Genomic DNA, 60846 nt, shown 5'->3' on the forward strand with positions numbered 1-60846 from the left:
AGTGTATCATCCTCTAATAATTAGTGCCTCCTTTTCAATGATGCTAAAGTATGGTCAGTCTGATGTCACCCCAAAAGAAGATCACACGGCAAAGAAAATAGATTCCCTATAATCAAGTATCTGGACATCTTGGTAAAAAAGGGATTTGTAAAGTTAAAAAGATATTGGAATAACAAAAATAAGAATTGTTTCTTCCTTGAAAATTTACTTGTTGGTCAAATTTGATCATCTTTAACTGAAGAATAGCACAAAGAATGAGATGAATATATAATTAACTTCTGTCACATACGTGTGTGTGTGTGTGTGTGTGTGTGTTTTGCCTGAGTGTCACATATGTATGTAAATACCTAGTTTCTTTGTCTTTATCTCCGTCATATATCTGATTTATTTAATGGTTACAGAAAATTCGAACTCATCTATCTTTTGTTTCCCTCCTTTTTAATCTTTCTTTAATTATCTGTTTTTGTTTTTTAATAAAGTTCTTTAATTATACGTTATCATGTCAGTTATTGAATGCAAGAATTCAGATTACAATAAGAAAAGGAGAAAGGATTTGACCCCATCAACTTCCTTTCTCAATCACAAAGAGAAAGAAGACACTCTTTCTGTTTCCTCTGATACTTAAATTGAAAACAAGGCGCTTATGAGACATAACTCAATTATGGATAACATTCTGCTTTAACGACTTTAAGCTTGATATTTTTAAAAAGAACTTTGAAAAATGAGTGTGGAGAAATACCCTTGAAATCTTGAAAGAGATTTAATTTGATAGAGTTTGAGAAAAAACCAAGACAGTAACAACCATTCACCAAAAGGAATATACGCACACATTATAAATTCAAATGTGAAGTGGGGTGGAGTTGTTTCCTGAGCCTGTGTTGATTAGATTCTTGCATTCTTGGCTATATATGCTAACTTGAATGGTCAAGACAAACAGGCAAAGCTGCATTGAATGAGTTTTTCAGAGAGTAAATTATTGCTTGGTTGTCTGAAATATGTTAAATCCTTCAGTATGACGTTTCATTGTCAACTATTATTTATATAATTTTCAATTTTCAATTCTTCTTATAATTTTTTTTTGGTCAATCCAAATAACTGATAGTTACTCATTTGGTCATATTTATAAGTCACTTACAATGTTTTACACAAATTAAAGAGAATCTTAAACTTCATTAATTTTCATTTAAATTTAATAACTTTTCAATTTTATTTATATTTAATATATATTATATCTCATGAGAACAAAATCTAATACAATAATAAATGACGAGTAAAATTATACATTCATGTCAAAAGTTTTTCTCTCTACCTAATAAATAGGACCAAAATTTTTTCTCCCTCTGCCCTATAAATAAGATTAAAAAAATTTCTTTTCTTATTGCTCTATTTACAAAAAGAGTATCTCTTAACTTCCTAAGTAATGATTATATACTTTTTTCAATGTAAGATCTAAATTGATGAGGATTAATAAATGAAATACTCCTCCGGTCCTTAATATATGACCCAATTTTTAAGTTGATTTTGGTCCTAAATATAAGACCCATTTCTCATATTTATCAATTTTCTCTAAATTACTCCTATAGATACTCTTTCAACCATAATCAAGTAGAAGAGGGGGAAAGGGTATTAAGAAAGATGATTATAGTATTTTAGGAAAAACATGTCACATTTCTTATAATTAACTAACTTACCTAATTTTCTTAATCTAATCAAATTAGTTAAATAGGTCTTATATTAAGGATTGGAGGAGTATAACATTATTGGGAGATTGACGGGGAAGGATCAAATTTGATGAAATTTGGACCAAAACATTAGAAGTTTGTACAAAGAAGAAGAAAAACAGGAAATAAATGTGATTGATGTGTCAAGAAATTAAGCCCGTAAGTTGCATTATTGCAACTTGCAAGACTGTACCAAAAAAATCGCATTGTATAGTCAAGTTGCCGATTTATTGTTTTGTCACCTTCATCTGTGTTTGTGTGTATATATATTATTCACTCAATAAAACCCTTATTAGTTGAAAGACTCATATTATATATGGTGAAACTGTCAATCAGTGAAGGACTATTCCTTAAATTATCTTTTCTCTTGATAAAGATGAGATTATGATATCAAAAGGGGGATCATTTTGCTGTTTCTTGAATCAACTACCACTTCTTCTTTTTTTAAAAAACAAATCATTCACTATCCACAACTACATTGGACTCATTTTCGGATTCGAACTGGCTAGGACTCTAAGCATAAAATCATTTTTTCAAAGGTGTTTCTTGTTTCTTGTTTCTTTTTTTTCAATTTCCATGGACTTGAATTCTCAAACTTAAAACCTTGTGCTTGAGCTCCTTCTTGTAGCAAGGTAATAATAGACTTTTATTTATCAATGAGTTATGAATAAGGTAGAATACAAACTTCACAATTCTATGTGGTCTAACCAATTTTAGTTTAAATTAGTAACCTTGTCAATATCATTAGAATAATCAAATACAATATTTAGCTATTATCTTTTTAATAAAATTATAACGACAAAAGTTCAGTTAAAATAAAAAGATCAACGGCTGAAGCTATAGAAAAAGTTGAACAGATCAATCATAAGTATTTTTTTTTTAAAAAAAAAATCTAAATCTTGTTCTCTTATTAGAATTAAGATTTTTATAGTCATGATGTTGATTGTAGTAAACAAAGCTAATGCACATGAACCAACTATAGGGACATTATGACAAAAGTGCTTAGTCAACACTCAACATTCATGGAATTAAGATAATCAAACAAACAAACCAAGTCTTCCTTGCCATGTGCTTTGAGTTTCTTTCATTTTCATCCTTTATATTATATTATACTATCTCTGATCTTTAATATAAGACATTATTTGACTTTTATTTTGGTCCTAAATATAAGACTCCAATTTAATTTATCTTTCATATTTATGTATTTTTTCCCTAAGGTAGTCGTTTTAATAATATTAGTTCTAACTAATACACTTAATTAGTAAGGATATTTTAGGAAAGACAACACATATTTCTTAAAAATAACTAACTTAACTTATTTTCTTAATCTACTCAATTTAGTCAACTAATTCTTATATTTAAGACTGGAGGTAGTATATTGGAGTAAAGGTATAAATTTGCTGAGAAAATTTTTACTCAGTACCCATAAGTTTTTTTAGGTTCAATTTTATTTCGAAAGCTTAAAATCATAACGATATTGCTCCCTACTATTAAAAAAAAACTAAAGTTGACTACTAAAATATTGATATTGACTGTTAATATTTTTAATGGAAGGGGGCAACGTTGCTACGATTTTAAAATTTCAGGGCAATATTGAACCCGAAAATTTTTTGGGTACCAAACACTTTTAAGTGAAAATTTGGGAGCAAATTTACACCTTAACCTTAGTATTGTATTATTTTTAAAATTTTTTGCCTTTAATAAGGGGGAGGGGAAATGAATGAAGAATTATACAAGATCTTAAGTCAAGTCAAGAGGAGATTAATTATGGCCACACCCACTATAATGGGAAGCATTATTTGAGCCAAAAACAAGTGGTAAATCAATTTGTCTTAATTTGACAAAATGGTAACACCCCACACACACACACACAGACACAAAATTTAACTTCATTTTAGATTGACCCACTTCTATGATTGTGCATGATTAACACCTGCAATTAAGAGTTAAATTTCTTAAAGGTGGGGTTTTATGAAATGTGAACATCAATTTTTCTTGCAATGAAATGAGAGTTCATAATAATGTGAGGATAATGCAATTGACAACTCTATTCTTTAAGATGTTGAAAATTTCTGTTATAATTATTTTCACATTTCCAGAGACGTTCTCAACTAATATGAAAGCTTGAAAACACATCTTATAACAAGCAAAAAAAGGCATCAACATCCTAAAAGATATAATCCCTTGTCGTAACATCACATCTAATTTCAATATGGATTTTTTAATTAATATTTACAAATGCTTGTAAACAAATTTTTTAATTAAATACACGGTAATACCTATATTTATAATGTTTGATGTGTCTCAAATTTTATCTTTTCATGGTTTCAGATGATAAATTACTAAAACAAAACCTAACTTTCCATCCTAACTATAAGACCTATTTTATAGTATAACTTGAAAAGATTCAACTCTATTCATTACAATTTTTATAAAAAAGAATAGAAATATTGTAATCAATAAAAAGATTTTTAATATAGATGAGGCGCCAGAGGGGAGGGCCCTCCGACCACCTTTGTCTTATTTTCCACTGCCTCATGTCCCTTGGAACATGGAGGAAATTATGGCACTCTTCCCTATTCTCTCTCTCTCTACCTGTGTGTAATTTTAACTCATTAAAATATATATACTTTTAGCCGAAAAACTAAGAATTTGTTTAGAGCTTCGTTCAAAATAGACTTTTAAACAAGTTCACGTAAGTCAAGATAAAATTCTCTTTACATACTTATCTCATACTCTGTAAATCACGGTTGAAAAGCTACTTATAAGTCAATCGAGACAAGTCCTAAATCATTTTGCTCATTTGATTTAATTTGACCATTTTTATTTTCGGATCTTTATTTTTATTTAAAATCTCGCCTGTCCCTCTCTATGTTAATCTTATTTAAGTGGATTTTATGCCCATGATGACAAGAAAAACCTGACAAATATGAGGTGAGCTGAGTTGCATTGTTTATTAGTTTTAAATAATAAATTCTCACAAATATTAGGTTTTTTTTCAATACCAAAGATCATATGCATATATATTATTTTGATGTTTTAATTTCGCATCACATTTCATTTTGATTTGACCCTTTTATTTTTTTAAATTTGGTTTTCTAAACTACTCATCCGGTCTTAAATATAAAATCTTTATACACACTTGTATAAGGGTCTTATATTTAGAACCGGAGGAGTATAATATTTCTTTCTCTGAAACATTACTAAATTAAAATTATAACAATTAGATTTTGCGTAAGCTAGTGTCTAATGTATAGGGATTGGGAAAAATATTAAAAAAGTGGAAAAGTAAAATCTTATAAAAGTTCATAGCATTGATATTTGATTGTTACTTGCAGATTGCTACTAAAAAAATATCTCACACATATCCAAGCTCACATCCATGCATATGCCATGGTAAAAGTAGAATTCTTGACCCTGTGTTTGGTCAGGCTATGTGATGCACTTATAACACCTAGGCAATTGGGGCTATTTATTATTTATATCATGTGCAATGTATAAAAAGACGTCACCTGCCTAGTTAAAAAATAAAGCCAAAATACTTTTTTTTTTTTGGGGTAAGAAGTAAGTTGCATTATTCATAACTTATAGACAACATGACTTATTTAAAACATCATTCAATATATGGGAAAATTTATCAAAATTTAAGTAAAATGAAAAAATGAAAGTAAAGTGGATCAGATTCTTCCATTTACGGAATTTAGCACTCTAGTGATATTTCTTGTTTATCTACGTGTTTTTGTTATGATTTTATTTTAATAAATTTTGAGTAAATAAGCGTGAACACTTTTTCACCCATGTTAAGGCATATTCTCACATGATTATATTGGAAGAAGTTAAGAATGCAGAGTCATGTTATTTATATAATATTAGCCAAACTCAACCATCCCTCCCTCCTCTTTTTCCATAAAAACCAACCCCATCCAGCAAAATCAAACGCTTCCTACTTCTTGAAGCACCGAAACCCACCAATTCCTATAGGGTCCCAAAAAAAAAAGAGAGAGAGAGAGAGAGAGAATACATGATTGCCCTCCAAAATCCAACAAAAAGAGAATCCATGTTTTAATCTCACAAAGTTGAATTTTCTCACCATCCTCTTCTTCTTTTTCTTAAGCTTTCCGTGAACAAGACAGAGACCAGAGACCAGAGACCATGGAGATTGAATCTGCCAAGTGTGAGTGTTGTGGCTTGAAAGAGGATTGTACCCAAGATTACATCTCCCAGGTCAAGGCCAAATTTGATGGCAAATGGCTCTGTGGCCTCTGTTCTGAAGCTGTGAGAGATGAAGTTAATAGAGCCAAAAAGCCCTTCTCTGCCATGGATGAAGCTGTCAAAGCTCACATGTCCTTCTGTCGCAATTTCAAATCCAACCCCGCCGTTCATGTCGCTGATGGCATGAAGCAGATGCTCCGACGAAGATCGGCCGACTTTGCTTCCACCTCCCCTTCCTCATCCAACAAGTATTCCAGGTCAACAAATGCTTCCCAAGTTGGTGGTTCATCCCCCTTCACATTGTACTAAACATAAAACCACCAAGAACCACCGATACTTTCAGGATCAAGTTGCATATTTAAGAATTATGTCTTGATGTGTTGCTTAGTTAGTTGTGTTCATGTCAATATCGGTGTTTCTTAGGGCCCGATGGAGAGAAAGCAGAGAGAGGGAGGGAGAGGATGTAGAAGAAGAAGAAGAAGACGGTGGAAACGGAGCACATGGGACTTTGTTTTCTGTGTTTAAGAACTGGAAGTGGAATAAGAACTGATGGGTAGGCTTTTCTTTTTCTTTTGTACAGAGACCGATATTTCAAATGAAGGGTTTTTTCTCTTCTGCTTTTTTTTTTTTTTTTTAATTTTCTTTTCAAACTGTCTTTGATCTGGCATCTTCCTCTGTGTTTGAAAGAAAAAGAAAGATTATCCCAGAAACTGAACCATTCTTCTCAGAAGCTTTTAACAACTTTTCAAAACATAAATCTGCGCAAAACGTTAAAGATTTTAATGCTTCTGAGCTATCTGATCTTATGTTTTGCCTTTCATGCCTTCAGAGAAATTGTATCAGGTAACTATCCATTTTCCTTTTAGAAATTTTCTAAGTTAACGTGTTCTGCAAGAAGTGCTATTTGATGAAATCCACCATAAGAAGGTGATTATTAGGTCTTAAGACAATTAATTAAAGCTACTCAATAATAATATTATAAAATGATGATCACAATCTTTTTAATTATTATACATGTGTGTGTATTTTTATTACCAATAGTTTTGCTGGGTTAAGTTCTAAAATTTTATCCGAATTTCACATGCATAGCGAAACTTAACATTCACATTCTTGTAAGATATGAGATTGATTCTTACTATCAGGGGGGGATCTATTGTTTTTGGGAGTTGCATGTACATGATCGTTCTGATTTTTGTTTTGTTTTGTTAAAAACTGGAATTATTTTTAACAAAATGAATTATTGAAAATTTGTAATCCAACTGATAAAAATTATAAAATTAAGAACTTTAAAATGAAGTGTTGAGGAAAAAAATTCAGGACTAAGTCATAGGATGTGTTCTGTGTGTGAGTGAAATTTCTGACCTCAATATGAAATTATGAATGATAAAATAATTTTTAAGGAATAAACAGTTAAATAAAAAAAAGTCACGGATTTAATTGTAGAGACTGCCTTAATTTCAACTTTTCTTAAAAGCTAGACTTTTAATAAAATAGCCAGAAAGTTAAATTGATAACCAAGACTCCATAATGGTAATAAGATTAATCATTCCTCAAATATCTGGGAATCTGAATTATATATTAATTAGTAATTAACAAAGCAACAAAAAAAATGTCAACTCCCATATGTGTATAGTTTATGCCATAACATTCAAATTTTAGAGCAAAAACATGAATTTGATCACTAAGCCTTATGGATGATGACTTCATCTCAACTTTGGCTAAAAGAATTCCTAGTTTTCGATTTTTATTCTTTTCTTTAATTATGTTGTTTGTGTGGTTGATCATAGTTTTGTTGACACAAGCAATTAATATTATCCATATTAAAAAGATCCAAAACAAGAAATTTCAAGTGGGTCATCCAATAAGCAAAAAAACTTGATTTTCCAAATTAATAATGGACATGTAGTTTAAGTGCCCTAGGAAGTTGCTTCTCAACTAAGGCAGAGCTCTCTCAAGCAAAATATCAATAAAAGTTAATTTGACCAATTTTGACAATATAATAGATTAATGTATTGATAAAAATATATTTATTTGAAATAAGAAAAAAAATCAATGTTTGTAATAACACATGAATTCAACCATTTAGTAATGAATGAGATGCCCCTAAAAATAATGTGATTTCTTAGAAAGATGCATTTGAAAAATAAATAAATAGCAAAATGCACCAAGATGCGATAGATTCAACAAACTTAAGTCATTTTAGTTCTATTTGTTAAAAACAAGCTCAGATTTCTAGTATTCAATTACATAGTCAACAATTAATAGTTGTGTCTCTAGAGTTATCATCAATATAAAATATAAAAATGTATAACAGATTATACTCTTCACAAATAAAAAAGCATTTCTCAAACTTTATGTAATATATTTGGAAAAAAAATGTATGCTTCAAAATATTGTATATTATTTTTAATATAAAAGCTTGTTGGAATTTGACTTGGTCCTAAATATAAGAGCTCAATTAACTTTGTCTCCCAAATCTATAATGTTTTATCTAAAATATCCTTCTTGATTGTAAAGAGTTTCCACAAAAAACTATTTTCAATACATATGATTAAAAATAGTAGTTTAGGGAAGTCAATACATTTTGTCACAATTAACCAGCTTAATTAATTTTCTTAATCTCTTCAAATTAATTATTTAAGTCTTATATTAAGAACTAAATGTAGTATTATGTTAAAGTGTGTTTGTTTGGGTGTTTAAGAAAAATCTAAATGAGCCACATCCTACGAATTCGTTAAGATTAGAGTGCAAGTCCTTATAGATCACTCATCAATGACATTTTTATATCAATAACAAAATTTAAACCTATGCCTTAATAAGAATGAGTCACATTTTTATCAATTGGATCACTCTTCAATAATTATCAAAGTATATTGTGTTTTAACCATCAATTACCGTAACAATGCTTAGATATCAATATAATATAAATACGAACACACCATATAGGAATTTCACTATTTATAAATTGTAAACAATATTCTTTTCTATCCTAAATGTAAAAGTTAGATAATTTCATTTATTAGAGAATGAAACATTTGGCGTAACAAAGAGCTTGCTTGCACAAGCACGCTTGAAGCTCATCAGGCACACCCATAATTCTACACAAAGAGCCTTATCATTGTCTAAACTTAGCATAAAGGCTTTCAGGAATTGATCGTCATGTCTCCGTAAAACTCTTTCACACTCTATTTTGTTCAATGGACTCGATTAAACATTATCTATGAAGTGAATTAAAATCTTATATTTAGAATCAAAATAAACTTATCAATTAACTCTTGTATTCAAAACCGGAAGAAATATAATTTAAGTTGGTACAAATACATGAGTGTCTCTAGTTGTTGAAAAAGCCCAGTAGCTAGAGATGATGTTGTTGACATGTCCTGTGCGTGGAAGACAAGCAATTATATTAGAGAGGACTTGAAATAACAAGTGCTTACCATTAAGAACGTTTTGGACTCTTTATATTCTTCTCTCTTTACAACTCTAAAGTGAAGTTTCTTTCTTTTCATTGTCTCGGCCAAACATTTCATGAATCCTTCCACAACTGAACTTTCCTTATTCTTCAAGTGAAATCAAACAATTATCTTCACTAAAAGTTTCACACATTTTTCCACATTGCAATTCAAATCATCCAAAAGGTAATGCCAAAAATTTTGGTTTTGTGCAATCTATGACAACTGTCCAATTCAATTGAAGAAATCTTATCTCTTCATTCTGATTACTCTATTGTTTATTGTCCCATGATGTTGTGTATATATATTTTTGTTTAAAAAAGATACTTTCTCTCATCCTAAATAAAAATTTGTAAAAAAATTTGTTTCGATTGAAAATAAATAAGTAGGGGTGAAAATATTGAACATAAAAAATACTATCATCCGCTCGAGTTTATTACCACTGTTCTGAATAACATCCTTCACTTCGTCATCATCATTTAATTAAATATGTCACTTAATTCTCTTTCATTTAATTAATACTATCTCATGTCCTAATTATAAGATCTTATTTATAGTATATAAACGAAATCTTATAATTAGGACCGGAGGTAGTATCATCTTTTGTTTCCATCTTCATTCAATAGAAATCCGATGACATTGAATTATTTAAAAAAATGAACTAAAAAAATAATATACTTTAAAATATCATTCATACAACTTTTTTTAATTAGATCAAACATCATTAATTGAGCAATTTAAAAGATCCAAATTCCAATTAAAGTAACTTCTTATATGTAATATACTTAGATTAGATAGAAGAAGACAAGGGGACGAAGGCATGGGAAAGCACTAGAAAAAGAAGAGCGAAACATGGGATGAATCAATAATTGTTCAATGCTCTCATTCTTTGAAAGAATGGCTTGTGGGACAATGACCTCGAGTAAGGGACTTTATGCCCTTGATTAGGCCCTACGCCACACTCATCACCTTCCTTTTCGTGGCCTATTTAAGGGTACTCGTGTTTAATTCATTGAGTACGCTTCGATTATAATACGAATATATTCCATCTGATTCTAAATATAAAATTTTATCTAAAATTATGATTTGGTTTTTAATATAAAATCTTATTTGATTTTGCTTATCACATGAATTATTTTTCTCAAGGAGTCCCTATTTAATGCATCATTTTCAAAAATTTAAATGACTATAACTCAATAGTCCAATAAATAATAGTGCTCTTCTAGAAAAACTATCGTCAAATGTCGACACATTTATTACCAAAAAAAATAATTTAACTTATTTCCATAATCTTTATAAATTAGGTAAAGAGATCATTCACATGAAACATAATATAAAATTTGAACAAATTAGTAATATTTATAAGTTGTACACAATGTAACTTATCTCTTAATATATAATAAAACAGTTTATCCAATATACATAAAATTTAAAGCAAATTGCACTATTCATGAATAATATAATGGGAAAATGACCAAAAAATGATTGTTAAAATTTGAAATGACAAAATGGGAATGCGAATATATGAAATGACCAAATGGGCATGAGATATCAATTTGAAATTTTGATAATTCGGTACAAAGATTTAAATGCTCCTAACACGTATTTAGAGCCAATTTCACTACTCCGGTAATGATAATGATAACATTTGTAATGTGGATTATAATTTTGGTAATGAGAGTTACTATCTTGCTCTTGTCATCTGCAACTCGTTTCTTTTAAACCCAGATAACATGTATTTGGAACCAATTTCACTATCCCAATAATGATAATGACAATATTTATAATGTGAATTACAACTTTTTTAATGAGAGTTACCATCTCGCTATTGTCATTTGCAACATTTATTTCAAACCCAAGTAACATGTATTTAGAGCCAATTTTACTACCCTGGTAATGATAATGACAATTTTTGTAATGTGAATTACAATTTTCGTATTGAGAGTTACCACCTATTCATGTCTTCAGAGAGATTCAGGGGCATTTTAGTTTTTCTACCGAATTGTCAAAATTTCAAATTGATATCTCATGTCTATTTGGTCATTCATATAGTCGCATGCCCATTTTGTCATTTCAAATTTTTTGGTCATTTTTCCTAATATAATTTATTTATTTATTTCATTCAATATATAAAAAATGTCTTAGTATAGGATAAAATTTTGAGGCAATTAGAATTATTCTTATTCCAAGTAATTTTTCCTAAGTGGCTGTGAAATTGTTGTCATAGAAAAAACTAGAAATTATTACATTAGCTTTTGAAAAAAAAATTGATGCCAAACCTTTTACTCGAGATTTATAGCTAATGAGAGTAGGTTCCTTTATTTCTCAAGTAAAATATACAGAATTTTTTTTTTCAAATTTTCTATTTCATAAAAAGTACTACTTTTTTTTTTTTTGAAAAATTATCATGAGGCTCCAAAAAAAGAAACTAATTGCTAAAAAGTCCTAGTGACAAGTGATTAGCATGATCATATTGTCATTTCCTACTCTAAAACCTATTATTACATACTCTTCAATTATCAATGGACTTTAAAGGGGATTAAATCCCTTTCTTAAAATCTGATTGTAATTCTCCCCATTTTTCCCCTCCAAAGTCAGTGTTTACAAATTACTACAACGACTTTCACTCTTGAAAAAATTCAGCATAAATTCATTTGTTTACAAAGTAATTGGCAAATGCTATTTTAAGATCTTGTGCAACTTATTCCTTACATGACATTTATCCTCCATGCAATTAAACTTTGCTTGTTTGCAATCAATCTTCTCTTGCGTGCAATTGTTTTGTGCAGCTTAACTTCTCTTGTATGTAACTTAACTTTTCTTATGTAATTTATCATCATAGAAACCATTCGACAATTAGTTTTATAATTAGGGATTTATTCCCAATTTTTTCTTTACTATTCTCTAACCAGCTTGTGTAGAGAAAAGTGGAAATCTGCGTACAGGAACATCAACTACTATAAAAAAACAATGTTGTGATAAATTTTTTGTTGTTGTAGCATTTTTCAGGCAAAAAGAAATGACCATGGTTTGTTGATAAATTTTTTGTATTGTATTTGCCTAAAAACCCAAGTTACCCCCCTAATTCTTCTAATTTTGGTACTAACTACTACCCCGTCCTAATTATAAAAGTTAGTTGACTAATTTGAGGAGATTAAGAAAAAAAATTAAGTTAGTCATTTGTAATACATATGTATTGTCTTTTCTAAAATATTCTTGCTAATTAAGTGTACTGGTTAAAACTACTATTGTTAGAAGGACTACCTTGAGAAAAATACATAAATATGAGAGACAAGGTGGATTGAGATCTTATATTTAGAACCAAAATAAAAGTTAAACAAGGTCTTATATTAAAGACCGGAGGTAGTATTACATTTAAGGAAAAACACTTATGTTGTTTAACATTCATTAGTGCAAATTATTCATTTGCATTAACTCATTAGTTACGAACAGAATGAGTCTTTTCTTCAGGCTTTACGGGTTGGAGAGAAAATGGGCTTAGATGATTAGGCTAATTTACTTCAAAATGATTTGGGCCTAAAGTATGATAAGTAGAATAGATAAAAACATGGAGAATGGGCCAAGCCCGCAGGGTAAGTAACCACGTAACTGGGCTCATGGTCAAATTGTATGGGCCTAACATAGGAGCCCAGCATCATTAATTTTCATGAGCCCAAAATTGATTCCCAGGAAAGAATCAAAATGTTTATTGAGTTCAATTAATCATCAGGCCTTAAAATAATTAGGCCACGTATCTCTGAAATTTTAATCAACCATAAACTAATATATTGAAGGTTCCAAAAAGAACTTACTAAGTCTTCTAAGTCCTAGAGTTGTTGTGATTAGGAAATTGCTATGAAAATTGTCAAGTCACCCAGATAAGAAGCAAGCCAACTCAATTGAGCCAATCACACAATAAATCAAAAGCACTTCAAGTGCGAGTATTACTCGGGAATCTTATGAGTCTCCTTCGAAAAATCTCAGAAATTATGCTCAAGATTATGCCAATCTCATTTGCAATCAAGCAACATTTTCATATTCTATAAATTAAGTAGTAGATTTTGATTTTTCAACTTTGTAGAGTATAATTTGCCGCTACTAATATATAACTTGCATCTAGGTATTATTGAGAAAATTAATATTTTGTTTCTCATAGCTTTTATTATTTGTAACTCTATTCATAAACTTTGACACAATACAACTCAATTAATATAGTTTTAACTCGATTAGAAGTCATTTGTTAAATTTTAACTTAATATAACTTAGTTTTTATAGTTTTTTTAACTATTTAAAATATTGATTCTTATATTTTAAAAATACATTGCATGTCTCATGAAGTTTAAGGACTAAAGTTTTAATAATTAAAATTATAGGACCAAATTGTAGTGAGTTAAAGTTTATAAACTAAGTTGTGATGGAGTTTAAACCGTGAGAGACTAAGGACTAGGTTGGAATGGCTTAAGAACAATTTTTCAATCATAATTTACGAAATACGAGATAAATATCTGAAAGAATTTTTTTTTAATTTATGTGGAACGTGCTTATAAACACTTAAATAAGCATATCCAAACAAGGGTTGGGTTATACCAAGTGAAAATTCAGAGACTGTTATCAAACAATCAAAACTATAGGAATCAAAAGATTAATTTTTTCAATACTATTTTATCACCTAATTACTACTATCAAATTTTGAAATAACATAAGATTACAAGTATGATCAAACTCATAATTTTCTAAGAAGAATAAGTCACATAATTATTATTCGTCTTTTTGCGCTATCAGATGGCTTGTATATGAAGCAAAGCAACACAATCTCAAGAGGCAATCACACAAATCAATCAACATCAAGTACAAGTAGTAGTTCCGGTCAAGTACAAGTAGTAGTCTCTCTCTCTCTCTCATTTATATTTTTACTCATTCATTTCTTTTAAAATTCAGCCAGTCCCCAAAGTTCCTTTCGGCTGTATTTTTCTATGGTTTTAGCATATTGTTATTTCATTTGTAACCCACGCAAACGTTCTTAAGGGAAAATGCCATTTTGAGATCCAATATCCTAAACTTTTGCTATCATTTTAGGGACTACTTAAAAAGTTTAAATTAAAAGTCTCAATTGGAAAACACGGAAGTTAAAAATGATAAATAGCCTCAATTCCCATTAAAGCAATATTTTCATATTTATTGTTTTGGTATTTTCCAAAACCTGTATACACAAAATTAACGTTATTATGTGCATAGAAATGTAGTTAAAAATAAAACAAAATCTAGTCATTACGACGTATTGCCGGGAAAACGTCGCAAGAGACGTGAAAGAAACGAAAATATTTTCATATTTATTCATCCTTTTTGAAAAAGTGTGGCCATTTATGGTTTTCTAGGAAGCATCGTTGCAGCTTCATTCTCTGTCCTTTTCTTCGTCACCATGTCCCCTTCCTTCCTCTTTTACACATTTCTCAGAATTTGCACGCAACTTCCAAATCTTCCCATCTCTCAATTTCTAGCATTTTGCAACCACTTATTTTTTTTAAAAAAGAATTTATTTAGATTATTTTTTTGGCCAAATATTAAATTTCAACCCCTTAGTATATTATTTAAAATAATGATTCTATTATTTACTTTCAAAATAATCTGTCCTCGTCACTATAGTGAAATTACCACCATTCAAACTATGATTTAAATTAAATTTAGATAATCCAAAATTAATAATAAATTTTTTTAGAATGATTAATTATAAGATTATCTTTATTTGAAATTATTTATTTATTGAGATAAAAATTAATTTAAAATATAAAAAATATTTAAATTGAATTTAGACCATTGAAAATCAATTTGGCTGATTGGATTAAGATAAGCACTCAATACTTATTATTTTAATGAGCATAGAATGTGCTCTCCAAAATAATTATTGCTATATATTTTTAATTTTTTTATAGTTTTAATTAAATATCAATCATTTTTCTAATATTTTATTCTTTAATAATAATGACGATGACGACGATGACGATGACGGTAGATGAGATGAAGCTTAATAACTGCTACAATACTTAAAATTTTAAGGTAGAGGTATTTTTAGATAAATGTTATTAGATTTGTTGGCCAAAATTGTTATTAAATTTAGAGTAATATATACCGATATTCCCTATAGTTTATATTAATTGCATATATTTTCCTTCTGTTTTTACAATACATATGAATCTGATCTCACCTAAAATCAGTAGTTATATAATTCAAATCTCCTTTCTACTCTTTAAGATTCTATTTTCATTCCACTCTTCGTAGATAGTAGTGTCTAAAACTCATTTATGTTAAAAAGTTTTCACGTACGTAAAAAACTAAATAAATAGGGAGTGAATATAACAAAGAAATTTTTTACAAAAATCTTATTACCTTTAATAAATTTTTTTTTTAAAGAACTACTAAATATAAGACATATTTTATAATATAATTTATACTACAAAATAAATATTTAGAACGGGAGAAGTACTTAATTATTTTTTAATATAATATAACCAGATTGTGTGAGTAAATTGATTATTTTAAATGTTGATATTTCTCAACAGATGGAACTATTCCTTGTTATCAGCAAAAGGATTATATTAAAGTAATGTACGGTCAACGAGATTTGAATGGATTAGTAATAAATCCGACATTTCTTAATCAGACAATAATGTAAGACAATTGTATAATTCTGTGCAAACGTATGAGAAGCATAGTATGAATTTTCTCCATGTTGCTTTGTTTATGGGAGAAAATTTTTTGATATAATATAATTCATTTGCTAATGACATTATATTAATAAACCGATGAAATTACAAATTGAAGAATCAGACAAAAAAATTAAATGATTTACTAATGCAAATCCACTCATAAAATATCCGCAAATTCGCAGCCAACATCATAATGCTTATTTGCATGCAAAAATGTTCATGAAAATTCTAAAAATAAAAAAAGTAAAAATGTCACTACTATTAATTTAGGCAAACATCTATTGCCTTTTAATTGGTGGTCCCCTATTTGTTTATGTTCTGAAATTTAATACTACCTCTTAATATTTAATATGGAATTAGTTGGAGATTCAATTTGATCATAAATATAAGACTTTAGTTTATTTTATCTCTTATATTTACTTATTTTACTCCAAGTAATCTTTGTGAATTGTACATATTAAGGAGTTTTCATAAAAACGTAATTTCAATATACATGATTAATAGAGGCATTTTAGAAAAAATATTTATTTATTACAAATAACTACTTTAAATAATTTTTTAATTTTTACAAATTAGTTATCTAATTTTCATATTACAAACCTAAATAGTACACATTTACTTAAATTAATGAACATGATATTTTTGTAATTTTTTAAATCTTTATAAATTTTTGCATCTAAGTGAACATTATATTATCAGGTGCTATGAGCAAATTTACGTATTAACCCAAATTTAAATTTACAGTGGCATACTAATTTGTTTTGAGTTAGGTTATAGATTCCAGTAAAAATGAAAATTTGCTTGAAAAAATAAATTAAATTAAAGTTGGCAAAAAAATTAAATTAAAAAGAATAAAATACTTAATTATCCAGACCACAATCACAGATGAGATGTGGGCCAGAGTTAAGAAGTACAAGGACAATAATGGGCGTGAGAAAGCACGTGATCATCATAAAATCTCCCACGTGTACTCAGTTAAAATGAATCAATATTTCTGAATTTTTTTATTTAATTAATTTGCAAAAAATTACGAAATTTTAAATGATTTTTTTTATAAAAATGTATTGACATTTACAAATTCAGTGTTATAAAACTTAATTTGATATATAATAATTCTAAACCTTTTTTATGGTATTCTCCCATTTTATTACCTAAAGTTTATTTAATTTTATTTTATTAGAAATTATTTTTTAAAAAAGGTTCACTTCAATTTATTTGAAACCAATTAAATTAACTCCAAACTTGAGATATTTAAAAATAAAAAATAAGAAATATTAGGATTAAAAATGAAATTACTACCTCCGATTGTAATTATAAGACCTCATTTATAGATTACAAACAAAATCTTATAATTAGGATCGAAGGTAGTAATACATTTTCAACAAGAGTATGCTGTTTAACTTTTTAAAAACTATTATTGTTAAATATTAGAATATTTATACATTTGCATGAAATTTGAAAATAACTAAAAGCCATCTTAATTTTAATTTCACAAAAAATATCATAATTAGTAACATGCATTTAAAATTTTCTACTCATAATTTTTAATACTTAATATAAGAGTTAGTTAGAAATTTAATTTGATACTAAATATAAAATCACAATTTATTTTGTCTATGAATTATACATGTTAAATAGTTTTTCTTAAGAGATAGTATTACTCGGTGTGGTTAATAAGGTTATTTTAAAAAAAATAATATCTATTTATTATAAATAACTATCTTAATTAATTTTTAATATTCACAAATTAATTATTTAGTTAGGAAAATTTTAAAAAAATACCTCTTGAATTTCAAAATCTCAAATTAGAAATTACTATAAAAATATATTGTCATTTGTTTTTTGGGTTTAGTCAATTGTTATTAAAGTGTAGTAAAAAGACTGGTTTGAAATTTTGAAATTTAAGAAATACTCTTCTGGTTTTTAATGTAAAATCTAATTAATTAATTTAAATAAATTAATAATATTAGTTGAATTAATACTCTAAACATATTTCTTAATTTTTTTAATTTTTTACTTGAATATTATTTAAAAAATCAATAAAATTAATTTTGAAAAAAACTTAATAAACTTATAAAATAGATTTTATAAATAGAGTAATATAAACTCCTTTGCTTGGTTGGACGTTAAGGAGAGGAGTGATTTTCCTATTTGGTATTTTGGTTGTTATCTCAAGGCTGGGTGGCTCTTTGGTAAATTCGGAGAAGCAAGAGGGTAATATTTAAGGATAATCTTTTCTTCTTTTTCTGCAGTGAATGATTCTCCTCTTGCTTATGCCACAGACATAGCATTTGCGTTTGTTCGCAGACATTTTCTTCAGGCTCTCATGGATTCTCGTGAACCTCCCTTCTTATACCTCAATCCTAGTTAGGCATTGAGATAGGGTTAGGGTTTCGGTTTCCATTCTCCATAGCTCTTACCGAAAGAAAACTTCGCGACAAAAAACTGTCCTTATATGATTCTTTCATTTCGACCTCGCAATCAGACCCAGTTCTTGATTCTCATCTTTCTTTGTGCAACTTTCCTCCCAGACGTATCGTCTTTGATTGCGATATTAATCTTATTGCAAGCTTGTTCTGTTTTCCCCGCAAGAACTATTCACAACGATTCCCAAGTTATGAAGGTTCATCCCGTGCCCAGAAAACGTAACATCACCCTTCAATACGACATGACTGCAAGAAACCCTCTTTCTGAAGCTCAGGCACTTCTGGGTTTCACGACTAAGAAGCTACGGAGGCTCCCCCATGTCTTTAGTCGCGTCCTGGAGCTTCCCTTTCGTTCCGATGCCGATGTGGCAGTCGAAGAAAGCCCGGACTTTTTCCGATTCGTGGCTGAAACCAGCGGAATCGGCGACGTGCAAGCTCATATGGTGGAAATCCATCCTGGGGTCACCAAGGTTGTGGTGAGGGATAGTGGGTCTTTGGAGTTATCGTTGGATGAACTGGAGCTTGACATGTGGAGGTTTCGGCTGCCGGAATCAACACGGCCAGAACTCGCCAGCGCAGTTTTTGTAGACGGAGAGCTCATTGTGACTGTGCCAAAGAGTGAAGAATTGGAGAATTCTGAAGATGAAAATGGAGGGATGTGGAGTGATGGTAATGGGAATTTCGGAGGAAGACTTGTGCTTGTACAGTAATATTCTTTTGTCACCTTGTTCCCGTTCAATGTTCCTTTAGTATGCGAGTTAGTTTCAGGTTGTTATTGGAACTAGCGACTGTATTTTCTTGTTCCGTTTGAAGCAAAACATGTTCCTTTCCCATTGCAATGATTTTATATCCGGCCAATGGCAATTTTATGAATTCGTCAACAGATGCATAATGCATTCCCTTTACTCATTCTACTTGTCTTTGAAGAATGTACTCCTTGATTATTAGCAACTTTACTTCCTGGCGAACATAGGGAATTGCTCTTCAATTCTGAGTTTGAGGATTGCTTGTTGGGTTTGGCTTGTACAGTTATTTTGCGTTTGATTGAGCTGCACTTCACGGCATGATCCCTAAGAATAAAAGGATAAGGTAGATGACAGGGAAGGAAAGCGAGGTTATTAACTTGTCTGTTTCTTTTCAGGGTTTTCCAGTTGAGTTTGCTCATTTTCCTTTTAGGCCATATGGTTAGTTTTGTTGGAAAGCTCTGATCCAGGTCTTCCTAATCTAAATATCACCACCTCCTTATTTTCTGCTCATTTGAGTTCCAATCATTGGCCAACTGCTGCATCATTTGAGTATGTAGAAAGTGAAACTTCATTTTCCCCTTTACACTTGTTGGCGCTCAATCAGTTGCATTTCTTTTTCCTTTTGGTTACAAATGGGGCCTAAACATTAGGTGTGCCCGAGGGGGAAAGCTGGAATGCGTAGCACCCTCAACAACAGGTCCTCAATCTTGAGGACTGATTCCGTCACCTCATCGGCTAATCAGTTTCATTTCTTGTTTCTCTCCTCGCTGCAGAAACTGTCTTTTGGTAACTAGGAACTTATTCTCATGTTGTAACACTGAGACCACCCCTTGGATGTAACGTTTGCTGTTCTTTTAATGAGATTTGAAGGGTTGCAGCTGAAGATTGGATTCCATCCCATAATCTGCATTTCTTTCAGTTTCATCTTTAGTTTCAAAATTTTGTCATTCTTTTGGTCATAATCATTTGTGCAATTTCAAGCAAAGTTAAGAGACACACAGTATGTACACTTCCAGGTGGGCAGCACCATTAGGAACTGCTATGTTACCCTCACTTGCATTTTACAACTCCTGAGGATAAGATCACAGGGTAGTCAATCTCTAGTACTGTGTTGTGTTTCAAGACACCTAACAAGCATGCACGTGGCGGTTCCTTAATCAAGATGTGTTGTGTTTCAAGACATCCCGTGATAGGTTGTTCTTGAACATAGGACGCATCTAGAAATTGAATGCAGTAGAACCGTAAATCTCTGTTGGTTCACTCTGTTGGAAGGCATATTCTTTGCATCAAGTTTGGGACATTTTTCTCAGAAGAATACGGCAAACAGAAAGCATCATGCTGAAGCTTGTCTTGTCCCCCCCCCCCTCCCCCCCAAAAAAAAAAAACCACAAAAAAAAAAAAAAGAAACACACACATACACACACAAAAATCCTTGTTTTAAAGTTTTTATACCCACCCGCCCGGGGGGGGGGGGAGTGGCGCATGAACTGGGTAAATAGGACGAGAATCGCAAATTACATAAAATGTTCATTCATTTTAGTTTTTTTGAAGGTAGGACTCTACATGGAATCACTCTTTTACTATTGGGCAGAATGACAACACGTTAAATGTTTAAGAGGGTGTTTGGAAGCACTGAAAAGTGTTTCTTAGAAGTATTTTTCTACAAAACAAGATAAATTCCTTTACATATTTACTTCTTATACTGCAAAAACATTTTAAAATTATAATTTTGATTTTATTCACACAACACTTTGATATTCCCCCGGATGGTGTCTTTTATTGATTGTGCGTGGGTAGCAGAAGAAAACTAAACAAAAAAGTTTGCGGACCGTGGTAACCAATTACCAATGTTTTAAAAGCAGGACTATGCAGATAAACCCGAAAAATTACTTGGTCATGGTTTTTATAGTCCTATGATTCGACCACCGGTCCAACTAATGACAAAATAATTAAATAAGAATATAAAGATTCAAATAAACTAATGAAAGCTGCTGGTAAGAAAGAAAAAAACAACTGAAAGCAAAAGTTTAAAATTCGATATGAATAAAAATAAAAAAGTGAAAGTATATTTAAAAACTTGAAATGACAAATACTTTCATAAATGTCTTGAAATAGGATATACTAATACCATTTGTGCATAACTTATATTTATATTATATACTTCTATTTGTTAACTGTTATTTTATTTTTGTAATCAGGATTGGGCTTAGAAAAGAGAAAGGTCTAGACTAAAATTTCCGCTACCTTTGATCAATTTGTACATCAAGCGAACCTTTATGCCAAAGACATCTAAAATAACGGTAATGAAAATTTTGAGGAGCAACTGCAGATACATTTACAATCTTAATGTGTATTTCCTATGCCAAAGTGTTCCCTTAATATATCCTGGTCTATACTGCCAAAGCCATCGGCTACCTTTTTCATGTCCTCAAGTTTCTGAGTTTCCAGTCTTATCTGTTCCTCTCTTTTTCTGATAGCATGATCAGATACGACCAAAGAAGAAGATGAGGATCTTGGACGCGCAAGCTCATACCTCTCACTTTCCAGTTGCTGGTACAAATTGTTCACATAATTCATCTGGGCATGAAGTCTTTCTTCTGCCAATTTATACTCATATTCTTGTGACTTTCGAAGATTCTGAAGAACTTGATCAATCTCCATCTCAAGTTTTATCGACCTGGTCGGACGAATATAGGATTCTGATCCTCTAACATTTGAAGGGCTCTCTTGTGGCTCTATATCCATTGCAGCATGGCCATTCTCTGCGAAGCCTGCTTATAGAAACAGAATCACAGTTTTACCTAAAATTAGAATATGGGTCTTGTACTTTACATAGAGTCCAAGATAAATCACAACATTAATAATTTATAAAAAGTGCAGCTTTCTATAGATTTTATATCATATATTCAATATATTGATAACTTGAAGCTAAAATAACATCAGAACTTTCATACGCATGCACCCAGTTACCGAATGGAAAGCAGTCTGAATATACTCAGATGAATAAGTGAGTCAGTGAGGATAGTTACCAGCAGGATAAGCGGCATGATTGCCCTTCTCCTTCCAGATATCTTCAACAAGTGCCCCACATTTAAGCTGCAAACAACAAAATTGGTCCTACTTCAGCCTTTATGAGGTAAGGAAAGGGCAGGCATGTACACACGCACGCAATAAAGTCATGTTAATACCTTCAAATTAGCCAATTCGATATGATTCAGCAGCTCCTTTGCAATAGCTTTATTTGAACCACGCAAGAGACAAGTGCCAACATTTAAAATTTTTTCGACGTCATCCCTAGAATCAATAGTTTTACAGATCTGTAGAAGTTTGTTAACATGAGGAATCAGATCAGTCCTCCCATCACAACGTCGGCAATAATACTCAGCATCCAATCCAATACTTCCACCAACTGTTCCAGCCATGCGACATCGAAGAGCGCATTCCAGATGTGAAATATGCCCACAGATATTATTGTCAACCTTTTCCTGACACTTGATGTAACTATAGCCCCTGTAAGCTGAATCAACAGTTCTGGAACAAAGAATGCAGCAACAATCACGGCAAAATCCAGGTTCAGCACAGCAAATATCACAAGGCATAGCTGGTAAACCATCTTCTGCTTTTTTCAGCTTCTGACTGTTGCACTTCTTATTGTTGACTTTACAACCACAAGAGTCAGACTTTAACTCAGATGCTGTATATGCATTATGTGAAATCTGTCGGAGAGGAACAGCAACTATAGGCTCTGAGCTTCCTGCAATGCAGAGCAACATTCTTAGTTATCTAGCTCTGAAATTGCACAAGAAACTAAGATCAGCATAACACCACATACAACAACAAGAAAAAAGTCTTATTTCACTAGGTAGGGTCGATTACATAGATCACATAATGCCATTGAGCTCTATCAAAGACCAAATCAACATAACACCACATCCCCTGTGCTTTGGGGGGGGGGGGGGCTGCATAACCAACATCAAACTTTGGAGAAGAGCCCTCAAGATATATTAGGAAAGTATCATAACAAGGATGAAATTACCGAGAATATGAAAAAATGTGAAGAATTCTTAACATAATAAACATGTCCCTCATCAATGGGCAAGATTCCTTGCAAAGACAAGTCCATCACAAAACATAGTTACAGAAGATTATTCAAATCGATTTCATCCAGCTAACATGCAATCAATGATAAATTGAAAATCTGATAGCATGGTGATGCAGACTGAGCAAATGGGAAAATGGAAAACCATAAACTTCAAAATTAGGGGGGAGGGATGGGCAGCATTCAAAAGGTGTGCGTCTATGTACATACACACGAAAAATTGTAACTGACCTTTCGTTGGTGTAGATGGTATGGATGGAATCTTCCAGCTAAACGAAGCAAAGAATGCATCAATATCAGTTTCTGGAAAATTTGATTTGATGTAGCGTTCAACTGAAAGCTTGCTAGAAAAGCAGACCCTACTTTTGCGACTTGAGCCTGGGTTCTCAGAACGAGAAAGACGCATAGGAAGATACAGGTACCTATCCAAGAAATGCCCATTCTGAGCAACTCTCTTACCAGTTCTCCAACCCCAAAAATCACCAGGTTCAGGCCAATTCTCAGGTGCATAAGGTAAACCTTCACCAGATGTTTCCGCTGCCATAGGTATCAAGGCCAGCGGATTCATTCCTGTTGCTTTACCATTGTTCTCAGCATCTGTCTCCATCAACTGAAGCAAATGCTAGATTTACTGATTCCAACGAAGGATCAAATTCAACTGCAATATTTTGTAAGACCAAATTCAAATTCATGCACAACAGATAAAATTCACGTTTCACAAGAAAGTTTTCAGTTTACCGGACATAAAATGAGATGAATTAGTCTTGAGAAGAGGAAACACATTGCGGATGAATGAAGAGAAATGTAGATCAATGAAGTCCTTAATAAGCAGCACTGTCAAACAGGCCATACATATCCGCTCTTGCACGTTAGTGGGCTAAATAGACTAGTCTGCAGTTCAATGAATTTGCATAAATTTTAAATATTTATTAAAAAAATAAATTTCAACGAATTTTTACTTATTACAAATGATCAAGAGTATGAAAATGGAAATTTAGCTATCTTGAGGATTTTCAACACCAGAAATTTCAAATAGAGAAATATCCAGGATAAGGATTAATATATAGCCTTCCTTCAACGCTAACCACTGGTCCTAATTGATTCCTATTGTCATCTCCATAAGATAGATTTGAAATGCCATGTTCTTACACCAAATGCAATTATTGAACATAATTCTCGTCTCGAACTTTCATCTTCATCAGTACTAATCATAATTGTCAAATCACAATTCGAAACATGAAGCAGGAGGCTTATTCTTTAAGTGGGAATCATAAATTGCGTTAAATTTTATGAGTTAAAGACATGTTGAAGAATAAATCGAAAAATGCTCTATAAGTGATGCATATATGTCTACAACATTAAAAAATGCTCAATATATTAAATTGGAACCAAGAATTGTCCTCCTCCCCCCCCCCCCAAAAAAAAAAGAAAAAAAAGAAAGAAAGAAAGAAAAAAGTAACAACCATAAATCTCACAAAACCACAACTAATAATTCGCAGGGCATGCTCGAAGGCTTAAGAGGTCAGAAGCTAATTATCCTCCGATTCATCAAGACAAATGTCATTATTATCTCTGCCATCGATATCATCGTCTATCATCCTTAGATTCAACCCATGATTTGTACATTGGCGAATAGTTAATTGAATGAATAAACGAGGAGAAGAATAGATTAACACAATATTTATGATTTTTCTGCGCTAATATCTTAATTATGTCCATCCAACACAGAATACAGACCACAAGGCAAGTTAGGGATCTTTTAACGTTGCATAAAGACCTTCATACCTAAACTCCATACTTCTCATGGATATTCGCCCTCGTTGTTGATAATTTGAGTAAATATATATCTCTCTGTTTCCTACTTTTGGAACAACAATATCTGAATTCTTGATCTTTTTAAAACTAAACCAATCAGACATGCATCAATTCGGCCATGCCCAAGAGAGAAACCCAAAAAGAGATTTACTTACCGGGGATGGACTAGACTTCAGGGGCTGGTGGTTGCGGTGGTGGTGGAATCCTGAGCTCCGCCGTTATTAGCTGTGACCAGACAGTGGTTGGAGGAGTTGACAGCTGAAGACGACGCTCCTTCTCACGCTACTGCCGCAGCTTGAACACTCCTCTCTCGGCCTCTTGGCCTTCCAGGGACGCAGCCTTGCCTTTATGTCTGGTTTTATTTGTTAGGCCATGAAACCAGTCATACCTGTAACAGCCCGCCCAAAATCAACCAGGCAAGCTATGTTCAAGCTTAATTCTAAATCCATCAAAAAGTCTTTCAAGAAAAGAAAAATCCATAAAAAAAAATCCTAGCCCACATTTTGAGTTAAATGGGCCGATTCGGTCGACTCATAAGATTTGGATCGTTTTTCATCTCGAAATCTCTCATATATCTTATAATTGTCAAATAATCTAATGAGTCATATATTAAATTAAATGGGTCAACTCATTAAATACGAATCTTTCATGTTAATATACATTATGCATATTTGCTTAATTTTGAATCATCAGATTAATCTTACGATTATTATCTAGTTCGTTTAATTTTCATCCCTTAAATTTGCTTCATTTTCTTTCTATCAATATAATGTTTTTAAGAATCTTGGATAGTTGGATCTTAATATAATTTAGGATAAGGGTTTGATCTAACATTTTATCACACTATGTTGATGCTTCTATAATTGGGTGAGGTTAGGGTTTTTAGGGTTGTTATAGGGTTAATTATAAACTTGTTAGCTACTTGATCAATCATCATAATAGCCTTTATGCATGATTCCTTGCCTTCTAAAACCCTAGGCTTTTGCCTTAGTAGTGGAATACATGCCTAGATACTCTATAAACTTTCTAAGCCAAGCTCCATTATATACAAGCTAGTGACATGGCACCATGTCATTTAAATGGTTACAATCCAGTGTGGTTTAGAATTAACTAAATTCTAAGTTTGGATCCTCCATAGTTTTGTTTTTTTTTGGCTCATACAAGGGTAATGGTGTCATAATAATGCAAGGGGGAGAGTGACGCATGGAAGATAGGGCTCATTTAAGCTGTTGGAAGGGTTTTTATGGAATGGGAAAATTAAACAGAACAATTATATTCCTTTTGGTCCATAACATAATATTTTAATTATAAGATGTTGTTAGTGTAATTAATGTAATTTTTTTTACTTTTACCTCTATTAAATATAGAAGAAAGAGGAGAGAGATGAGAAATAATAAAGGTATAATGTTAAAGGTAACTTTATTATTTTCAAGAGCAAAATAGAAAAATTTTATAATTCTAAGACATATTTAATAACTAAACTTTCATTTCTTCATATGTGCGAAAAGCTAACTAACTTCTTATATCATGTACCAGATGGAGTAATAAGAAAATGAAAATGAAGGGAAAGGCATATATGATCAACAAGAGTTGGTCATGAAAATAAACCTAGAAGATGATTAAAAATGAAAACAGTTCTAAATTTTTGTTTCTCTGTTCTAAAAATTAAAAGAAAAAGTTAGAAGCTTGCTTGGAGAATAAATAAAAAAAATTATACATTTTGCTTCACTATGTTTTTGGTTTTCCGTTCTTTTAAGCAAGGTTTTAATGGGCCATGTCATTTGTTCATGGACATTTAAAATGAATTGTTATGAGCATTACCCCAAAAAAAAAAAAAAGAAAGAAGAGAAGTTATGAACATTACAAAAATACATGACTTTTCAAGAATTCTTCTTAAAAATTCTAAACTTAAAATCGTGTGCCTGTAAAATACGAATAGCTAATTGAAAGTTTTTTAACGTTAATATAATCTTTGGTCTTTCAAATTTATTCTCATTTTAGTTTTGCTCTTTCGAATCTCAAATAATAGGGTTTGGTCTCTTTAGGAGCAAAATGATCCAAATTTTTATTAGTTTATAGGGACTAATATTTTAAATGAAAAAAAACTCGAAGAACCAAAATCTATGGTTTAAAATTTTAGAGATCAAAATCAAAATGAAGACAAATTTAAAGGATCAAAGTTTGTATTAACCTTTTTTTAAATTGATAATAAAAGTTGATCTAATTAATAATGAGTCGACTCATAACTTATAAGGTTATGGGTTCGAAATTCGAATACTATTATTAACGTGAGAACATTGTTGGTCAACAATTTGTAAGTATATCTGTAAGCACTTTTTGAACAGGAAGATATATCTTGCACTTGATGAGCCTCCAAACGGACTCATCTAACCTTTTCTTTACAAAAAAAAATTCCAAATGCTATATAATTTTTATAAAATTTAAATTTTTGTGATCTATAAATAAAAGTCATGGATAAAGTGATTGCGAGCTTGTAGCCAACAAGAACTTTTGTTTGCTTCATCAATCCTGATCCAAGTCTGTGGGACTGTGTGTGTGTGTTTTTCTTTTATTCTTTAAATTTTTAATACTGGAATCCGATCAAACCGACGGCGTTCTCAAGTCCCTTGGTGCCTCTGTAGGACAATTCACTCCCCACAAACGAAGGCAGAGAACGAACGGAAGAAATGGCAGCAGAAGGAGTGAGCCTCAACCATATTTCCAGAGAGACCTCCGACCTTCCCCGCCTCGCCAAGTTCTACTAGGAGGTGTCTCCTTTTCTACTTTTCTCCGATTTATTCCTCTGTTTTCCTTCACGAAACTTTCCAACATCAAACAACAATTTTCGTAATCCTATTTCGCATTCCTATTATCGTCGGCGGTTTCAAATTTTCGCATTATTAGGCTTGAAGACTGATAATCTTAATACAAATTCGTGTGGTGTTTTATTGTTCCCTTTTTTTAATTCTACAGTTGTTTGGATTCGAGGTGGTAGAAAACCCTCACTTCGGAGATTTCAAGGTGGTTTGGCTGCGTCATCCTTCGTCTTCTCTTTATCTCCATCTCATTGAGAGGAACCCTTCCACCAAGCTCCCTGAAGGTCCCTGGAGTGCCGTATCACCTATTGCTGACCCTAAGGATCTTCCTAGAGGCCACCATATCTGCTTCTCTGTCTCCAATTTTGATTCATTTCTTCATACTCTCAAGGTTTTCTTCTATATCATGTTGAATTTCATGCTTTGATTATTGTTTGTTGTTTATTTCCTGGTTGGTTTAAGTTTTTTTAAATACTTTTATGAATTATTTTACTTCCCCCCCCCCCTCCATCACTGATGATGTAATTTCTGGGTCTTTTTGGATGTTTCTTTTGGAGTGTACAAATGAGTGAGTGAATAACAAATAGGATTATGAGGGGAAACTAATCACTCAGTCGTTTTTAGATCTAAATAACTTTGGTCACCAAAAAATTAACAAGTCAATTACTGGTTAATTAGTTGCCACTTCCAATATCATTGTATCATTTTCCAAGAAGACTATTCCAACGAAGCAATTACCAGGATTACGGGTCAAACATTAATTTTGTAGTGTTTTTCGTCCATTACTTTTCTTTATTTAATGAAAATTTGATGTAGTTTCTTAACAGTGTGCATGAGATTCTTCGATAGACATGTGAATCCCTAACACTTTTTTAAGTTTGTTTCCATTATCATAATTCAATTGAGAGAACCTCGCAACAAAAACAACTAAAATTCTAGGTTTTAGCCGGAAGATTTTCAGTCTATGGTGGGAAATGGGAGGAGTGAGGAGAAGGAGATCAAGGGCATGCTTGAAATCACGTTGTAAACAACAATGCAAATGTCTCCTCAAACATGCGCTATTTAGTTATAATAAAACACAAACCAAACTTAGACTCTTCTGCCATCCTATGTAAACCATACTATGCATGTGAATGCCTGTTGACACAAAGAAGATCCGCTTTAATTTCATTCTGCTTTTCTCTGTTATAAATACCAAAAATGAATGATTTGTGGTTTACATGTGCAGGACAAGGGCATTGAAACCTTTCAGAAATCCCTACCTAATGGGAAGACAAAACAAGTCTTCTTTTTCGATCCAGATGGTAATTATTATTATTATTGTTCAAATTTTACTGCAACCTAATTTGGTTGACAACTTAACTAAAACTTTGCTAATTAATATAATCTCATTGTATGTCTTTGTTATTGAGATTTTGAGGAGCCCTAATTCAGACTTGAGGTTTACATTTTACTTGCAGGTAATGGTTTGGAGGTTGCAAGTAAGGAAGACTCTTAAAGAGATTGCCGTGGGTGAATCAATATACCGTGGAGTTATGTCATATGAAGATACCAAACTTCAGTTACAATAGAAGTTCCCCTGTATGTATGTTTCTGTGGTTACGTTGATCCACCATAGTCAGGGCTTGTAAAGAAGGATATGAGGATATGAGAATACTGTGTGTATTTATAAGGGAAGTATCATGATTTGAGGAGTTAGTAAAGAAGGATAGGATTGGATTATGGAAAATGAAGTTCATTACAATTTTAAATGTTGCACCTAATCCAGCTACAATGACAAAATCTGAATTTTCCCCCAATTTTCGTGACTGATTCATATTGTTTATGTATTTTTCACACATAAGCACAACCGTAGTTCTAGAATTAACGAGGCTACTTGTCCAAGTTTGAAAATTGTAAATCGGCTTCAAGCCTGCTTAGTGTTTAAAGGATTAGAAATTAGAAAAATGGATGGAGTACTAACAGAGGTTAGAGCAAGGAACTAATTGTCTATTGATTTGCTATAGAGGCTTTGTGGTTGTTAAACTGGTGAATGAAGAGAGTTTACGCACACTTATGGGATACTTGTTATTTAGAGATCAGAATTCAGAATAAGGTTATGTTTCTCAGAGAAAAAGGAAAAAAATAGTTTTTATTTTTTTGAAAAAAGTGAAATAAATTTCATGAACATCCAAGAGTCCATCCTAACTTTACAACTGCTTGTGATTTTCGGTTTTGGATTGACTAATGACTCTGTCTTCTGTGTCTGTTTTTCTGGGTTTTTTAGGCTTTTTTTTTTTAATGACTAAAATCTACTTACACCAATTGATAATCTTTTTTCCTCTTAATCACATGGGTTAAGGTATACATTTGGTTTTTTAACTTTATATAATGTTTTAATTTTGTCTTTTAACTTTAAAAAATATACTTTTAGTTTTTTAACTCTAAATTTTTTTTTTAAAAAAGATGACGTTAAGATTTTAAGTATTGATAAAATATTTTTAAATGTTAACATATTAAGTTTAATTTTCAAAAAATTCATGATTGTTATAAAATATTATTATTAAAGCCTAATGATTTTAGGATTAAAGGATTAAATGTATGCTTTTTAAAGTTAAGGAATCTAATTGAAATCTTATATAAAGTTAAATGATAAAATACTCCTCTAATCCTAAATGTAAGACCCTTATACACATTAGTATAGAAGTCTTACATTTAGGAGCGGAAGAGTATATACTTTAGCCTAACCACATGTTAGTGTCTCAGTTTGAACCCAACTTTTTTTTGGGGGGGGGGGGGAACAGACAACTCTTTTGCCATAATAAATCGTGATCCTTCGTACGCATATGTCCAGAACCCCAGCGACAATAATAACATAGCCATAGAGAAGAGTACTTTAGCAAACAGCAAATTTTACATAACGAATGGCAATAATAAGATAGCCATGAACAAGCTTTTTGTGATTCTCTGCACTGACAAGTTTTAGATTTTGGTGTTGCACATGAATCACGATAGCAACTATTGGATAACAATTTTAACTTTATAAATGAAAGTTTCAATATAATCAATAAAATCTTAATAAGGTTTCTTTTTTTTTTTCTCCTGTGAGTTTAATTAATATCATTATTGATAATATAAATCAGCCAAAAAAAACTAGTACTCCTCTTGTCCTAAATATAAAACTTGTTTTGGAGTATAATAAATATAATACTTATTTTGTAGTGTAAATTGCATTACAAAATTTAGACTACAAAATGAGTTTTATATTTAAGAGCAGAGGGAGTAATATAAATGAATAAATACCAATACTAATAATCAAATGATAAATTGATTATATCGTTTTGAATCTTGGTGGGAAAAAGTTTAAAAAACAAAAAGGATATGTTTGGTTTTGACTTTTAGTTTTAGATAGAAACCACAAAAGTATTTTTACGGTTTATGAAGTAAATATGTGGATAAGTTTGCTTTATTTTACAGAAAAAATTGATGATTGCCAAACACCTTTCCATTAAAAAAACTGAAAGTAGGAGTATATCTAATTAGGAGTATTTGTTAGGGATAATTTAGTATTTTTAATTTTTCTAAATAATTATAATTTTTCTGCTTTTAGACTCATGTTACAAAATGATTGTTATATTTATCACACGAGTAATTTTTATGATTCCTTTTAATAAATATCAGTGGCATGTCCTTTCTAATTTTTCCTATGTTTATTATGTATCCTTGGCGTCACAGAACGCTAAATGGATGACACCTGTAACAAAAGGCCTATTGCCACGTATGCATCTGCCCCTCATATATTTGCCACGTGTCATCTTTTGACTCTAGTCTACAGCTATTCAACACCGTTAAGGAATTCTGGCAATAAATAAACATTGTCATGAACTCTGGAGAAACGAAGCAGTCACCTTCGACCCACACAAAAGAACTCGCTCGGAACAATCGATCTCGCCCGTTACTATCTTCTGTCAGACTTGCCAACAAGTTTTGTTGAAGAAGATGAGCCATGAGGAGCCACGGCAAGGAGCCCAGGAACACGTGGTGGCCGGAGGAGAAGACAGAATACAACTAACCATAGGACAGGCTCTTGAAGCGACAGCCCATACAGTGGGTGACAAGCCGGTGGAGCAGAGCGATGCGGCAGCTATAGAAGCGGCGGAGATGAGGGCGACCGGAAGGAATGAGATAATACCAGGTGGGCTGGCGGCGGTGGCGCAGAAAGCGGCTGCTTACAAACGGGATGTGTAAGGGAGGAGGACGAGATCAAGATGAGTGACATTGTGTCAGGTGCAACGATAAAATTGCCGGCGGATAAAGAAGCAACACGGCAAGATGCCGTAGAAGTGGTGGCTGCTGAGGTGGGGAATAGCCCTAATGTGTCGACCACCCGGGGAGGCGTGGCGGCTTCTGTGGCTGCTGCCGTCAGACTCAACGAGAAGCCGGCAATAATCTAATGCTCCTCCGGTCCTAAATATAAGGAGGAGTTACTGTTAACCAAATCTGTTAGCTCAAAGTCTTGTAGGGTCCACTAGCTCGTGTGAAAATGGCGCCCTTATGCATGGCTCTAATCAATCTCATTCAACTTTACTTTCGGATGAACTTGGTTCTTCACTTCTTTGTATGTTTCTGCTGGATTTGCACATCTGGCTTGGAAGAATTTTTGTTGAGGAGGTCTTCTTCCTTCTTAGCTTTGGCAGAACATTCATATAGTTTGGGAACAGCAGGAATTACAATGTTGAGAGCAGCACGACAAAATCAGTATTGTAATTTATCAAATCATCTTTTTTTTTTCTAACTATATATGTATAGTCAATTTAATCCTGTTACTTCACTTTCAATAAATAATATGATTAATTTGAATCTCTATGCATTTTTTATCCTATTAAACACATGCATACAACTATGTCAATATCAAATTTAAACACAAATATGTTAATCTTAAATTTGAGTCTGGGATTTCATTGAAAGATGATAGATATTGTGAGTAGGGTGACTAATTTGAATCTCGTTTGCAAATTAATGACAGGAGAACATTTCTCTGTAATAGTATTAACTAATTCATGTTTCAACTACAATGCTACAAATATATTACTTTTCGGTTCTTAATATAAAAGTTAGTGATTGAAAGATAGATTTGGTCTTAATTATAATATCTTAGTATACTTTGTCTCTGATCACTTTTGAAAATATTCATATTGATTGTAAAGAGTTCCACAAGAGTTCCTACTAAGGGACAATTATATTCCAACCATCCAATGCATACAGTAAGGAGGATAGTTTAAGAAAATAATACACATTTATGACAACTAACTAACTAAATTAAATTTTTTAATATCATCAAATTAGTTATCTACTCGTAAATCTTATATTAAAGATAAAAATTAATATATATCCAAAGAAAATCACACAAGGAAACAAAAGGAAATGAAAGAGAAACTACAAAATTATTAATATTTGACAGTTATTTTTATCTATATTTGACGGTTCTAAACTGTCAAATAAAAAGGCGCCATATATGCTTCGAACAAATATTTGACGGTTTTGAACTGTCAAGTATTTCAAAAATATTTGACGGTTCCTTGTTAAAACTGTCAAATAAGAGTACTTTTACTTGACCTTTATTTGCAAGAACCGTCAAATATAAGTACCCTTACTTGACCCTTATTTGCAGGAACCGTCAAATATAGATACCCTTACTTGACCCTTATCTGCAAGAACCGTCAAATAAATGTAACTTTATTGGACTGTTATTTCAAATAACCGATAAGTAATACTTTTTTCAAAAAAAAATCGTGAAATATTGATACCAATTTTGCATAACTAAATCATACAAAAGACCAACAATTTTGTAATCAACAAACTATTATTAATTAAAATAAAGTATAATCGTCAACATAAATTACATTTACTCTCCAATTCCTCAAAATACAACACTTCAAAATTTTTAAAAAATTTTGTAACTAACAGAGTCAAAATTAGAATACAACATCAATTTCTTAGGTATGTTAAGCTTTACTAAAGCAACCGCATTGATCTTCAACTCCTTAAATTGTAATTCTTCTCTCTTCAAAAGTCTTATCTCCAGAAGCAATAAGATCATTAATGACTAAAGAGCTTCATCCAAACAACTGCTTCATAATATACCTTCAAATATTTAAAGTCAAATCTAAGTGGCTGAGACCAACTTCCCCAGAAAGAACTTCATTTGCAGTAGGAGAAATGTTTCTTGGTGCTGGCATAAAGCAATAAAAATAATAAAAACACCAAACTTATATAGGACAATGATAGCAACAACATAATAAAAAAAACTAGAGGGAATGCAGTAATAACAGAGTTAATAGTCTTGTGCCAAGGTTCAACAAAGATGGTCCCTATTATGTAGTAATCTCATATTGGATTGAATGCATCCTGTACCTAAGATATGATAAAAATACCAAACTTATATAGAACAATGACAGCAACAACATATATAATAGAAAAACTAGAGGGAATGCAGTAATAACAAACAGAGCTAATAATCTTGTGCCTTAGTTCAACAAAGATGGTCCCTATTATGTAAAAGTCTCATATATTAGATTGAATGAATCTTGTACCTAAGATAATCAAAATGACTTATTTGAGTTGTCTTCCAAGAGAAGCAATGCAGCAGAACTAGAGGTAAAATGGGTATATAAGCCAATACAATGAAATCTAGATAACCAAATCTAGTAAAGCACCACATATATCTATACCTTACCATGCCATCATACTCCCACCTTGGAATAACTGAGGTCACAAATCTTTATGCGAGTGTGGCGCTTCCATCTATGGGTTCAAAAGCAGAACAATTCTAAAAAGTAAGATGCTACAAAGAATGGTGAGTGTGAGGTACAACAAGCTCAAACCAATTTTGTCAATTAATATTTCAAGGGAAAATAAGAGGAGAGGTGAAATGGATGCAACTAAATCCAAGTGCTAATGAAGAAGCACACCTGAAACACGGTCTGAAAGACCAGCAATCATAAAAGACAAGGAGCAGAATACTTGAAATACCTTAATTTGAAACAAAATTACCAAATCCACCAAGAAACATAAAATAATTTAGATGCCATAAGACAGATCTAACTAAAATCCTGTTACAAGATTCTAAATCTCAAGATAGAGTCTTGTGCAGATAAATTTTGACAATATTTATCATCTTACAAGATTCTGAACCTCATGGTACGATACAAAGCTGCAAAACAGAACGCAAATTATTACATTTTACTTTCAATTCTAAACCAAAATAAATGAAAACTCACTGCTGAGATCTGAATGCCGACTGTCTCTTAGCTTCTTTGGTTCCTTACTCCCAAGAGCTTATGATTCCTTCATAAGAGTTTTAAAAAAAATGAAAAATCCTAAACTACCCTCCTCAATGCGCCATATCTGATACCTAAATCAGTAAAAGCAGAGCCTTGGATTTCTGCCTACCTAAGAACTCAACTTGTTATGCAGATTCATAAATAAATAAATAAAGCGAAAATCTACCTCTGTGATGGCCTTAGTCAGAGGCTTTTTGCAAGCCTTGAGATCCCTTAAAACTTGATAATATCAGCAAGGATGTACTGTTAATTACCAGGCAAGAATCTTCGCTAGGCTAAACCTTAAATTAGTAGAAAAACTCAGAAATTTATAATCAGTAGAGTTCTAAATAGGCAAAACAAGAATGGCTCACGGAATACCAAGGCATGGAGAAGAGGAATTTGTTCATGCAGCGCTAACGACTTCTCAGCTCCTTCTTTGCTAGGGTTTACTTTTGAATCTTGCTGAGAAGTGCGAATAAGGGAGAAACGTGAGAAAAATCAAAACAATGAAAAAAAAACTAGAAAATGAAAGGGAGACCCGTGATTGAGAACAATAGAAGGTGAAGAAGAAAGAAAAATGAAGATGAAGAAAGTGAACAAAGGAAGAATGGTGACTCATGGCTAAGTGAAAATGTACCTGCGAACCAAACCAAATAAGTGAATCGAACAATAGGGGTGACAGGGAGATTTGTCGAGAAGTGGCAAGATCTGATGATGAGAATGGCTGGATAAAGAAGAACAAATGAGGAAAGGCAGGGGAGGAAGGGAAAGAAGAGGAATCGCGAGGAGCCGGATAAAAAAATTGAGAAGGTGTTGAGTTTTCTTGACAGTTTATAAGATTAACCGTCAAATAAATTTTTAAATCTTTATATCATAAATATTTGACTGTTATTTTTTTTAACCGTAAAATATTCTCTTAGCTTATTTGACGGTTCTTATATACAACCGTCAAATAATGACTTATTATAATTCCGCCTCATCATACTTGATGGTTTTTGTTAATAACAGTCAAGTATTAAGCGTCATATATTGCAAAATCTGTAATAGAGAAGCAGACGCGGAAAAAAAGAAACAAAAATGCAAATATGTCAACGCAGACTCGACCCAGTCAATATGTTTATATATATACTCATCTGGTTATTAATATATGATCTAATTGTTGAGTTGATTTTAATTTTAAATGTAAGATCTATTTATCATATTTATCAAATTTTTTAAAATTATCCCTATTGATACCCCCTCACTCATAATCAAATAGAAAAGGGAAGGAGGGTATTAAAGAAGATAATTATGATGTTTTAATAAAAAAACATGTCATATTTTTTAATAATTAAAACTTACATAATTTTCTTAATCTAATCAAATTAGTAAAATACATCTTATATTAAGGCATATATACTAATACACACATATACATATATATAGTACAAGTGATAACATGCAGGATGAAACCTAGCTATGACCTATAGTGTCCTCGAGGCCAAACACAATGCATTGGGTTACAAATTAAAGCCATTCCCTGTGTGTTAATAATGTCTATGAATGAGAAACTAGACTCAATATTAATCCATTAAGATTCAAATTTTGTTATGAAAATTAAAAAAGTAAATTTTATTAGATATTGAATCAATGATATATGATGGTGTAAATAATTTTAATAGTGTACTTCCCCCTCTGACATTAAAGTTTTAGTTTAGCTAGTATCTTAATTTTATAAATTACCTTTTTAGTTCTTTACCTTCAATAAGCTAGTCTTTTAATTTTATTATTAAAATATCTTCGGTTCTTTGACCTTGATAATGTTTTGCAAGTGATGATATTTTTTTTTCCAATCATTATTATTTTTAAAAAATTACGATAATTTTATTACCAAATATTACAATAATTAGAAATTAAATTTAATCTATAAGGCTTTTAGAATGTTTTATTAATATTTAAAATTTTAATGAAAATAATTTTGGGATAATCCTAATTAAATCCAGTTAAAACACTAAAATTCAAAAGTAGGTCTTCACTTTGTACAAATTCCTAATCAGGCAAATAGACCTAATTAGAGATTTATGAATGTTGTTTAAAGTCCAAAATGTCCCTCTGTAATCAAAATGAGTTGTTAGTTCTATATTTTTCTCCTCTACAGGTCGTTTTCCTAAAATTCGAAAGTTCTCAATCCATAGTAAATGACATGAAATTATAACACTGTTTGCAATTCACATTAATAATTACTCCAATGCGCTAATCAATCTGTAAAAGGTGCCGGTCTGAATAAGGGATCAAATGGTCCATAACCCTTAACGCAAGGGCTTTTCAAATAGTTTCCTATTTATTCATGACAATCGTATGCCTTTTCCTTTGACTATTTCAGAACAAATTAATTATACATCATGATCCTCCGTCTACACTATTTTACCAATTTTCCAAGTGTACATGTGTGTATATATTATTTAGTATATGGAGGATGGATCCATGTTAAAATTGAGCAAAAATCAGACCCATTGAAAATTAAAATCTAGCATTGACCAACACTGTTAGATTGATTAGTGTTGGAGTAATTATTAATATGAATCAATGATTGTATTGTAATTTCCTATTATTTACTAAAGATTTACTGTTTTTGTATTTCAAGAAAAGAATTTGTGAGGCAGACAAAGAATTCATGAGAGAAAAATATAAAGTCAACAAAAAAAAGAAAAAAATCACTCAAAAAATATAAAGGTAACAATTCATTTCAATTATAGAGGGGCATTTTTGACTTTCAAGAACATTTCTAAATTCCTAATTAGGCCTTTAATCCTTATCAGGAATTTGTTCAAAGTATAGGCTTGATTTTGAATTTTGGTATTTCAGTTGGATTTAAATAGGATTCTCCCAACAATTTTTCTGATGATACTAAATCTGTTGTCATCAGAAGAGTGGACTTAAAAAAAACAAAAAAAAGTCCTAATTAAAAAAAAGAACTAACAAAAAACCTTAGATATAGACAATTTAAAAGAAAAAAAAACTGTTTTTTTGGCCAAAAAAAGTATGTTTTTACCTAATAATCACGATGTCATAAAATATACTACTAGCCTCATTTAAATCTTCCATAAATGAATATAAGGATTGGAAGTAAAGATAAAGAGATATTCAAGATTGATGGTGATCTTATTTCCGTTAACGCTGCTGCTTGAAAAAGTTTTTAGTTTTTTTTTTTTTAATTGCCAATAAAGTTCTTAGTTAAGTATGAAGAAAGGAATTTTTTTATTCTAAAACAAATTTTATTTAGAAGGATAAATATTACATAATGTAACAAAATTAACAAAAACATTTCATTCAGTGTTATTTTCCCGATCTGGAATTCTCCGGTGCCATTGGCAAGCAATACTCCATGCTAACCGAATCCCTTGATCTGTCCACTTGGCATCATGCAAAGCAAAAGAGATGACACGTGTAACCATACGTGGCTATCACCGCTTGTCCACCTGACACCCAGATGTTTGCCACGTGTAATCCTTTTCCCATGTCCTCGCTATACACCCCACGATGTGCCATTTATAAATTATAACTCCCTGCAACGTAGTCACCTTCAACCCTCCACAAGCACATATACGAACTCGCTCTGGAATCGACCTCACCTGTTTAATATATCTATCAGATTTGTGAAAACTTTTGTTGAAGATGAGCCAAGAGCAGCCAAGGCGTCCCCAAGCTGAAGACCAGGATCCCATCAAGTACGGCGACGTTTTCAATGTCTCCGGCGACCTCGCCCAGAAGCCTGTTGCTCCGCAAGACGCCGCCATGATGCAGAGCGCTGAAACCCGCGTGTTCGGCCAGACACAGCCGGGAGGTGTCGCCGCCTCCATGCAATCCGCTGCTAGGCTAAATGAACAAGCTGGTCTTGTTGGTCACCGTGACGTCAACGACATCACCGGCGACCGTGGTGTCACTGTCATGGAGACTCAAGTTGCTGGAACACGCATTGTAACAGAATCAGTCGGTGGTCAGGTTCGTTAATTCCATCATCCCTACCTCTTGATCATATCTCGTTGGATATCAATATGATTAAGTATTTATAAAATGCTTCTTCTTGTTCTTTTGGCGTGTTTCCAAGGTTGTGGGACAGTATGTTCAACCGATCTCAAATCAACCGGCACAGGCCGGGGCGGGAGCTGGGGCGGCCGGAGATGACGCGGTAAAATTAACCATAGGGGAAGCTCTAGAAGCTACGGCTCATACAGTGGGTGACAAGCCGGTGGAGCAGAGTGATGCCGCCGCAATACAAGCGGCGGAGATGAGGGCAACCGGAAGGAATGAGATAACACCAGGTGGACTGGCGGCGATGGCGCAGTCGGCAGCGGCTTACAACTCGGGATGTGCTAGGGAAGAAGACAAGATCAAGATGAGTGACATTATGTCAGGTGCGACGGCAAGGTTGGCTGCGGACAAGCCGGCGACACGGCAAGATGCTGAAGGAGTGGTGGGTGCAGAGATGAGGAACAACCCTAATGTTATGACCACTCCGGGAGGGGTGGCGGCTTCCGTAGCCGCCGCGGCCAGACTCAACGAGAAGTCAGCCAACCAGTAATTGTTGTTGTGTAGACTAAGGATGTCATTGTTTTTAGGCTTTTCCCTCTTTTTTGGGGACAGCTCAAGGAAAGCTTTACGTTCAACGGAATTAGTGTTTGCCTCTGTACGATTGAAGTTGCCCTCCCCCCCTCTCTTTTTAAGGTTTAGGGTGTCATTTATGATGTTTTGTTATAAGATATATCAATATAAAAGGGTGAACTTTATGTAGTATATGCAAATACACACACATATCAAATGCAAATGTGATGTGTATTGGCTTTTTTTTTTTTTTTTTTCCTTTTGACTAATTCCGTGTTGATGGTCTTGATATTTAAATTCAAAATTCAATGAATAGAGAAAAATGTTAAAGAAGAACAGGCCTTTTGTCCCCTTTGTTTTGCTGATTCATATGTGCTACTTGTAAAATATCTATGATAATTAACGTTTGTATCAGTCCTATTGCTTAAGGAAAATAGAACTTTCCAAAATCAACGACCAAGTCTTATTTAAGATCAACTAACATCGATTGATTGAATGCAGCTATAGATAATGTCATGTTGTGATCATGTAATCTAAATACTTTACTATTTGATTTTGGAGAGTCCTAACAACATAGATGGATCTGTAACCATTAATATATAATTAGTTAAAATGTTATTATAAGATAGGAGTAATTTCATTCAAATATTTGCATCCATTTATTGTTGAATGACCCTTGATCCAGTTTTTGAACATTGCTTTTAGAGTTTTTTACTGATTCTTATGGTCCAAACCATTAACACCATTAAAAAATATTCTAAAAAAATTCTTAAGTATATATTTTTTAATTAAAAACCATATTAAAATAAATTGTATTTACTAATTTATCTTTCATATTATATCTAATGCATTTTTTAACATTAGTATTCATTAATGATTTATTTAATATTTTTTTCCAAATTTAGACAAAATTTAAGTAACTTCAATTATTGATAACTTAATTGAAAATTTGAGTAATTTTTTTTACCAAAGATATGTTTTATGAGATATATTTAAAAATTTTGAATTATAACATATTAATAAAAGAATATTTTGTGACTTTATAATTTAATTAAATATACATCTATATAATTACAAAAATATTTTCAGCCAACACATATATATACTTAAGAGATTATATCATAAGTAAGTTCTAATGAATAAATGAGATTAAACATTTGAATTATTGAAAAAAATAAAATTTTATATTTATAAAATTAATTAAATTTATAATATGGTGATTGATTTAATAGCACAGCAAAAAATATCATAATATCATTTTGAATAAAAGCATGTCATATGTGTAATGTGATTAAGTGATAGTCATTTTATTTGTGCTAAGGATGGCTATTTTGGCCAAAATAATAGGTTAACGCTATGATTTAACAGTCAACTAATAGTTCGGTGGATGAAAATTGAATATTAAAAGTAGAAGGGAGGTTTGCACAATAGATATTTATTTTAAGAAAGTTTTAGATTGGTTTTTTTTTATATAAAAAAAAGGTCTCTGTAATTTAGGTTAAACAGAAGGGAAGTTGGTAGGTTATATATTTACTTCGAATAATCTAATATTTAGGAACCCACCCACTAGCCTGCCAGCAACCAATAGAAATTAGGCTTGTTTGAGCCTTGTTGAAAAAGAAAATAAACAAGCAGGCTTAAATAAGCAGGTTCACAACTTAAATAGGCAGGCTACGGGCACAGGCACGGGTCGCCCATACACACCCATTTAGTTTTTTTTTTTTTGAAAGAGAGATTAGATCATCAAATACAAGCCTAGCCACTTAGTCAAGGCTGTCCAGTGTCCAATCTATCTCTCTCATCTCTTGCCTCCTAGTCTCCAAGTCTGATCGACTGTCCTCCATAGTCCAGTGCTCACAATCACCCAGAGTCCTAGACACCCAGCCCACGTCCCCTGTCCCCCCCACCTAGTTGTAGAGTTGCTCAATGCTCAGTGCTCACTGCCTCACTCATGCCTGTCGCCTCCTACTCATCGGTTCACCACACTTAGGCACTGGCACCTATAGTCATTGCGCAATCTCATAGAGTCGCCCCTCTCTCTTAGACCTTAGTCTAGCTCTGATCATGTAGAGGCACAGCATTGCAGCCCCTCTCGGCCTCTCCCTCTCTTCTTGTCATCATGAAGTCCCTCTCCCTCTCTCGGCTTGATCTTTTAGTCTCTCACACCACTCCTGGCTCGATCTCTCAGTGTCTCACTACTCACGCAGGGTCGCCGCTCCTAACGTCCCAGCTCGGATCTCTCAGTCTCTCACGTAGTAAGTCTCATCTTGCAAATTTTTCACTTCAATATTTCATTTTACTCTTGTCAGTTCTCTCCTCCTTAGTTGACAATCGACATAGACATTTATATACTTGTATTTGCTGAATTGTTGACATTTATTATCTGATTACTAGGTTGCTAGTGAACACTAAACTTTGCTCTACTTTCTAGTTTGGATTTGCTTCTACTGTGGAATTATTTATCAAGTTTGATTGCAATAAAACTACATTTCCTATCTTTTTTGGGTTATGTTCTCTTGTATTTCGAGATTCTTCATTACTTCTGTTGCTCTTGCTGAACTATCTTCATGTTATTTGTTTTTTTATTATGTTTTTAGTAAAAATTGGTTTTGTTTGAGGAAAATTGAGAAAGTATGATTATTTTTGTTTCTTTTATGATTACTTTTGTTAAATTTGATTTGGATTGAGAAGGAATTGAGGAATGGTACAAAGTTAGCAAGAAAATGTCAACGGTAAGACTGTTATAGAGGAAAATGTGGCAGTTCCAACGGAAGATCCAAGTACTATTGTTCAACATGGCAGAAAGGAGACAAGATGCTGAAGAAGTGGCACCACTAGCGAAGAGAAAAAGGTGGCTAACATATGATATTTGGAATCATTTTACAAGATTCCCATTGACCTAAACCCAAAGGAAACATAGGGCGAAGAATAATTATTGTGGCATAGATCATGCAAGTCATCCAACTAAAACTGGGATGAAATAGTTGTGGCGACATTTTGAAAAGTGTCCCAAGAACCCAAACAAAGTGAGCAAGTCACAAACTATGCTTGCTACTATTTCTTCTCAATCATCTCAATCTTATCACTTGTTCAATCAAGAACGATGTAGAAAGGCTTTTGCAAGGTTCATTATAAAGGATGAATTGCCTTTTCGAGTTGTGGAAAGGGAGGGTTTAAAAGAACTTTTGCAAAATTTTAAACCTAAGTTTCAGATGCCATCATGATGGACAATTGCTAGATTGTTACCAATTGTATTTAGAGGAAGCAAAATGTTTGACAAAATATTTCAAGCAATCTAAATGTCATGTCTCTTATCACTGATTGTTGGACTCCAATACAAAACTTCAACCACATGTGTTTGACTGCACGATAGATTGATGAGAATTGGACTTTGCAAAAAAGGATTTTGAAAATCACAAAAGGGATGCATTGACAAACAAATTAAGGATTTTTTATTCAATTGGAGCATTAAAAGAGTCTTTACAATTACAGTTGACAATACTTCTTTTAATGACATTGCAATTGCATATTTGAAGAAACAGTTGAAGAGTTGGAACAGTTTAATATGTGATGGAGAATTTTGTCCAATGTAGTATGCAGCTCACATTTTAAATTTGATTGTTGGAGAGGGTCTGAAGGAAATGAATAAGTCTATTGAACTTATTTGAGATGCAATTAAGTTTGTTAGATCTTCTCTAGCTAGGCTATAGAAGTTCAAGGAGCTTGTAAAAAGAAAAAATTGATTCGAAGAGTTTCCTAGCCTTGGATTGTCCCACGAGGTATTGTTCACATTATTATTTTCACTTTATGTCAATTTCATTTGCTAATTCCTAATTGTTTATTTCTTGTCATGGGATTAGGTGGAATTCGACTTACCTTATATTGGAGAATGCCGTTAAGTTCATCAAAGTTTTTGATAAGATGGAAGAAGAAGGTTAAGATTACAAGGATTATTCTAAGAAAAAAGTTAAATTAGATTCAAGCCAACATGGTGATGCCTCAAATTATGATGATGACGATGATATTGACAACATTGATAAGGAGTACAGTTGAACCGCCTAATGCATATGATTGGAGTGTCACCAAAAAGTTTTTTTTTTTTTTTTTGTGTTTTTGAGGTTGTTCTATGCTAAGATCCTCAAATTTTTTGGATCAAATTTTGTGACAACAAGCACATGCTTCCAGCATATAGTTGCAATCCAGACTTATCTTCATTGAAGTGTAGCTAGTGACTACTCTATCTTGAGTGTCATGGCAAGAAGAATGCAGACAAAGTATAATAAGTACTGGGAAAAAATAGAAAAAATGAATCCATTATTGATCATAGTAGTGATCCTTGATCCTAGATTCAAAATGACATATGTTAAGACTGCTTTTGAAGACATTTTTCCTGATCCTACAAAGCATGAGGCCATCTTGAAAAAGACTATGGATGTCTTGTATCGATTAGATGATCATTATTCTAGTGTTGTTGAGGTTGATCATGGTGACGCATCTAAATCTCAATCAACAGTGGAGCAACAAGAACTACATGACAGTGTTGGAGTTGGGGATGACATTGACATGCTATTTCATGATGATACTGATTCTACATTTCAAAAGTTTCTGGCCACTGCAAATATTATTGTTAATGCAGAGAAAATTTTTGAGGTGGATGAATATCTTTACCCAAATTTAGGTGGTTTTCGTGACCCAAAATTTGATGGCTTGTCATAGTGGAAAGTGAATGCTTCCAAATATAGAGTTCTTAGTGTAATAGCACGTGAGTTGTTAGTTGCACATGTCTCTACAGTATCTTTTGAATCAATTTTTAGTAGTGAGAGTTGAGTACTAGATAATTTTAGGAGTTTTTAATTTACAAAGATGGTTGAGGCACTCGTATGTGCCCAAAATTGGCTATCCAATAATACTCCAAAACTCGATGACCCTGAACTCAATAATTTTGCTGAGAGTACAAATATTGTTATTGGTATTTCAAATTTCAATCATATTTTCAATTTATATGATTTTCTCTTCTTATTAAATATTAATGAATTGATGAGTTTCTTTTAATTTGTTTTGTAGAGCAAGAGTTAGTAGTCCCAAATGCAGCCACCTTCTCAAGTAACTCTGAAACAGAAGAAGAAGATCATGATGGTGATGATGAGTGATGATGGTTAACCCCTTAGATTTCTATACTTCTGGTTATTTTGCTTAAAGCTTGAACATTCAAAATTCAGCATGATGGATTGTGACTGTATGGACTATGGAGTATGGACTTTGATTAATTATGGACTATGGAATATGGTCTTTGATTAATTATGGTTAGGTTATCCTGTATTATGGTTTCCATGTCTTTAAATTTAAATGTCCAGATTACTTTTTTCATTAAACAGGTTGCCCATAGCCCACATAAACTCGCTCATTTAACAATGGGCTTAAACGGGCTACATACAGGTACGGGCTTGCTCATACCCATGTAACCTAAAACGAGTGGGCTACGGGTTCTGGGTCGGGCTGGCTAACCCGCCTGTTGCTCAGCCTTGGAAGTTAGTGTATTTTACTCCTGTATTTAATGTGTTCAACCGGGTCTTTCACCATCATCGCTTCAGCAGAATTTTGTAATTCGTACCATATCAGGAATGCAAATATCATTTTATCCATTTATGAGACCTACTTTGATTTTACTTATGAGGTCTAATGGTGAAGTTTGGCCATAAAAAGTCCATTCAAAAGACAAAATCTAATGGAGGTAGTTCATGAAAAACCCATCTAGAAGATGACCAAAAATCTAATAAGGGCAATCAATGAGGAACAAATTTAACCTTATTGATGGCTTAATTGAACATCTGTCTAAGTTGAAGTTATAGCTTTATTCATGTGCCATTATTAATGTTCATTTCCAGACAAATTAAGTGAGCACTAAAAAAAAAAAAGTTATATAGTTTTTCTTTTGGGATACTTCGTAAGATGATTAGTTTTTAGCTTTCGATTGTTGATCTTTAGACTTACAAAGCGGATGATGCTAACTAGTGTGTAAAGGGAAGATGCGACTGGAATATTGTGCTAGTAAATTCCCATTCTTTTTGATCATACGCGTTTGTTCACATTCCTATTGATTTTACAAGAAAACCTAATATATTTTGAAAGTGGTTTCAAAATTATCATCGGTAAATACATTCTTGAGATAATTAATGAATTACGTTGATAAAAAAATTGATTAAAAAAGTTACAGATAATAATTATATTAAAAATATAATTTCCCCCCCTAAAAGTGCCCTTATCTTTAATTTGGAGAAGAGAATGAAGGAGGGAGAATTTATCATCTCAACAATTTATCTTAATAATAGATGCAATAATATTAGTATGAGTAATTAAATGAAAAAAATAAAAAATAACAAAAAATCGGAAAAAGTCTAACACGTGTTTCTTGTAAATAGGAACAAGTAATATATAAAAAGAAATTCTTTGACAAATGAGAGTGTTAATGGGTTATCCCTATGTCAGGAGATGTGATGTGTGGAGTGGGTGTTCCCAAACTTGTCGGACAAATTTTAATTGTGATTCACATACGCTTACTTTGCCATCACATGTTAGTTTTGATTAAAAATCAGCACTCAAAAGAACTAGAAGAACCTATTCATAAAAATTTTCCTTTAGTCACTTGGTCTTCTTTTTCTATGTAGGATTTTTTTTTTTTTTTTACGAATTTACTCAATCTATTACTTTTTGTTTGCATCACTCTTTACTTGCAAGATGTTTTTGTGTTTTGTTTTTCGTTTTATAAGTTCGCCATAGTTACTCTTTATCAGCATTCAGTAGATGCAGTACCAAGATAGTCCATTCGCTGTTCAGCACATTTAGCTCATTGTAGTCAGATCACCTAGGGTTGTTTAATACTCCTCCGGTCCTAAATAGGGGTCTTAATCCACTTAGCTTAATTAGCTCATTACATCCCCTTCATTTCATGGTAAATTTCACCTTTCGGGCAGTTGTCTCTCTTACATTGTAATATGGAAAAGAAGGTGAAAAAGGACTCCAACTAATTACAATTTTGTGAAATCAGATTTACTTCAGATTTTTGAGATATTGTACTTCTAACACACATGGCTCATGTAATTTATGGGTATTTGAAGATTTGTTTGAAATGCTATGTCATGTTCATTATATGCCCTCCAACTGATAGGCATCCCAAGAAGCATTATATAATTCTATTTCTCTGAAAATACAGGTTCCAACCAGAAGCATTATATATACATGCTTCAATTTCATGTCAGTCTCTCTCTCACGTTGAGGATCTCAATCCCAGAACACCCAACTGGAATCAGAATAGTTTGTAATAGCCAAACCATTGATGATAAATGCCTTCTAGCAAAGATGAACAAAAAGTATGGACACTGAATCATCGTGTGAAATTCCATCAGAAGTTTTAGGACATACAAGTGAAGCAGTGAAGCATATTGAAACTTGTTGACAGTTTACAGGGACAAAAATCAACATAAGAAAATCTCCCCTCGTTGTGAGACCACAGTTGGATGCTGCTCGGAATCCCAGTCCATTAGGCAGAAGGCTTCCATGGAAACATGAATTATTTGGCACCTCATTTTAGAGTAATGACAATCCAAAACACAGAAGATTAAAAGGTGCTTGAAGCCTTGCATCCCTTATGACAATGACATTATGCACATTCATAGATGTATAACCACCGCCATAAGCCAATCAATTAGGTTTTGAGAGCGACTAAAATCTTTTGTCTTCGACATAATACAAAGCCAAGTGGGTCATCAGACAAAACCACGAGAGCCAATCAAATGACTACCAAGCATCAATACTTCAAAAGTTGAGCCTTTTTGTGTTGGAATGTATCTAACATCCATGTTTTGGTACACACCAATAAAAGTTCAAAATTCCACATCGGCTCTATATACTGTGTCAATGTCAATACTTCATAGGCGATTGAAAAGCCTTCTGAGGCTTTCTTTGTTTAATTTTCACCTTCACATTAATCCCATTATCAATGATAGATTGAAGAACAATCTGAAGCTTTCCCTCCAGCCTCTCTCCTTTCCTTGGTGTGTAGATCACATCATGAATATCATCAGCTAATGCTCTTTGAGCTAGTAATGACCCTACAGCAGCACAAGTGTTTTTGTTCTTAGTGGAAGTGAAGTCAAACTTCATATCCTTCGAAATAGAATGAGCCACAGCAACAACCTTGCTAGTTACCCTATGAACAACACAAGCACGAACAGAGGCTTTTGATATGAATATATCCAAGCAAAATGGCTCATGATATGGACCTGTAAGCTGGTTTAAAGTAAGAGTCCTCTGCTTCTTGTTCTCCACAGAAGTAACACTAGCTTCAGGAAGCCGAGGCATATTAACACTTCTAGTGGTTTGGACTTCTTGAACTCTGGAAGTTTTAGGACTTTGGCTAGCTTTCTTTTCCTTCTTAGTTTCTTTCTTAGAATTTTCCTTTCCACCATCTCCTTTCTTTGAAGATTTCTTCCTGTGAAACTCTAGATTATATTCTTCAAACTCCTTAGAACTCTTTTCAAGTTTGTAGAACAGATTCCCACGAATTCTCATATTATCAATGTCTTCAAAATCAACTTCATCCTCGGCATTGGAGGAATTGGAATCAATGAGTTCATTAGTTTCTTCCTGACCTGTAGAACTTGCTTCTGGTGCACCCTGTTCCCTCCCTTGCCACGCTTGAGATACTCCTGATGAGACCCGCCAGGCATCGTGATCCACAAGCTCAATATTGTAACCATTTGAAGGAAATTTACCATCAGAGAAGAATGGAGAGAGATTATGAAGGCTACTGGAAAAATCAGAAACTGGTACTGAATCAGTTATAGCTTCATCCTCCTTATTGGGAATTTTGTGGTAGGCCTCAAAGCAAAAACTGAGTTTCCTCAAGAGATGTGGATTATACCATGAAACAAAGGCAATTCCTTTTCTCGCGAGCATCGACCCCTGATCAGAATGGTTAGCGGGAACTCGAAATGGGAATTATGGTTAGTAGTACTCACAGAGGAAAACCGACAAACAACTGACGTGCAGTGGTGGAGGGAGTGCGAGGCCCCGATTCTGCAGCTTTCTTTTCTGCCATATTTAGAAATTAACTATGAGGGGAAGAAGAAAGGAAAGATTTTGCAAAAGGTATGGTTACCGAATAGCTTAGTTTGTGAGTAAAGATTCGTTGTCCCCTTCGTCCTCTTCGTCGCTACCAACCTCTCGCCGCCCCTTTTTCGCTTCTTGGTTTTTTGACGTTTCGAATGTTATTTTTGTTCTGTGACTTCAGGCTGATCGGTTGCTTGATTGGGCTCATCTTCTTCGAACCAAAGATGATGCTATGAACTTTGAAATCTCATAAATTGGCTAAAAGATATAATTAGTCTGATAATTTTATATAAGCCTTCAATTTAATTCCTTAATTTTAAAAGTATATTTTTAATCCTTTAATTCTAAATTTTTTTAAAAAAATGATGATATTAAGATATTAAATGTTAATAAAATATTTTCAAATACTAACATATTAAGTTTAATTTTCAAAATATTCACGATTATTACAAAAAAAAATCATCATTAAAAACTAATAATTTTAAGATTAAAAGACCAAATGTATGCTTTTTAAAGTTAAGGGATCAAATTAAAATTTTATATGAAGTTAAAAGACTAAATATATATCTTAGCCCTCATAAATTTTATTAGGTCAATACAAATTTTGATTCCTCTAATAATCTTGGTATTAATAACTAACTCTTTTTATTATATTGTACTACCTTCGATCCTTAATATAAGATTTTATTTGATTTTTGTTTTGGTCCTAAATATAAAATCCCAATCCACTTTGTTTTCATGTTTATGAATTTTTTCCTAAAGTAGTCTTTCTAACAATTATAGTTCTAGCTAATGCACTTTATTAGCAATGATATTTTAGGAAAAACAATACATAGTTATTATAAATAATTAATTTAATTTCTTTCCTTAATCTTCTCAAATTAGTCAACTAGTCCTTATGATTAGGATCGGGGGTAGTAACATAATAAAGAATTAATTGGTGAATAAATTAAAGTTTAATGGGGATTTAATACATAATTTAATACGTAAAAGAATCACCTAAAAAAATAAAATTGGTTTAATATAATATTTAGCCCATCAAGTTTGTTCTGATTTTGATGTTGGTCTCTGAAGTTCCGAACCATAAGCTTTGATCCCTCAAAGAGCTAAATGATCTAAGTTTTTATTGAATTGTATGGACTAATGTTTTAAATGAAAAGAAATTTAATGAGATCAAAACCTATGATTTAAAACTTGAAAAACCAAAAGTAAAATAAGAACAAAGTTGAGAGATTAAAAATTGTATTAATCGAATAAAATTCAAATAGTGGTATTATCAATTACGTATAATGGTATGTTAGTAAAATAATATATTTATTTTCACAAAAAACATTAATCAACATAAAATGGTTATTTATACAAATTTAAGATTTTAAAATGAAGATATCACTTCTCATTACATAAGTCATTCATATTTTTAGCGCAGAAGAAAAAAATTTGAAGAACTATGAAATGTGACATTTACAATTTTCAAGGCAAAAACCAAGTTGGTAGAATTAAATGCATTTAACCCTGCAGGGCAAAGCCTGAATGAGAGGGGTTGAAATTTGAAAAGACGATTATATTTATAGTATAAAATTTGTATTTGAAGAGAGGTGTGTGTATATAACAGCCATATAATATTCTTTTTATTAGTCCTTCCATCACTGAATCCTCTGCAATCTATTAAAAAGTACTCTTGATGTGGGGGAAAAACATCATACCACAACGTAATACTACTCTTCTTTCTTAATATAAGAGCTAATTAATTAATTTACATAAATTAAAAAAACTAATTAAGTTACTTATTTATAATAAATAAGTTTTTTTTAAAAAATTATTACTAATTAAATATATTAACTAGAATTACTATTTCTACAAGAACCATAAAAAAAATAAATAAATATAAAAAAACAAGATGAATTAAAATTTTATATTTAAAATCAAAATAAAAACCAAATTAAAATAATAGTTTGCAAAGTTTGTTCTATTTTTTTTTCTCAATATAATGCAATATGTAATAGTTTAATATATTTTTATTTAATACAATTTGAAACCACGCGCGTGTATGGGTTACGTCGTCAATTAGGACTCACGGTTGACATAAAATTTGTAATGTAGCATAACCATATTTGTACAAAGGTGAATTGCTTTGAAATTAAAAGGTTATTTGGGTTAATTTTAAAAGTAAGAGATAAAGTATGTATAACGAAATTGTTTCGACTCGCAAAAAAAAAAAAAACTTTTTAAAATATTTTTGAGTAAATTAAACACCCCCTAAATCCTCACGTAAAGACGATGGCTAACTGATCAATTTTTGATCAACCAGACCAATTAACCCTACTTTTTCAAGAGAATCCAAACGATACTTTGCATGTCAAAAAATAAAATAAGTGGAAAAAATGTTTTCTTTTCCCTTTCATAACTCCAATCAAAATACTCCTAACAATGCCTTAGACTCAAAAGTGCTCCTAACCTCTCATTTATTTTTGATGAGATGAAAACCCAACCAAATTACTGACATAGTAGATTGAATCAATTTTGATTAGTTTGGTAATTTGTGGGTTTTTCTTTTTTCCTGGCCAGATTAATTTGAGATGGTTCAGTTCACTTTTGAAGAATCCTTCCAGTTAATGACCTGAAGCTTCTCCAAATAACCCAAAACGCACAAAACACAGTGCGTTTCATAGGGTCAGATTGGAGGAGGCAGTCAGACTCATCTGCTCCAAACAAAGTCAGCATGAAGAAACCAAAGCTATCTCATCATCACTCAAGTAAAATTCCACTTATTGGCATTGGCTGCATCCTAACTAATACACTATAAAGACTGACGTGCAAATTACATGAAGCTATCATCATCTTCACCACTAAAAATGCAATAACTGAGGATAAGATTTCATCCAAATCAGTCCACATCTCATCAAGTCAGCTATCATACCCAGCTTTTGATCCAGAAACTACCTGGATGATGCTTTATCTCTCAAGCTCTCTATCACCACTCTCTTCCTAGTGTCAAAATCGATTTTTTCAAGATCAAAAGCAGTCCCCAAATAGCCATACAAGATCCTCCTCTTCTCTCCTTTCTTCTCATCGTATTTTACCAAATTCGGATTGTTCTCGTCATCCTTACCTAATGTCAGGGGCTGCACACGGGCCCACACCTTGCGTCCATGATTCTCCTTCTCAAAGTGCTCAGCAAGCCGAATGGCTTCATGAACACCGGATTGGTCCCCAGCAAATTTAATCAGTGATATGCCCAAATGACCATCTCTGCCATATAATGACTTTGATTTGCCACCCCCAATTCCGAGTTCTGGAAAACCATGAACACCAAATGGCAAAAATATATCAAGATAAATTCACTATAGTCAGATATTCAAGTGGACGTCTCCTAAATGCTAAAATCTTATAGTCCCATCAAATATAGAAGCAGCGGCCATTGAAATGCTGCCTCTTAATGCAAAGAAACTAAGAATTTCAGATCTTTGAGGAAATGCCCCACCCAAAATAAATGCTATTGCCAAGAAAAACTAGACAAACAGGGATGAGCAGAGATGGAAAACAAAGGGCATGATTATAAGGAATGCAGCAACACATGGAGGATGCTCAGAGGTACTAAATAAGTTCAATCTACAGTACCCATATTTGCATTCAACAGTAGAGGCTTTATCTAGCTTGACACAAGAGACCAATGTCTTACAATATCTATTGTCACCAATAGTACTTGCAGAGTTTATGCAAAATTAGTTAACATCTAAACAAGCTATTTGCAAAAGCAGAGTAACCAGCTCAGGCACTTGAATAGGATCGGTCAAAAAGATCAGTTGATCTCAAAAGTTAATAGATAAGAAAGGTTAAAGAAATACCAAATACAATAACATGCAGTTAAGAAAGCAAGAAGCGGTCAGGGAAACATGGCAAAAACCCCTAAAAACGAAACTGCCGTAAATTCACATATCTGAATTGTGATAGCAAAACTAAAACAAAATGCCTATCTATCAAAACTTGCTCCCCCGTCAGAACTTTCTCTTCAAAACTAAGACAAGAGGAGCTTTATTGCACAGATAACGAGATGCAAAGAGCAACATAATTGATTGAAATTCCTTCATCTAAAAATGGATACACATTGCAAATGTGAAGGGGAAAATATAATATCTTAAAATGGTACAACGAAAGTGAAGGCTCGGCCACCATTAAAAATGCCACCCACTGACATGTTCACATGCGCATAAAAGCATAGGCATGCGTCCATGGCCTTGATAAAAGTGCAGACCCCACTTGAATACCCCATTATCCATACCATACCATACCATACCACTCAATGTGAAGCTTAAAAATCCCATAATACTTAACCTGCATCAATGAGTCCCCCTAGGAGAACCAACATTCAGGCAACTACCCTCTATGATGCCTCACTCAACCTTCTTGCTAATCAAAACCCTCAAAGGATGACCTTTCTAGGGCGGTCACAATCAAACTCTAAAACGCTAAGCCCACTTAAATATATCCCATTGAACACCCTATACTGCTCAATTCTAGAAATCAAGCACCATACTACCTTTGTCTCTATTGAACATCTTATACTGCTCGATTCTAGAACTCAAGCACTATACTGCCTTTGTCTCTATCAGCTATACAACGTAATAGACCAAAGATAGCAAGATCTATGCATAAACAGACAACATATATGTTTGTGTGCAAGTGTGTCATTTAATTAAAGGGTGGAAATCGGCTTCAACACTTGATGAGCAAGACAAAGCTGAAGACTCAAATCTATAAAATGTGAGCTTCTTTTGACGTCTGTTTCTTTAAAACTATAGCACAATAGAATTTAAGATTCATATAAAATTCACAGAAAGCTTTTCTACTTCCCCAGCTTTCCAATTTGGAAACATATCATTCGGTTGGTTTTCTTTCCTTTCATTATCAGAATAATTCATCCAAACAACGGATAGGATAGTTACTTCAACAATTTCCTGTTATATTTTGTTACATTATAATTTCTATCCATCCAAATGTTCTGCAGGAAAAAAACCTTACTTGTTACAATTTCAAGCACTGGGCCTGCCTTCTGCCCACGGAAGAGGACATCTACTTAAAATTCAATGGTTGTACTCGGGAAGACAGACAGTGATTGTTACTAAAACAGTTCGTGTACAAAGAACTTCCACATATTAGACGCCCTTGTGTTCACTATCTTTAATTAAAAAGGTTGAAGAATGGAAATACAGTTTAGTGCATATCCAACCCTTAAATCATCTACTCGATATCCAAGAAGTAAGAACTACAGCAATGACTAACATAATATAGTAACGCACGTTGCTAACTCAAGGGCTAAACGCTTTTGAATCCAACTAAGACTACTAGCGGCTTGAGAATCAACATGGCAACCACATACCAACACTGCGGATGTACTACTAAGAACCCAAGCACGTGTTGACTACAGAGGATTAAATAATGAAGGAAAAAAACAACGAACAAATCTATTCATGCTTGTAAAATTTTTATAAGTCCTATGAAACCAAAAATAATCAGTAAGAATGCATTGTCAAACTTAAATCGCACACAAGGCTAAAGGTCACCTGCGTTAAAACCCAAATAGTTCTAATCATTTATGAGAGGAGATAACTGGGGGATAAAGGGACGATGATGAAGAATTACATCATCAACATCCCTGCATTAAATACTAACATTTTCCACTCACAACTACTGGACAAGAGACAACCACAGCAAACCTTGGAAAAACGATCTCTGTAAAATCTATTCTACAAGCTATACTTTCTGGCTCTAAATTACATAAACTACATTCATACACTAACTATATCTCATAACATAATCTTTAAGGGAAGCATAACATTTTGTTAAATCGACTAGTTTGACCCTACTTAAATCTGGGGACTTTTCGCCCTATTTAACACCAATGAAACTAGAGTTGCTTTTCACTTAAAACCTCAAGATATTGGTACATCATACGCCTAAATTGTAAGGGCATTACAGTTTGAGAATTCAGTAAAAAGGAAGGGAAAAGTTGGATAAAAGCAATTAACAGCTCCAAGAAACCTGCTTTAAGTTATTGCTTTGGCAATCTTTCAACCCCGTCATAAGCTGTAACAGAAAACACACAGGCCAAGTGCAACTGATGATTAACTACCTATGTCATACTGCTACTAGAAGGGTACAACAACAAACCTTTCCCACTAAGTGGGGTCAGCTTGCCACTAGAAGGATAATGCACCAAACTACAAAATGACAATACTTTGACAAGAATACAAGGTGTAATCCAGAAGCAAAACGATGGTGTAATTCTATCTAAAAGGAAGGAAAAAGATAGCAATTAAATCCAAAACTCAAGGGAAAATGAATGCTATTATGGGCCGTTATCCCTAAAAAATGGATCAGGGAGCAAAGCCCATGATTAAAAGACTGGGAGATGGGAAAGAGTGTAGCTGCACAAAATTCTAACTCTATGACAACTCCCAACTAAACAAGAAGGCATACACCAACAGAAATTTGGCATAACTTATACAGGACGAAATCAGGTATTTGTACAAAATAAGAGTCACCCTTCTTAGCAACTCAATAACTACTAACCACTGAGGCACACAAAAAGAAAATTTTTGCATGCTGCAACTCAACCGTCATTATCTAGTGTCTCCAAATTGTTTTAAGCAATGCTTCCTTTTTTTTCCTACCAGATTAAGAAATGCTTCTGTGTCACCCGCAACTACTACAAAATCAAATGACTTCCATCTTCTCATCTATGAAAAGAATGTCATAAAAGTATTCTACTAGATTTCAGCCTAAACCACAAATTAGCAACGAGTAAAATATTTTAACCAAACAATTTCCTAGATTTGCACAGATCACAGGCATTGCCTGTAAAGACAGCTATCAAGTACCAGCCTAGTAAGCATGCTACTGATTCGCTTGAACATAGTCTGCCCTACAAGACATTGCAATAGAAGATAATAAGGAACGGAGGGGCACTTTATACCTCTAACTTTATTATCCATTGTTTTGTTTCCCAAGCCCTCCATGCGACCATCTCTTCCCTTTCCAGTAATTGTGTTATGGATGATCACCAAAGGAGGCCACAAGATCAGATCATCCCGATTTGCAGCTGCTTCATCAGCAGGTAGGAACTGATATGACTTTGAGCTATCAGGTGGCTTTGAGTAGTTCCAACCCATTAAAACACACAAAGCTTTGTGTAAGCCCAAATGATCAACATGCAAATCAGCATTATCTGAGTTGTAGGTGTGCATAATGAGAGCATGCATATCTGGAAAATCTTTAGAAGACCTGAAAGTTGGAATATCAAGGACATTGAAGAATACATTTCAGGCAGTCATCCAGAACAAGCACAAGAGTCTAGATTCTAATAATAATAGTAAAGGGAGAGAACACGGACATCAATTTTGATACACAAGTGCCCAGGATGTATTTTGATCTACACAAGGATCACCTATGTTCTAAGTCACATCCCACACTTTGGTCAGCACAGGCATGGCGTGGCGTAGCAATATAAAACTAACAGAGAAAGCAAACAGAAATCTCCAATATAAAACAAATCTCTCTAGAAAGAGACAAGAGGAAGAATCTAAATGGAACCTTATGTTTCCATGACAGAACTCAGAAAGCCACACGGTTAAGCCATTGCACACAAATAAACATGAGTGTACACAAGGCATTATGTCAAGAAACTGAACCTGAGAAGAAATTTTCTAAAGGACCATAACAATGCATGACCCTACGCTAAAAATCAAGCAACAGCCTCATGAAAAGGCATCACCAAATTAAAGATCATCAATGATGTTAAAGAGCTTCAAAGATCGTCCAACCTAATGAACACAAGTTGCACAGAAGAATATCAGTAATTGTTTCTTAAGCTCATCCACAATCCATCTGAACTCATATTTTGAACTCAACAAATTTCCACACAAGTAGATCCTATTTCCTGCAAAGCACCTTACCATTGAGCAAGAAAAGACACCGAGCATGAAAGGGACAAACAAGTAAAAGAAAGGAAAGAGGAAATGGGAAATGAATCAGAAGCCCGTAACAAATACAAATGTAACAGATCAAACAGATCTAGTCAAGCTAAATTCTGTTTGACATCATTTTTTTTTTGGGGGGGGGGGGGGGGGTTGTTGTCTTGTTAGTGGGTGAGGAGTGGGGAAAAAACCAAATGGCAGCATCATCCCCAAAAATTAATCCTTACCACGCCAAAGTAACATCAACATAGGGAACCCATAATATAGTGCCTCAATGTCTAACTAAATGTTCATCCAAAATGGATAAACACTGCGCCCAAAAAAAAAAAAAAAAAAAAAGAAGAAGAAGGAGAAAAGGAAAAAACACCATCGCCTGACAAGAGCTAAAGTTTGGGCGCACAGATATTCGAATGTCAAATTCACCGACAATCATCCACCATTCATAATATAAAGGATGGTCAAAGGTGACCAAGTGAAACAGGCCTTCTAACCAGTACTAAAGGCAGATCACTAGCAGCTTTGTAACCCTCATCTTAAATGTCCATGACCCTGAAGTCTTTCAGCCCAGGCATCAAATTGACACAGCCGTAGCACCTAACATAGAAACAATCAAATCAACGGAACTCCCCACCCTATCCTACCTAAACAAATGACTAGAGATGTCATACACGTAACAGGGAAGAGAAGACATTCTTCGAAGGTTATAATTAATGAGAAATCAGAATTTATCATAGCTTCAACCATTTTATAGAATATGGTAACTTCATAAGCGAAAATGAAGGAGACACGTTGCCCAGTTGATGACAGAAAGCTCTTTCCTTACTCAATATAAAAGCTCTAAAACTTCAGAAGAACTCCATGATTCTCCCCATGATTCACATGCAGGGGAAAGAACTAAGCCAACAAAAAGTGTATAATTGCAGCACTCGATGGAAATGATACTCCCCATGATTCACAGGCAGCGGAAAGAACTAACATCACCATATAGAAAACCATTCTACTTAATTTCATGATAAACCTAAATAAACTTCGCAGTGGATCTAAATCGATATGCCAAACACTTTATTCGTCCCCTTTCCTCCAGCCAAACATCAACATCATATGAGTTCAGATCATTAGGTAATGCTACGAAGCTACAGCTACGTCATAAAGACCAACAAAAGCAAATTCAACGAAGGAAGAATAGAAAGATCGAAACTTCAGAACATACTACATGAGTCATCTAACTATTCGGGATACGAGATGGGTGGAAGGAGTATGGAAACTGAACATAAACCTAAAGATCAATACAGATGGCAATTGAGTTGCCACACAAGATCTCCTCACGGTAAACAACAAAAGCAAAGCTTTTAAGTGATACAAAGTCCAAGCACACAAACTTACAAACAAACATATCCAACACATATCACACCTGCCGCAAGCAACGCACTGTATCCGCCCCTGCTTTCCGTCCTCTAAGTAATTCCTCTTCTGGGCAGCATTTTCATTTACTAACTTAACAAAGTGAAGAAACGCTTTCTTTAATGCACCCTGATCAACCTCCAAATGTCTAAGGACAACGTTATCACCAGTGCTACCAGGTTGCTTAAAACCTACATTTTCATAAGCCCCCCCAAACCTCATATATTTGGAAGCTCTCAATTCGGACTCTCGTCCAGGATCCGTCAAATCATGCTTGAACGGTCCACTCGTCCCCCTAGAAAACTCACCCCTTGGAGGGAACCCGTTTGGGTTAACATTAGCATCGTGCAAAAGTTGCTTTCTTTGTCGGGCAAGGTCGTCCCTCTCCACCTCATCACCACCAAACTTCCTCTTCGCTGAACCTTCAACAGGTCCGTTACCACGCCCATCAAGCCCAATCGAATCCCAGTAATCTTGGTGCCTCCCACCACGCCCTCCATCTTGATCATCAAAGTGAGGTGGGACAGGAGGGAATCGGGCTCCGAATCGACCCGGATCAAACCCGGGACCTATTGGGGGTGGGAATAATCTTCCGGGTGGGTCAAGAGGATAATCAGGAGGGAGAGCAAAGTAGGATCTGACACTACCGTCGGCAAGAACAATCGTGCGACGCTCGAGCATGTGGAAGCCGTACGCCGGTGGAGGCGGTGGCCCCAAGTTAGAAAGATCCGGGAAGGGAAACGGAGCTCCGGGAGAGGTGGCCCGGGCGGATTCACTAGGGAGGTGTTTAGCATGAGCCGGACTAGGAGTCGGTTTGGTTTTGGGGGATGGGGCGGTGGAGGGTTTGGGATTCTTAGATTCGCCGGATTTAGGATCGGACTGCGGAGATTTCTTTTTGGGGTTGCTGGTCGATTCCCAACGGGATTTGCGGTACGACGATGAGGCCGATGGCTGCTGCTGCGGCGGCGGCGGCTTCGGAAACGAGGACTTGTTCTGAGTGTTACCTCCGGCCATCCTGGGAGAGGGGCGCAAGCACTTGCCACCGATTCTGGGTGCCTCTGCAAAACACACAGAGATAACCTCCCCCCCCCCCCAAAAAAAAAATGGTAAAGTCAATTATTATCAAATTTCCCGAAGATTCAAAAGAAGCATGGGACAGATAATTAGATATTCATGAGAATCAATCCTGTGATCCCATTTATGTACAAATTATAAGAACCAATTGACTAATTTAATGAGATTAAGAAAGTAAGTTGAGTTAGTTATTTGTCCTAGATAGGTATTGTCTTTTCTAAAATATCCTTGCTAATCAAGTATGCTGGCTATAACTACTATTGTTAGAAGAACTACTTTAGAAAAAAATACCCTCCAGTCCTTAATATAGGACCCAATTATTGTGTTGTTTTGATTCTAAATATAAGACTCATTTCTCATATTTATCAGTTTTCTCTAAATTACCCCTATGGATACTCCCTCAACCATAATCAAGTAGAAGAGGGAGATGGGGTATTAAGAAAGATGATTATAGTGTTTTAGGATAAACGTGTCATATTTCTTATAATTAACTAACTTACCTAACTTTCTTAATCTAATCAAATTAGTTAAATGGGTCTTATAGTAAGGATCAGAGGAGTATATAAATATGAGAGACAAAGTGGATTGGAGTCTTATATTTATGATCAAAATAAAAATCAAAAGGGTCTTATATTAAAGACCGGAGGTAGTATATGATAAATAAGAGATTAAAGTTATGTAATCTATGTCAATTTTACGCATTTTATTTTTTAAGATAAATTTTAATATTATTATATCTTCCATGGGAAAATATATCTGTTTTTATACATGTGAAAATAATAAATAAGAAATGGGACAATTTCCTTATAATCTAAAGATTTGCATAACTTGTCTGCCATAAAAAAAAAAAAATAAGAAGAAGAAGATCTGTATAAGTTGAATTATAATTCACAGAATGGTTCATGAAAATATGAAATAAAAGATAATTTTTGTGCCCTGTTATTTTTGGCTAGTGATATTTTTTGTGCCCTCTAAGTTAATATATATACTCACATAAAAAGTTGCTTGGTTGTTTTTTTCATTCAATAAAAGGTTATAATTGTTTTTTAAAAAAGAGAAATAAAACTTACACAAGTTTCCTTAATGAATTACTTTCCTACTTGTAAGAAAAGTATGAGACTTAACTTCTCTGAAAATTAGAACTTCCGGAAACCAAGCAAAATATATTTCACTACTTTTGAAGAAAGTCTAACTTCTTCTCCTTACTTATTCCAAATCAAGCAAAGCGTTGTAAGAATGTTGATGAAAGGTTTCTAGTTTTTTTTTTACCTTGATCTTTTGTTTTATATTATCTCTTCATTTAATTTTTCTAAGATCTCTTGAATTTGAGAATAGTTGGGATGTGACCATGAAAACATGTTTGGAAAATTGATTAATTCAAAAAAAAAAAAAAGATAAGCAAAAGTACTATTAA

The 60846-nt window shown here is 33.1% G+C and overlaps 6 protein-coding genes and 2 pseudogenes across 7 annotated transcripts; 5 read left to right on the forward strand and 3 right to left on the reverse strand.

Annotated features, from left to right (window-relative positions):
• Nucleotides 1-5674: 5674 nt before the first annotated feature.
• LOC114728863 (uncharacterized) lies at nt 5675-6643 on the forward strand. The gene has a single exon (XM_028915821.1). The coding sequence runs from the start codon at nt 5874-5876 to the stop codon at nt 6240-6242; it is 369 nt and encodes a 122-aa protein (XP_028771654.1). The 5' UTR covers nt 5675-5873; the 3' UTR covers nt 6243-6643.
• Nucleotides 6644-18345: 11702 nt separating this feature from the next.
• Nucleotides 18346-19424, forward strand: LOC114728819 (uncharacterized). Its single transcript, XM_028915774.1, has 2 exons — nt 18346-18477; nt 18526-19424. The coding sequence occupies exon 2, from the start codon at nt 18545-18547 to the stop codon at nt 19223-19225; it is 681 nt and encodes a 226-aa protein (XP_028771607.1). The 5' UTR covers nt 18346-18477; nt 18526-18544; the 3' UTR covers nt 19226-19424.
• A 2048-nt stretch (nt 19425-21472) lies between these two features.
• Nucleotides 21473-25286, reverse strand: LOC114728861 (uncharacterized). Of its 2 annotated transcripts, none has more exons than XM_028915818.1 (5): nt 25146-25286; nt 23592-24018; nt 22450-23015; nt 22291-22357; nt 21473-22032 (listed from the first exon to the last, which is right to left on the reverse strand). In XM_028915818.1, exons 2-5 carry the CDS (start codon nt 23965-23967, stop codon nt 21605-21607), a joined length of 1437 nt encoding a protein of 478 aa, XP_028771651.1. In that variant the 5' UTR covers nt 23968-24018; nt 25146-25286; the 3' UTR covers nt 21473-21604. The 2 variants fall into 2 exon arrangements, with proteins under 2 accessions (XP_028771651.1, XP_028771652.1); XM_028915819.1 differs by lacking the exon at nt 25146-25286 and adding an exon at nt 24099-24133.
• Nucleotides 25287-27781: 2495 nt separating this feature from the next.
• Nucleotides 27782-29742, forward strand: LOC114728864 (lactoylglutathione lyase-like; annotated as a pseudogene).
• Nucleotides 29743-31969: 2227 nt separating this feature from the next.
• On the forward strand, nt 31970-32424 carry LOC114728844 (late embryogenesis abundant protein D-34-like; annotated as a pseudogene).
• A 6525-nt stretch (nt 32425-38949) lies between these two features.
• LOC114728845 (late embryogenesis abundant protein D-34-like) lies at nt 38950-39856 on the forward strand. The gene is made up of 2 exons (XM_028915800.1): nt 38950-39276; nt 39383-39856. The coding sequence occupies exons 1-2, from the start codon at nt 38950-38952 to the stop codon at nt 39854-39856; spliced, it is 801 nt and encodes a 266-aa protein (XP_028771633.1).
• A 7144-nt stretch (nt 39857-47000) lies between these two features.
• LOC114728820 (uncharacterized) lies at nt 47001-49316 on the reverse strand. The gene has a single exon (XM_028915775.1). It carries the CDS (start codon nt 48829-48831, stop codon nt 47794-47796), a length of 1038 nt encoding a protein of 345 aa, XP_028771608.1. The 5' UTR covers nt 48832-49316; the 3' UTR covers nt 47001-47793.
• A 2258-nt stretch (nt 49317-51574) lies between these two features.
• LOC114728827 (uncharacterized) lies at nt 51575-59449 on the reverse strand. Its single transcript, XM_028915781.1, has 3 exons — nt 58369-59449; nt 55958-56265; nt 51575-52276 (listed from the first exon to the last, which is right to left on the reverse strand). Exons 1-3 carry the CDS (start codon nt 59370-59372, stop codon nt 51921-51923), a joined length of 1668 nt encoding a protein of 555 aa, XP_028771614.1. The 5' UTR covers nt 59373-59449; the 3' UTR covers nt 51575-51920.
• Between the last annotated feature and the right edge of the window lie 1397 nt (nt 59450-60846).

This window comes from Neltuma alba, unplaced genomic scaffold (genome assembly GCF_004799145.2).
Source record: "Neltuma alba isolate B1F8T4 unplaced genomic scaffold, ASM479914v2 tig00012576_pilon, whole genome shotgun sequence".
In the NCBI taxonomy this organism is placed as follows: Eukaryota; Viridiplantae; Streptophyta; class Magnoliopsida; order Fabales; family Fabaceae; genus Neltuma; species Neltuma alba.

Excerpts from the sequence above, each read along its gene's own strand:
- LOC114728863 (XM_028915821.1), top strand. The coding sequence starts at position 5,874 with ATGGAGATTGAATCTGCCAAGTGTGAGTGTTGTGGCTTGAAAGAGGAT.
- LOC114728819 (XM_028915774.1), top strand. The coding sequence starts at position 18,545 with ATGATTCTTTCATTTCGACCTCGCAATCAGACCCAGTTCTTGATTCTC.
- LOC114728861 (XM_028915818.1), bottom strand. The coding sequence starts at position 23,967 with ATGGAGACAGATGCTGAGAACAATGGTAAAGCAACAGGAATGAATCCG. Across the intron at positions 23,016-23,591 it reads ACCATCTACACCAACGAAAG|GAAGCTCAGAGCCTATAGTT; the intron begins GTCAGTTACAAT and ends TCTGCATTGCAG. Across the intron at positions 22,358-22,449 it reads TCGAATTGGCTAATTTGAAG|CTTAAATGTGGGGCACTTGT; the intron begins GTATTAACATGA and ends TGTTGTTTGCAG.
- LOC114728845 (XM_028915800.1), top strand. The coding sequence starts at position 38,950 with ATGAGCCAAGAGCAGCCAAGGCGTCCCCAAGCTGAAGACCAGGATCCC. Across the intron at positions 39,277-39,382 it reads CAGAATCAGTCGGTGGTCAG|GTTGTGGGACAGTATGTTCA; the intron begins GTTCGTTAATTC and ends CGTGTTTCCAAG.
- LOC114728820 (XM_028915775.1), bottom strand. The coding sequence starts at position 48,831 with ATGCTCGCGAGAAAAGGAATTGCCTTTGTTTCATGGTATAATCCACAT.
- LOC114728827 (XM_028915781.1), bottom strand. The coding sequence starts at position 59,372 with ATGGCCGGAGGTAACACTCAGAACAAGTCCTCGTTTCCGAAGCCGCCG. Across the intron at positions 56,266-58,368 it reads CAGTGCGTTGCTTGCGGCAG|GTCTTCTAAAGATTTTCCAG; the intron begins GTGTGATATGTG and ends TCCAACTTTCAG. Across the intron at positions 52,277-55,957 it reads AATGGATAATAAAGTTAGAG|AACTCGGAATTGGGGGTGGC; the intron begins GTATAAAGTGCC and ends ATGGTTTTCCAG.